We start from the raw sequence: 72,089 nt of genomic DNA, 5'->3' as shown, positions 1-72,089 counted from the left end.
CTTATTTTTGTAGAGATTCTTATTATTTTAAGATAGTGTTTTAACTTGTATTAAAATATGTTTTGATTTTTCACAAAAGTAATTGTATACTTAGTAAAAAGTTATTACTTGGAATTATTGCATAATTGTATATTATATTCGGAGTCTAGGCAAATTCACATTTTTTGCAATAATTATTATCCTCAACTTTTAAATCTATATGAGACTTGGATTATGGGAACTTATCATTTAAGACATTAATTGCCTTCATTCTGAGTTATCAGATGCCAGTTGGCCAGGATGCCATCCAATCACAAAAGGAATACATACAAGAGTAGACATTGAACTGTCACTTGAGAGGAGATACGCATAAAGTCCAGGTACTGCACTGCTTTGGGAAAGGCCAAAAAAAATGGCTATTGGAAAGCATTGAGGTTGGATTTTCTTGGTTTAATTTTCCTCCACATGGCACCAGGTGGCCAGGTTATGCCATCTCATTCGACATGTGACTTCAATTCCCCCTCCTATATGCCTGATGCCATGAATATATCAATCCTATGCATCTGATTAATCTTGACTCAGTTATTCCTCTGTTATTTTATGGTAAACCCCATAATTATCTCAGGTGTCATGATAAATACAATGTCGGATTTCACCTTAACATCTGCTACCAATTATATTAGATTCTTTAATTTCTCATAATGGCAGGAGGATAGTTAGGCAGATGATGCAAAAAGTGATGAAACAAAGATAAAAATTATTTCCTAAATTAATATTACAATTGTCTTCTCAATTTATCCTCCACAAGGGGGAGTGTAGTAATATTAAGTTTTAGAGAATGTTTCAATTTTTTATTATATGTTTCATGTGTAACAACTAAGATTCTGAATTTCCTTAGAAAAATTTTTTGAGAACTCTCATTATTTGATTTGATCATTGACAAAGCTATTTAAAGTTGTGTTAAGCTCAATTTTGTAGAAAATTTTCCAGTTGATTACCAGCATCTGAAACACCTGAAAGACTTCCATTCCACAACTACACCCAAAGGACATCCCAAGAATCATCTGAGAAAAGACTTCCAAAGACTTAAATGGACATTTCCTTGTTTTCCTTTTCCACATTGTATACACTGTTTACAATGTCCACTTACTAAAGGGGAGTGCCCCATTTAGTTTTTCTGTTTGTAATGTCCACCTGCCAATAGGGGAGTGCCCCCTTTAGCCTTTGTTAATGCATCACTCAATTTCTTTTTCTCTCTTTTCATTCCCTTTACTTTGTTAGTCATAGGTGTCTGTAACATTATTGTTTCATTTCCTCACATGAAGCACAGGGGGGACTGTGAGAATCAGAGGTCTACCAGTCTGCTGAGAAAGATATTACAGGGAAGCTCCACCATGAAAAGAAAGCATGTGACAGTGTCAGGAAGTGACCTTTCTGGGGTTTCAAAGGTCAGATCAGTGTCAAGAAGTCCTGTTATCACCTGTTAGTCATGTCAATTAGTGCTATCAGCCAATTAGCTTGGAGTTGTGTGTATGTAGATGGCCCTGCTTCTGGTTTGACAAGGGGTTTCTGGGAGAAGCTGCAGAGAAGTGAGGGTCTTTTCATTTCTGGACTTTAGCTTGGTAGCAGAGACAGGGAGAATAGGGAGAGTAGACAGATCTCATACTTCATCCATGTGTTTCTCTTTACTAACCCCTAATATACTTTAATAAATACTTAATGCCCAAAGATTGGTGCTATATGTTTCTAATTTAAGGAAACCATTCATTAGATTTTAGACATCACAGCTAGAATTTTAGAACTTACACTAGCTGCGATCCTATGGAAGTTGCCTAAACCTGTTTTCTCTGACAAAGGGATTATTCTGGTTATTTGATGAATGAATATTGACTCCAAATGAAATGCTGGTGATCACATCCCTCCTGTAGGCCCCATCAATCCTGAGAAGAGAAGCATAAAGGAAAAAAATCCCCAGAACATGCACTATATCTTTCATCTCCAAGCAAAGACATGAAGTGAGTACCTAAACCAGTGGTGTCAAACTCAATAGAAACTGGAGTTACTAAAACATTCCAAAGGATGCCTCAGGGTATATTAAAATTAGAAAAACACATGTTACTATTACTTTTGTTCTATTATATTTTTATTTTATTATATATTTCCCAATTATATTTTAATGTGATCTGGCAAGGTTTCCAATTATGTTCTATGTTCAAGCTAACAGGGTATATGAGTCAGAGTTGAAAGTGGTCAGTAGCATCTACTAGGTAAGATATTTTCAGAAAAGTGATGATTCTCCCTCATCGATTACATAGAAGTTCAAAAAGTATTATATAAATGAATGAGTGAATGAAATGAATAATGTCATGGACATTCATGGAACAAAATGCATTGAAGTACTGATTGTTATCATTACTTCCTTTTCCTCAGCTCTTAGAAAAGGTTGTTTCCTTCATTTAACCAGGGGTACATTTTCTACCCCACAGTGGAAATGTGCTCTACCTCCCATACATACATGTCCTAATTTTTCCACATCTACATCCAACATATGTTACTTTCCCCTTAATCATTTTAGCCAATTAGATAGGTATAAAATGATAAATCTCTTTTTTTTACTTTGCATTTCTCTAATAAATAAAGATTTAGAAACTTAATAAGCTCTTACAGTGCAAAAAGCAAGGCTTATCATCCAGAATGAAGGAAATGATGGTCCTGGTATACCAGGCCTTGGTCAGCCCATACCTATGGTAATGTGTCCAAAGTTCCAGAAATCACATTTGGAAAAGGACACTGATAAACTGGAGGTAAATGGTGTACAATGACTAGTATGGTGAAGTGATTTAAAACCAAAGGTCTACTGAAATAAATGAGGACACTGACAGTTTAAATAAAAGACAATTTAAAGAAGATACTAAGAAATAATGATTTATAGCATTTTTCATTTAACTATAATTTTTTTTATTTCTTAATCAGAAAATGATCTTCTCATATCTTCTGACCAGCTATTAATTGGGAATGACTAATGTTCTTATATATTTGAAAAAGTTCTTTTTATGTGTGTGTGTGTGTGTGTGTGTGTGTGTGTGTATGAGATAGGAGACCTCTGCCTGAGAAAATGTCTACAAAAACTTTTTTTTCCTAATTTTCTGCTTTCCTTCCAATCTTGGCTACATTTTTTGTTTGTAGGAAAACTTTTTAAACTTAATGTAAAAAAAATTATCCATTTTGTACCTAACATTGCTCTTTGTCTCTTATTTATTTATAAATTGTTCAACTATCCATAAGTCTGAAAAGTAATTTGTTCCAAGTTCTTGAAATTTTCTTGTAATTTTTCTCTTTATATTTAGGTCATGTATCCATTTTGACATTATCTCTGCAAATGGTGTAAAATATTGGTCTATGCCTAATTTCTGCCATGCTGTTTTCCAGTTTTCCCTACAACATTTACCAAATAATGATTTCTTATCACCAAATCTTGAGTCTTTAGAGTTGTCAAATACAAGGTGAATATATTTATTTGCTGCTATAAATTGTATGTCTACTCTATTCCATTGATCTGCCTTATGATTTCTTAGCCAGTAAGAAAGTTTTAATAATCACTACCTTATAATATAGTTTAATATAATATAGTTTAATATTATAAACCTTCTAAACCTCCTTCCTTTCCATTTTTTTAGTTCCTTTGATATTCTTGGCTTATTCTTCCAAATTAATTTTGTTATTTTTCCTACTTCGGTAAAATATTTTAACAATTTAATTGGGATAGCATTGAATATGTAAATTAGTTTGGGTAAAATTATTGCTTTTATAATATGGGCCCCTTCTATCCTTGAACAATTAATATTTCTCTAATTAAATCTGATTTTATTTTTATAAAATGGTTGGTTTTTTTATAATTTTGTTCATATAGTTCCTGGGTTAGTTTTGGCAGGTGTATTCCCAGGTATTTTATACTATCTAGCATTATTTTAAATAGGATGTCATTTTCATATTTTTTTCTTTTAAAATTAAATAGATTTGTATACAGTAACAGCAACGTTGTGTGATAATCAATTGTTATAGACTTGGCTCTTCTCAAAAATACAATGATCTAAGACAATTTCAAAGGACTCATGATGGAAAATGTTCTCCACATCCAGAAAAACAGAACTGTGGGATCTTAATACAGATATAATCATACTATTTTTACTTTTTTGTGTGTTTTTTTTCTTTTTTAAGGTTATTCTCTTTTGTTCTGATTCTTTTTTCACAACATTACTAATATAGAAATATGTTTAATGTGATTCTACATATATAACCTATATCAGATTGTCTTCTGTCTTGGGAGGAGGGAGGGAAGGGAGGAAGGAAGAAAAATGTGTAACTCAAATCTTATAATAACAAATTTTGAAAACTATCTTCACATGTAACTGGAAAAAATGCTATTTACATTGGAAAAAAATTAAAATTTAAAAAAGAAATTAAAAGAAGAAAATATTTTGGAGAGTTATGTTCTAATATATTAAAAGTAACAAAATTGAATATATGTTTTAATCAAGCAATTCCTCTACTAGAGTATCACAAAAATAAACATAATTTTAAAATTACTTATACATATAAAATATACTTATTGGTTCTTTATTTTTAAAGGCAAAAAATGGACACTGATATGATGTTCAAAATTGGCTAAACTAATTATAGTACATTATTATAATCAAACATAATATAACCTCTCACAATAATTATTGTTAATGTACACAAGGAAATAAAGAAGAACCTTTATAACATAAGGTATAACAAAATCAACAAAACCAGAATGGTTATAGCCTTACACAATAATTTCACCTACACAAAAGAGGAAAACAAAAGAAACAAAGAACATAACATCAAATATGGTAAAACTTTCTAGTAAGCCTGGATGGAAATTATGACATTTTCTTTCCTTGTTTTTTATGCTACTTCATCTGATTCTACTTCAGTATAGGCTGCAGTGTGGGGTAGGATTATGACTATTGTTTCAAAGGCTCAACTGATTAAGTTTTGACTTCATAATAAAGTTTCTAAAACTTTTTTCAAAAAACTTTGTTGATATACCATACATCATCCACATATTTAATATGGATATCACTTTCTCATCTAGGGTATAGTTTTCCTTCTTTTTTGTTTATCATATTCATTAGCTAATTATAACCTCAAAATAGTGGGTTCCATAAATATACTATATCATGTAATGTTACTTTATATTATGTTTATGTTGTGTTATATTGTATTGTATTGTATTGTATTGTTTGGCAGGCTACTTCTGGCTTAACCTCAAGTTACTCATATATCCTTATGTACATTATGCAAAGAGTAGAAGCAACTAGAAACCAGTCATTGTGAAATTTCCTGTGACAGTCACAAAGGAGCTAGCCCTAATCCCCTGATAAAGTGTAAAGGGGTTTGGGGGTGATGGGAAGGGAGCTTCTCACTTACAGAAACAGGAGAGTCAAGAAGAGAACAAGGAGTGTCCAGGTTCCAGCACTGAAACTTGGGATGATGTCCATTTTCATACACCCTAGTCAGCTTTTTACTTCTTTCTGTTTTTCTCCTCTCTGTTTGTCCCTCACTTCTTAATACTTCAACTTTGAGTGCTGTTGTAATTCCCTAAAGAATTCTGAAAGGAATATGTAGGCTGTAAAAGAAGGGGTTGTGTTAAAGTGACAGCCAATGAAATTATGATCCAGCTGTGAAGTTTTATGGATCCTATACAAATCTTCATCTCTAAAGTCTGATTTTATCTTTATTGACCTTTTGTAAGAAAATATTCATGGTATCCTGTGATAGTCAGTCAAGTTAAAAAAAAACACAATAATTAACGTTAGCCATTATAAATACATATTGGTTATAATACAAACTTTTTCATCCTTATCAGAAATAGTGGTAACAAAACCAAAGAGGAATTAAAGTTTTGTGGAGTCCTAAAGTATGAATGAAATCATCAACAAGCATTTACCAAGTGCCTATATGTGCCAAGTGCTACACTTAGTCCTTGGGAAGCAAAGATGAAAATTCTGCCTGTGACAATTAATAGCTGTATGAATATAGAAAAGTCATGAGTCATGGAACCAAGAAAAAAAGAGGTGAACTCAGATTAGACATAAATCTGAATTCAAGATCTGCCACCTATGGGTTCTATGATCATGGAAAATTTCTTTTACAACACAGGAACCAACATTTCTCATCAATAATGAGAGACTCAGCACCAAAATCCCTTCAAGTTCTATATGTATCATTTGTGCCCTAACTTTATCATCTGAGAAATGATTAAAATAACATTTATAATAAATTTCTAACAGAATTTTTGTAAAACTCAAAAAAAGTAATGTCTACAAAGTGCTTTGCAAACTTTAAATGCTATATAAATTCTTACCATGACTAAGATTGCCTTCTGCTAATAAGACAGTTTGTTACACGGCTATAGCATGCAAACCCTGGAAGTATTGGGAGGAGGAAGTGTTGAGACATGTCCACCATGTGTTTTCTACTCATTCACAGAGAAATATACCTGGAGGAAGTTTCTAAGAAAGCTTCCAAATGTAAACAAACCCAGGATCCTGACATCAACCCAAAGCAAATAAGAAGCCTCAGGTACTAATTAACTGCTAGCTTCCAACTACTGATAACGAGGAAAAAAATTGTTCGTCCTCTTCCATCATTTGCATAGTCATGATTTTCGAGTTGAAAGGGAACTTAAAGGCCATCTTACTATAGCAAATGCATGAACAAACATCTTGTCTGCAGGAGGCCAAGCAAGTGCTCATCCAGCCCTTCTCTTGTTAATTCTGAGAATGCAAACCCTCTACTTTAGGAAACTCAATTCTTATTCTGGAGAATCCTAATCCTCAAGAAATTTCCACTCCCATCAAGCCAACATCTGTCTCCTTGTAACTTCCATAGTTGGTTCTAGTCCTGTTGTCCACTGCCATGTAAATCAAGTCTAATCCCTCTTCAGTGTGACAACCTTTAAAGCATTTGAAGATAGCTAACCCACCTTCCTAAACTGTCTCCACCCCAAGCAAAACATCTTCACTTCCTACAGCTGATCTTCAGATGGTAAAGAATGAAGATCCCTGCCAATCTTGGTTGTTCTTCTTTAGATATTTTCTTGGGAAAGGAACATGGTAGCCATGACTATCATGGTATTTCATTTTGGATATGGTTGTGGCAAAGATCTCTGTAATTGGCATCTTCCTCATACAAAACATAATGCCCCTTTTTGTTTTTCAATTCAATTTTAATTTCTTTTCAGTTCAAAAATTCTCTCCCTCTAACCTCTCCCCCACCACTACCAACTGAGAAGGCAAGAAAAATAAAACCAATTGCAATTATGCATTTTGATATAAAACAAATTTCCACATTAGGTACATCCTCCAAAAATGGAAAAGATAATAAAAAGTATGCTTTGTCAGAAAAATGTCTAAATCCAACAAAGGAATGGAAACAGCAAAGTCTCCAAGCCATAGAAAATAGGTTATTGAGAGAGGGCCAGTCCCACAATAAAGCTGGTCAGTCAGGGGTTGGATCTGAAAGATCTGGAGTTACAAAATCAATGGGTCTTTATGCCCCTACAGAGCTTAAATGCTTATATATCATACCAATTAAAAGGATCTAATTTTAAAGCATCTTCTTAGGAAATATTGAAACTGCCTACGTGACAAATGTCAGGATTTTCCAATACTCTTATCAGTCTTCGTGTGGCAACAGGGTCATAATTCTGTTGCATGACCCCCTTGCAATCAAGCATATATATCACTCGTGAGCTGCATGACCCCCTTGAGTCAAGCATATCACTCATGGTTTCTAAAATATGTTATTGCTGACTATAGTATCCTCTGATATTACTTAATGCTTGACATTAGAAAGTATCATCTAACATTATTAATTAGAAGGAAAAGAAGCTTAATCTACGAATACAATTAAAATAAGACAACTAAATATAATCACAATTTTTCAGTTAATATGCTGATTATAATAATAAACAAATAACTTATAACTAAATTAAATCCCTTATAAATAAGGGGTGGGGAAAATCTCACTCTCATGCTTCAATCTGCACTCTGAGACCATCATATTTCATTATGAATCCTTTGGATGTGATTGGCCATAATGCTTATCAGAGTTCAATAGACTTTCAAGTTGAATATTTTTACAATATTTTGATTGTATTCATTGTTCTCTTGATTCTGCTGACTTCACTCTTTAGCAATTCACAAAAGGATTTCCAGGTATTTCTGAAAACATCCCCTTCATCTTTTCTTACAGCACAATATTTGTTCCACCATATTGCTGTACCAGAACTTGCTCAGCCATTCCCCAATTGATGCATATCCCCTCACTTTCCAATTATTTGTTAGCATAAATAGAGCTATTATAAATATTTCTCTAATATGGGTCATTTTCCTCATTCTTTAATTTCTTTCGATTATATATCAAGTACCAATATTGATGAATTATAATGATATGATGAGATTAATAGCTTTTTGTTTATACTTTCAAATCATTTTGGGAATGGGTAGACCAGTTCACTGTTCCACCAATAGTGCATAAAAGTACATCTTTCCCCCAGACCCTCCAGTATTTGTCATTTCCCCTTTTGTCAACATAGCCTATCTGATGGGTACAAGATGATACCCCAGAGTTGTTTTAATTTGCATTTCCCTAATTATTAATGACAGAGCATTTTTCATGTGACTGGTTATAACATGTATTTTCCCTCTGAAAACTGCTTATATATCCTAAGACAATTTATCAATTTATGAATGGCTCTATTCTTCTAAATTTAACTAAGTTTCCTATATGTCTTATAAATGAGATCTTTGTTGGAGAAACTTCCTGCAAACATGTTTTCCCAGTTTCTTTCTTCAAATTTTAGCTGCATTAGTTTTCTTTATGCAAAATCTTTTTAAATTTATGTAACAAATATTGTTCATTTTACCTTCTGTGATCACCTCACTTATATTGTCATTAACTCTTCCCCTATCCATAGATTTGACAAGCAATTTGTCCATACTCCTCTAATTTGCTGATGATGTCACCCTTTGTATCTTAATCATATATTCATTTTTAGCTTATCACATGGCCTAGTATATGTGATATTGGTATACACCTGGTTTCTATTAGACTGCTTTTCCAACAGTTTTTATTGAACACTGAGTTCTTGTCCCAAAATCTAGGATCTTCATTTTATCAAAAACTGGTTACTATGCTCATTTATTTAGCATATATTATGTTCCTAATTTTTTCCACTAATAACCTATCCTTTTTAACTGAATACCAAGGGTGGTTTTTTTTAGTCAAATATGGTTTAGTAGTAGTATATGTTGAAATCAGGATGAGCTCCTTTCCTTCCCATTTTTTTTCACTGATTCCCTGGATATTCTTTACTTCTTGTTCCTTATCCCACCAATTGCAATCCCTATGTTTGACTCCTCCATTCCCATGCTTCTATTCTGGGTACTTTTTATCCTACTTCCAACCACCCAGTTTTCATCTTTTTTTGTGTATTGTCTTGCCCAATTAGATTGTAAACTCTTTGAGGAAGAGACTCTCTTTCTTTTTATATCTACAAAACTTAGCTTAATTCTTTTTTTTTTTGGCAGGGCAAAGAGGGTTAATTAATTCTTAACACATAGTACATATTTAATTAATGTTTATTAAATTCTATTAAATTTAACTTCAAATGAATTATTCTGTTACTCTTTTAGTTCCATAAAGTAATTCCTTGGTAGTTTGTGTTGGCACTGAATAAGTAAACTATTTTACATAACTTTGTCATTTTATTATGTTGACTTTGTTTACCCATGAAGTTTTAACATTGTTCCAATTTATTATTCAGATTTTTTTTATTTATATAAAGAGTAGTTTGTAACTATATTCATATGGTTCCTCTGTGTATTGGCAGGTAGACTCCCAAGTATTTTGTCCTGTCTGTAATTTTTAATTTACTTTTTAGGCATCTATTGTATCTTTCTGTTTTTATTCTACTTATTTTTGGTTTTTAATTTTTCCCTACCCCAACACATTCACTTAACCATTCAGAAGGCAAGAAATCTAAAACCTATTACAAAAGTGCTCTTGCAACAGAAATTACTGCATTAGCCATGTCCCCACACACCCCCCCAAAAATGCTTTGATCTGCATTTTGAGTCCATCAATTCTCTCTCAGAAGATTAAAAACAATTTTCTGTCTTGAATCCTTTGGAAGTGTTATAGGTTATTGGGCTGATTCAAGTTGCTAAGTCTTCCAAAGTTGACTATCTTTACTCTAATTATTGTGCAACTGTTTTTCTGATTCTGCTCACTTTTTTTTTTGCATTGCTCACATAAGTTTTCGCATGTTTTTTTTTCTGAAACTATTCCCTTTATTATTTCTTACAGCACAATACTGTTTCATCATTTTAATGCATTATAACTAATTTAGCCATTCCAAACTCAGGAGCACTAACTTCATTTCCAATTCTTTCCAACCACAAAAAGTACTAAAAATATTTTTGCACAAAAGGGTCCTTTCACTAATTCTTTGATGACTTTGGGGTATACACCCACTAACAATATTGTTGGGTCAAAGGTAATGTACAGTTCAATGCCTTTGGGGATGTATTCCAAGTTGTTTTCCTGAATAGTTGTACTAGTTCACACCTCTACCACCAATGTATTATTTTACCACATCCTCTTCCAACATTTTTCATTTTATTCTTTCATCTCAGCCAATCCATGATTGTGAGTTGGTACTTTAGAATAAATTTATTTAAAAATATGTTTTTTTTATTCTGTAAACATTTCCTAATTATGTTTTGGGGGGGTGTTTTTTTGTTTTTTGTTTGGTTTTTTTTTTTTAGTGAGGCAATTGGGGGGTTAAGTGACTTGCCCGGGGTCACACAGCTAGTAAGTATTAAATGTCTGAGGTCAGATTTGAACTCAGGTACTCCTGACTCCAGGGCAGGTGCTCAATCCACTGCACCACCTAGCTGCCCTCTAGTTATGTTTTAATACAATTTTGACATGTCTTAAAAATTTTTACTTCTAATTTCTCTTCCCCTTCCCCATCCCAGCCCTTACAAAGGCAAGCAATATATCAGTTATTGATGTGAAGTCATCCTAAACAGTTTTCCATATTAGTTGTGAGACAAAAAGAAAGCAATAAAAAGCAAAAAACATAATGAAACTTTTGCAAATATGCTTCAATCTACAGTCAGAATTCATTGATTCTACTTTAGAAGTGGAGAGAACTTTTCATAATAGATCCTTTAGAAATGTCTTGGAACATTGTCTTGGTTAGTAGTAGCTAAGTATTTCATAGTTGATTGTCATTACAACTTTGCTGTTATTGTATACAGTGTCTCAGATTGATTTGAATTTGAATTTCTTAAATTATTAGTGGTTTTGAGTATTTTCATATGACTACTGATAAATTTGATTTTTTCCTCAGAAAACTGCCTGTTTGTATCACTTGTCCATTTATCAGTTGGAGATTCATTCTTATTCTGATAAATTTGACTTAGTTCTTTATGTATTTTAGAAATGAGATCTCTTTCAGGGAAACTTACTACAAAGATATTTTCACAGTTGCCTGCCTCTCTTCTGATTTTAGCAGCATTAGTTTTGTTTATGCAAAAAATGTTTTAATTTTATATATTCAAAATTATTCATTTTGCCTTCCATGAAACTATCTCTTGTTTGGTCATGGACTCTTCCCCTACCCATAGATCTGACAATTCATTTTATCTTTTCTCCAATAATTTCCTTAGGATATTACCATTGATATCTAAATCATGTAACAATTTTGAGCTTATCTTGGTACATATTAGGAGGTTTGGGTCTATGCCTAGTGTCTGCCAAACTACTTTCCAGATTTCCTCATAGATTTTTTTTTCCATCAATTAATTAATAAGCATTGTGTCAGGGGCAACTAGATGGCACAGTGGATAGAGCACCGGCCCTGGATTCAGGAGTATCTGAGTTCAAATCCAGCCTCAGACACTTGACACTTACTAGCTGTGTGACCCTGGGCAAGTCACTTAACCCCAATTGCCTCACCAAAAAAAAAAATTAAGCATTGTGTCAGATGCTGCACTAGGTACTGGGGAAACAAAGGCTAAAAATAATGAAATAATTTGTACTGTCAAGGAACTGACATTCTGTCTGGGGAAATCTATACCAGTCCATTTTTTTTATATTTCTAGAATAAGCCACAAACTCCTTAGGTGTGCACAACACCTTTTTTTACAATCTTGCCCCAGCCAACATTTAAAGATGTAGTTCACATTGCTCCCTTTCAAACACTCTAAATGTGTGTATATACACACGCATGCATATATATGTATGTGTATGTATGTATGTATGTATGTGGAAAATATGTAAGTATAAAGCAATTAAGAAGGAAAGATGCTAGCAATTGGAGGAGTCAGAAAAGCTTTTATGTAAAAAAAAAAAGTGTCCTTGAGTTGAGTGTTGAAGTAAGGAAAGAATTTTATGAGGCAGAGTTAAAGATAGAATCTTCCCTTCATTCTCTCTCACCTCTTCTTCTTCAGTCTCCAAATCTTGTCAATTTCTTCTCCATAGCATATTTTTGTATAAATTAATTTATTTAGAATTTTCCCCAAGTTACATATAAAAACAAATTTTGCATTGATTTTCTTAAACTTTGTGTTCCAAATTCCCTTCCTCCCTCCTTCCCCAACCCCCCCTAAGAAATCAAGCAATTCAATATAAGTTATACATGTGCTGTCTTGCAAAATGACTCCACCTTAGTCAGGTTGTTCAAGAAAATAGAAAAATTAACTTTAGAAAGAGGAAGTAACAAATAAAATTATACTTCAATCTGTACTCAGATACCATCAGTTCTTTTTCTGTTGATGGATTGCATTTTTCATAAGACCTTCTGATAGCATCCTGCTCATCATTCCTTTCACAGTTACTATTGCTAACTGTATTACCCTCTATCCTATTCCTTTCCCTTGATAGTTACTCTATTTTCTATCTTCTTTCACCCTATCCCTCCTCAAAAGTGTTTTGCTTTTTATTGCCCTTCCCCAATTTGCCCTCCCTTCCTTCACCTCTTCCCCCTTATCCCCTTCCCCTCCCACTTTCCGTCAGGGCAAAATATATTACTATACCCCACCTTGAGTGTGTATCTTATTCCCTCTTTGACCCAATTCTAATGAGAGTAAGTCTCATTCACTCCCCTGCTCCTTCCCCATCTTCCTCTCCACTCCAGAAGCTTTTTCTTATTTCTTTTCTGTGAGCTACTTTACTCCATAACACCTTTCCCTCTCCCTTTCTTCCAATGCATTCCTCTCACCCCTTAATTTTATTTTAAATATGTCATCTTGGGTCAGCTAAGTAACACAGTGAACAAAGCACCATCCCTGGATCCAGGAGGCTCTGAGCTTAAATTTAGCCCCAGCCATAAGCCGGCCCACCCTGCCTGCCCCACACACACAAAAAAGGATCAACAAAAAAATGCTTTACAGATATCATCCCTTCATATTCAATTCACACCTGTGCCCTCTGTCTGTGCCCTTTCAGCTGCCCTAATACTGAGAAAGTTCTTATGAGTCAGAAGTATCATCTTCCCATATAGGAATGCAAACAGTTTAACATTTCAGCATCCCTCATGATTTCTTTTTCCTGTTTACCTTTTTTAAGCTTTTCTAAAGTCTTGAATTTGTGAGTCAAATGTTCTATTCCGTTCAGGTCTTTTTATAACTAATGCCTGAAATTCCTCTTTTTCAATGAAGTCCCATCTTTTCCACTGAAAGATTATACTCAGTCTTGCTGGGTAGGTGATTCTTGGTTGTAATCCCAATTCCTTTGACCTCCTGAATATCATGTTCCATGCCTTCTGATCCTTTAACGTAGAAGCTGCTATATCTTGTGTTATCCTGACTGGGACTCCACAGTACTTGAATTCTTTCTTTCTAGCAGCTTGTAATATTTTTTTCTTGACCTGAGAGTTCTGGAATTTGTCTATAATATTCCTGGAAGTTTGCATTTTGGGATCTCTTTCAGGAGGTGATTGGTGAATTCTTTCAATTAATTTCTATTTTATCTTCTGCTTCTAGAATATCAGGGCAATTTTCCCTAACAATCTCTTGGAAGATGATATCTAAGCTCTTATTTTGATCATGATTTTCAGGTAGTCCAATAATTTTGAAATTATCTCTCCTGGATCTATTTTCTAAGTCATCTGTTTTTCCAAGGAGATATTTCACATTGTCTTCTAATTTTTCATTCATTTGGATTTGCTTTATTGTGTCTTAATTTTTCATAAGGTAATTTGCTTCTATTTGCTCAATCCTAATTTTTTTAAGCAATGATTTTCTTCAGAGATCTTTTGTACCTCCTTTTCTATTTGGCCAATTTAGCTTTTCAAGCTGTTGACTTTTTTTTTCATCACCCTCCTGCATCACTTTTATTTCTCTTTCCATTTTTTCCTCTACCTCTCTTACTTTATCTTCAAAGTCCTTTTTGAGTGCTTCTATGCCCTGAGACCAATTCATACTTTTCTTGGAAGCTTTGGATGTAGGAGCTTTGACTTTGTTATCTTCTTCTGAGGGTATATTTTTATCTACCTTGTCACCAAAGAAACTTTCAATGGTTCACAGTTTTTTCTGCCTGCTTATTTTCCTAGCCTATTTCTTGGCTTTTAACTCCTTCTTAAAGTGGGGCACTGCTTCCAATATGCATTTTATCAAGTTTCAGGGAGGTCCCAGGTGGCATGACTTAAGGAGAGGCTCATTCTCAGCTTGCCTGGCTTGTAAGTTACCATGGGCCTGCTTACTCTTTATCATGGAAGCAGAAATCTGATTCTCTGTGGTCACAAGCTTGGCATGCCTGTGCCCCTCCCACACTGGGCTGCTGCCCCTCAAGTCGGCTTCCTGGGCAACACAACAACGCTCCACCCCAGTTCCAACAGAGATCCCTGCTATATCCCCCTGGCCAACTGCTGGTCCCCCTCACTGGTCTGTGAGCTGAGTTCCAGAAGTAGCAGCTGACGCTAATGATTCCAAGGCTCTGTAGGTGCAGCCTGCCTGGTGCTGGGGCTTTGCAGTGTGGCTGCACTCCCCTCTCAGTCCAGTACAGCTTACCTTTCCTGCCACCCTTTTAAGCCATATTTGGCTGGAAAATGATCTCACTCTGTTCTTTTGTGGGTTCTGCTGTTCCATTTATTGTCTTATGCTATTATTTGGACGTATGTGAATGGATTGTGGGGAACTCTGAAAGTTACAGCCTTTCCTCTGCCATCTTGGCTCAGCCCCTCTTCCCCATAGTTTTGCAAATATTGAGGTCTTGTCCCAATATATTGCTGGAATCTTTGAGTTTATAAGACATGAGGTTAATGTGGTTATTTGTTGTTGTATATTGTGTATCTAATCTTTACCTAAATTACTAAGGGTTTCAGTTATTTTTAGTTGATTCTCTAGGATTCAGTAAGTAAACTATCATATCACCTGGAAAAATGATAACTTATTTCCTCTTTGGCTATGCTTATTCCTTTAATTTCTGTCTCATCTTACTTCTATAGCTAACAGTTCTAATATAATATAGAAGAGCAATAGTGGTAAAAGCCATTGTTGCTTATCTCCTAACCTTATTAAAAAGGTTTCAAGGTATCCATGACAAATGATTCTTGCTCTTTGTTTTAGGTACATATTACTCATCTTTTAAAGAAAAATATCTATTTATGTTCATGATTTCTAATGTTTTAACAGGAATGGTTGTATTTTGGAAACAGCTTCTATATTTATTTAAACATTCTGATAACAATATATAGCTATCCAAAAGCTTAATAATGGAATTGGAATTTCTCTTTGCTCTCTAAAATAGTGTTTTGAAATATCTTAAAGTGTTTATAAAACTTCCTTTTATATACTTAAAAGAAATGAGTTGCCTTCTATTCTATCAGTTTTTACATGTATAAACTTTCAAGTATTTTTTTAACTTTTTTTTCTGGGGCAATAAGGGTTAAGTGACTTGCCCACGGTCACATAGCTAGCAAGTGTCAAGTGTGTGAGGCCAGATTTGAACTCAGGTCCTCCTGAATCCATGGCCAGTGCTTTATCCACTGTACCACCTAACTGTCCCCATAAACTTTCAAGTCTTAAGGGAGGAAAGTGTTAACACCAAATATCATAGTAATAATAATAAATTTTAGGGTTGGTTTCATTATTACTATTGTCAACTATGCTTATAGTTTTCCTAATATGTTGCCTATCCTGCATTCTTAATATGTCCAATTGGACTATAATGTAGACTCTTTGGGATATATTATCTCTGTGATAGTATTTTCTTTTAAAATGTTGCATCAATATTCATTAAGAAAATTGGTCTACAGTTTTCTTTCCCTGTTTTAACTCTCTCTAGTGAAGGTACCAAGACTATATTTGTGTCATAGGTGGAACTTGGTAATATCTCTTCTTTATTATTTTTCAAACAGTGTATGCATTATATGGAATTATTGCTCTGAACTTGACTTGCACAGAACTGTATAAGGAAGAACAAACTTTGTTAGGAGCTGGCATTCTAGTGGCTCCAAATCTTTTCCTGTTTTTAATATGACTGTTTACAAGCTTAGGCATAAAAGCTTTTCTTTTACACCTTTGGTTACCTGAAAGAAAGCCTATTCTGTATTTGATAAATTATTAACATTTCAGGTGAAATCTGAAGATCCTTTACTATTTACATAGAGATAATAAAGGAGACAAATTCTGATGTTCTTATATGAAACCCTGCATAGGGGCACAACCAAAAAAGGAATGCTGAGCACTGAACTTGAGCCAAGTAAAGCCAAGATTTTTGTGAATGTTTACACTCAAATGTTTGTAGAAGGTATGGAAAAGTAAAGAACTAACTGACCTGTTTGTCCACTTACCAAGCCAGGAATTGGTTAAATTGGACTTCAGTATGAACATTCTGATCAGTTAATTGCCAAAAAAAATTAAGGTAATTAAAACCAATATATTGCCTCTCCAACTAAATGATATTGATATGACTTGAAGGGATACTAAACATCAAACAAGAGATTTCCAGAAATATCTTTAGTGGTTTGTAACCCTATGCAGAATTTAAAGAAATGATATTTTCTTTTTCCTCAGTTACAAGTAAAGGCAATTTTTAACACTTATTTTTTCAAAATTTCATTTTCCAAATTTTCTTTCCCCCTCCCTCATCTCCCCCCACCCAAAGAGAGGAAGCAATTTGATATAGGTTATATTTGTTCAGTCATGCAAAATATATTACCACAGTAATTATATTGTGAAAGAAGACACAGACCAAAAGGGGAAAAATTTTTTAATGTTAAAAATAGTATGCTTTATTGAATGCAAAATATTAAAAAAGAAATGTGTACTGCAACATTACTGTATTCATTATAATTTAATCATTAATGACTACTGTTGATAAAAATAATGAACAGATACTCAAATCATAGCTTTCTCTATGTTCATCCATTGAATTACTATAGCCTAGTAATATCAGGTGGTACTAATCTATCGGAGTTATTTCTTTTATGACATGATCAGCTGGATCAGTATATGTTACACTTTACAACTCTAAACATTAAAAAAAAAAGTGCTCACATATGGAGATCTCCAAAAGAGCATCTGCAATACTAACTACTCATTCTCTGCAGCTTTAAAAAAATTCATTTGTATTTCTTTGTTTTGTTCATAAGGTGAATCAAGTTACTTTTCATCTCCTTGGATTCAGTGGTTTTAGAGTATAGTAGATTGTAGATGGGTGTGAGTAAAAGGAGATGGAAGATTGCTAGTATTAGTTTGCATTCTTGGTCCTTCTTACAGCCTGCAAGACAATGGGTACAGTTGGTGAAAGGAGTCGCTTATTGCTCAGCTTCAGAGGAACCTGAAACAAGAAAGAAGAACAATTTGAGTGCAATAAATGACAATTTCCTAACAATGGAGATAAAGAGAAATGGTTACAAATGTTTATGATATTTTGTGGAAAAGAAGATTATACAAATGAAGAAAAACTAGTTAGAATTGTCATGCAAAGAAGGGTTAAATTGATATGATTGTAATAGAGAACCTATGTAGGTTTGACCTCAGAGATTATCGAAAAATATAAGAAATATGTATTAACTATATACTCTGATTTTATTAATACTAGTCTATTGTGATATAGAATCAAAAATCTTGCTGAAGAGATTTTATTCACTTCTATGACTTTTAACCGTAATTTTTTCTGTAATAAAACAAAGGAATTAAAAGGGTCTACTACTGTTTGATTTTCAAAAACCATATCGTTTGCAACCAAGAATTTTGTATTATTTTTATTGTTATTATACCTAAATCAAATTATTTAGGTAAACAATGACACTTTCACTGTTACTCTCTTGGCTTTCTATATATTTCCATATTAATAGTGATAAAGTTAATTCTAATAGTCTTCTCACAATAAATAGGCAAACTGTTTAATTAAATTTGTCTATATGGCAGAGGTCATTCCTCTACTTTGAAAATAAAATCATCTTGATTCAATAATCCCAGGTATTTAGAGAAAATATGTGACTCTTCACCTGTGTCTCTTTACAAGTTCTGAAGGAAAATTCTTGCATGAGTCGGCTAGTAGCAACTTTCATACTCATAAGTGCAAATCTCATCCCAATACAGTTTCGGGGACCAGCACCAAAGGGCAGGTATACATAGGGGTTGATGCTTTCCTTGTTTTCCTTGCTGAACCTGGTTTTTCAAAATTTCAGGAGAAAAGAGGTAAATGGAAAAAAAAAGAAAACCAAAGACTTGTCAAAAAAACAAGGAATCTGACTCTGGAAGAGATGCATCAATCAATAAACATATATTTAGTACATGCTTTGTACCAGGAACTGTGCTAAGTGCTGGGGATACATAAGAGAACAGGTTCAGTAGAATGATAACATCAGAAATAGAATTGCAAGAGGTTAAAAGAGACAGCATGGCAGAGCAAAAGGACCATTCCAAATGAACTCTCCCAAGATTCTCCTCTAAATAACTTTAAAATAATGTGTCAAATCAAATTTAAAAAAAAAAAAGGATGGGCTGAGACTATTTTCCAGCACAGGAAAACTTAAGAGGTCAGAAGGAGAGGCCTGTGTCACACAAGTAGAGGTTGGACAAAAGAATAACATAACAGTGACATCAGTGATGGGCCTTAGAGGTAGCCATCACAGCAGGAATACAAGGAGCTCTCACTGCCCATAGGAAAGAGATTCCAGGGAAGTCCTATTCTAGGACTAGGCATGGGATCAGGCACTATTTAACAACTCCATTGTCCATTATCTAGTTCCAGGTCCAAATTCCAGGGAGAGGAGTTCTGGTAATGAGAGAATAAAAGCCCCACTACAGTGAGCACCAGACTGCCAGCCAGGAGATAAGGGATCTCTTCTCCCTGAATCACACTAATTTGGAAGCACTGAAAACTTACAGGACCCAAAAATTAACTGTCAAAAGAGAAGAACAGAAAAGCCTAAAGTTTTGGAAAGTGGATCCTCACCCCAGACCTGAAGTGAACAGGATTCAACTTTAACATAACATGTAAAGTCAAGAAAAAAACCTGGAAAAAAATGAGCGAACAAACAAACAAAACCTGACCATAAAAATACATATGAGGATAACAAGGAAGTTCAATATCCAAACTCAGATGAAAAAAAATATGTGAAAAAAATGTACAAGCCAAACCTCAAAGAAAACTCCATATTAGTCAAAAGCCCCAAAATAATTCCCAGAAGAGGGAGAGACTTTTTGTCCTTTATTTAGAATTTTATTTTCCCCCTATCACATGTAAAAATAATTTTAACTTCCATTTTTAAAACTATGTGTTCCAAATTATCTTCCTCTCTTCCTCCCCAGTCCCACTTAAAAATGCAAGCAATTCTATATAACTTTTACATGTGTAGTCACGCAAAACATTTCCACATGAATCAGGTTGTGAAAGAAAAAAGACAAAAAAAAAACTTAAGAAAAAAACTAAAAATATATGCTTTAATCTGTATTCAGACACCATCAGTTCTTTCTCTGGAGATGGATCACATTTTTCATAAGTCCCTCAGAATTGTCCAGGATCATTGTATTGCTGAGAATAGCTGTCATTCACAGATGATCATCTTACAATATTGCTGTTACTTTGTATACAGTACATTTCATTTTGCATCTTCTCATGTCAGTCTTTCCAGGTTTTTCTGAGAGCATCCTGCTCATCATTTCTTTTAGCACAATAGTGTTCCATCATAATCTCATCCCATAAGTTGTTCAGCCATTCCCCAAAGGATGGTTATCTCCTTAATTTCAAATTCTTTGCACCAGAAAAGAGCTGCCATAAATATTTTTGTACATGTAGGTCCTTTAACTTTTTGTTTTTTATCTCTTTTTGGATACTGACCTACTAGTGATATTACTAGGTCAAAGAGTATGCATGGTTTTATAGCCCTTTGGCCATAGTTCCAAATTGGTCTACAGAATATTTGAATCAGTTTACAACTCCACCAACAGTGTCTTAATGTCTCATTTTCCCCATATCCCCTACATTTGTCATTTTCCTCTGCTGTCCTATTATCCAATCCAATAGGTATGAGATAGTACCCTAGAATTGTTTTGATTTGGGAGACTTTAAAAGGAAAAAATATTTTGCAAATTAAATAAGAGCAGTAGAGGAAAAATTAGAGGGGAAAATGAGAGTAATGCAAGAGAATTCTAGAAAGAGGACTAAGAGCTTGGTAAAAAGAAGCACAAAGAATGACTGAGGGAAAAAATTCCTTAAAAGTAAAAATGTCCAAGTAAGAAAAAGAAGAGTAAAACTCCACTGAAGGAAATAATGCCTTCAAAATTAGAATTGGACAAATGGAAGGGAATGAGGCCATGAAACATCAAGAAAAATATATAATGAAGTAAAAAAAAATGAAAAACTGGAAGAAAATGTCATATAACTCAACAGGATATCAACTGACCTAGAAAATAGATCAAGGAGGGGGCAGCTAGGTGGCACAGTGGATGAAGCACCAGCCCTGGATTGAGAAGGACCTGAGTTCAAATCTTGCCTCAGGCACTTTATACTTACTAGCTATGTGACTTTGGGCAAGTCACTTAACCCTCACTGCCCCACCAAAAAAAAGTAAAAAAAAAAAATAGATGAAGGAAAAAAAATTTTTAAACCCATATTCAAATGAAAAGGCTTAGACATATTTCTTTTTTCTTTCTTTTTTTTTTTTGTGAGGCAATTGGGGTTAAGTGACTTGCCCAGGGCCACACAGCTGGTAAGTGTCAAGTGTCTGAGGCCAGATTTGAACTCAAGTTCTCCTGAATCCAGGTCCAGTGATTTATCCACTGTGCCATCTACCTTGCCCAAGACATAATATTTCAAAAATTAGAAAGGAAAACACCCCAGAAAGAAACAACTCAAATATTGTGCATCCACACTCAAGATCACATAAGGTTTCGCAGATACCAAGATAAAGGAATGGAGAGCTGGGAATATGATATTGCAAAAGGCAAATAGCTAGGATTGCAACCAAGAATTACCTACACAGAAAAACTGAATATAATCTTAAAGAGAAAAAGTGAAATAGAAGAATTCCAGGTATTCCTGATGAAAAGCCCAGAGATGAATAGAAAATATGACATTCAAATACCAGATTCAAGACAACTTAAAAAGGTTAATCCATTTACATTCACAAATGGGAAGATGGTATTCTAACCTACAAGAACTTTATTATCATTTTAGGGTGGTTAGAAATGTGCCACTTGGAGATGATCTCAAAAGAAAAATAGAAGGCTGAGAAAGAGAGACATACTAAGAGAATAATGAAGGGAGAAAAACAATGGGGAACATCAGCTCACTTAAAAGAGATACACAAGGAAGAGTTTTTTCCAACATAAAGGAAAATGAGATAAGGGAAAAGAGAATATTTATCTCACTCATTTGTACTAGTTCAAAAAATGAAGAATGTGCATGCAAACTCAGTTGGATATAAAAATCCTTCTTTCCCAACAGGGAAGTAGGAGAATTGGATAAGAGAAAGCAGAGGGCAGGGATAAGAAGGAAGGTTGATTAAGTCAGACAGTAGACAGCAGTAAAAAAAAAAAAAAGTCTTTTGAGTATAGTCAAAGAAAAGAGACAAAAAGAGAGAGGAAAAGGGAGGAGGAGAAAAATGAGGAGGAGCAGCAGGAGGAAGGAAAGAGAAGGAAGAGGAGGAGGAGAATTAGAAGAAATAGAAGCAGAAGAAGAAATAGAACTATTAGAATTAAGAGGAGGAGAAGGAAAAGAGGAGGAAGCGGAGAAGGAAGAGGAAGAGAATGATGAAGAAGAGAAGAAGAGGAGGAGAAGGAGAAGGAGAAGAGGAAGAAGAAGAAAAAAGATTAGAAGAAAAATTAATATGATCTTGATGCCTAAACCAAGTAAAGCAAACACAGAAAAAGAAAGCAATTGGCAAAGTCCCCTATTGAATATGAATGCAAACTTTTTAAAATAAATATTTAAATAGTACCATAGAGACCACAGTAATATGTCACATAGATTATTACAGTCAGATAGGACTTATACCAGGAAAGTAAGACTATTTAAATACAAAAGACTTTTCACACAAATTAAAGTAACTCTAAACAATTGGAGAAATATTGACTGCTCATGGGCAAACCAAACCAACATAATAAAAATGACAATTATATCCAAATTAATTTATTCAGTACCAAACCAATCAATCTAAGCAAGACAAAACAAGGATTCAAACCCTGATCCTGTCTTCCACTTCAATGCACTGTCTCAATTGACCACATTAAGCAACTTTTTCTGTTTTGGGGGGAAAAAAAGTTTGTACCTTTCAGGACGGAACTCTTCTGGTTCTGGCCAGTATTCTGCATCACGATGAAGGACAAAGGGTGGAATCATCACCACTGCCCCTTTTGGAATTGTAACTCCATTGATCTCAACAGTTTTCTTAGCAACCCTTTCAATCCTGCCAGCTATGGGGAACAGCCTGAGATTTTCATGTATCACCATGTCTAGGTACTCCATCTGTACCAGGGCATCATATGTGACTGCTTCCTGCAAAAAGAACCAACAGTTCTAAGTACTAAGTTCTAAATGCTGAGATAACATACCACATCTGCCATCAAACACAGTCTTAGAAAGAGTCTATGATAACTCCATTGGTCACCAAATGTTACAGTAATACCTTTGGGAAGAAAACTACAAACAAAAGTGTGTTTATTATTAGTAGTAGTAGTAGTATTCTTACTATTGCCAGTGAAATGTTGGAAGTCATAGTCGTTGTTAATGTGCTAATGAAGACACAAATTCTGAGCTCTGTCAAAGTGAGATTTGTGTGTGTGTGTGTGTGTGTGAATGCATATGGATGGACGGAGAGAGATACATTTTCATAAAATGAGCCTTTTGAGACCAATTAAACTCCTGAACCTCCATAAAAGGAAGTTGTGCCAAAATGAATCTTGTTCTCCTATTCTTCTAGTTCTTCTTTTGGAACAAACCAAGCCAATTATGAAACTAGGGTGGAACAAAAGCAACCTCTGTTAAGTTTACTTTAGATACACTTGAAACCTGAGAAGAGCCCTTCTGTGTCTTCATTGCTCCTCAGCTTCTACTTCTTATCTCTGCTTCTCCTTCCTAAACTGATTACCTCCTATCCAGATTCTTAAAGTTAGGATGCTCTGGCAGCATTTCATAACAGTTTAATATTTGACACATTCAAGGGACTTCCAAACAGAATAGACTCAAAGAAATGCATCTGCAAGGGTGGAATTTAGAAGATATGCTTGGTGTGGAGTCAGAAACGTTTTCTCGGATTCCCTCACAGTGTATAACATACAGAGTTATTTATTTACAAGGGCAACTCTTATCATATTGTTTGGTTATAAGAGTTCTCTACAACTTAAAGAATATTATGGGGTTTGGAGGGAGTATGGGGGAATCACTGTTTACTAGTCATCACCTAATTCCAAGGAAAACATCCTGACAACCTGCAGAATAATAGAGAAAATTAGTAATATACAAAACAAGATGTGACAGAATCTGTCCCCACTTTTATGTGCCCTTGGTTGTTCTTAGCACCATAATAGGGGCTCAGATATGATTTGTTAGATGGCCAAAGATCTATAGGGCTATTTTAAAGAATTTATCTCCTCTGCATTCCTACTGTCACCTCTGTAGCTTGAAACTCATAACTGTTTAAATAGTCTATTTCAATATGTCCTCAAGACTATCTCCCAACTTCATAGGAAAATGACTATTTCAGTGTTCACATGGCAGTTATTAATCTACTTGGTCCAAGAATGATGGAAAAGGATGATCCTGGTGCATCAAAAAGAGGTTCCTGGATATGGAAAACCCCTAATTTCCACTCATAAAACCTTTTCTCTTGTGACAACAAGAAGAGTTTATAATCCCTGTTATTAGTCACGTTAGAGAATGAATGAGGAGGCAGCTAAGTGACACAGTGGATAGAGCACCAGCCCTGGATTCAGGAGGACCTGAGTTCAAATCTGGCCTCAGACACTTTATACTTACTAGCTGTGTGACCCTGGGCAAGTCACTTAACCCCAATTGCCTCACAAAAGAGAGAGAGAGAGAGAGAGAGAGAGAGAGAGAGAGAGAGAGAGAGAGAGAGAGAGACTGAGAGAGAGAGAGAGAGAGAGAGAGAGAGAGAGAGAATGAATGAGAATCTAGGAGGAGGAGAGGAAAGGAGAGTGGAGAAGGGGAAGACGAGCAAGGGACAAGAAAAGGGAATATGCAAAGGGAAAGAGACTAATTGAGGATTAGAGAGAAGACCCAAAGTCTCAAACATATTTAGTATCAGAAGAGATGAGAAATGAGTACCATTGAGAGCAAATGAGCTTTTTCAGAATTTTTTCAAGGGTTAGCACTAGTTGTTGAGGTATTTCATTCTTTACAAGAAGAGCATTGTGTAAACTTATAGTTTCTCAAGATCCCTTTGCCTTTTCAAACCCTGAAAATTTTCCAATAATGGTCAAATACCCAGTAAGCATAAGTGATTTTGACGAAGCTTCTACCGGGAGATGAGGCAATTGGGTAAATAGGAAATAAATTGGGAGAGGTGTGTGAATAGATTTGTTCTTTCCATCTGCTCACCTTGTTGGGCAAAACTGCATCTACCTCCTTCTGAAGTTTCTCCTGGATCTCAGGGTGGATGGCCAGGTTGTAAAAAAGGAAGGAGAGGACTGAGCTGGTGGTTTCATAGCCAGCAAACAGAAAGTTAAGGGATTGGGCCAAGATTTCTCCATCACTCAGTTCTGAAATAAAGGCAAGGGAGATAGTCAAACAAAGTCATCATACCTTTCTTATATCATTCAGACATATCACATGAATTTAAGAAAGGCATCTACCCGACTCTCTAAAATACCTAGAAAAGATCAGAAATACTTTCATCAATATGGAAATTTTCAACCAAAATGCATCATCACCAGGCAGGAAAAAGGTGAAGTCTAACAGGAGTTGTTCAACCTAATTTTCCTATATCTGTTCTTTCCACACAACTGCCCCATCCTCAGTTGTTGTACCCTGATATAAAAGTGAAATTTCATTTCAGAGAATTCTCTCTTCTTTCTAACATAATGTTTCATAAGAGTGATATATTGGAAGGCTCTACTAATAGTTGAGAGGAGAGGAGATAATCACCTGTGGTAGGGTGATTGTACATAGCATGAAGCAAATATAGAGGAGAGATGGGGGAAGGGAGGTCACAGATCTTGAACTGAAAGGGACCACAAGAGCCATGTAATCCAATACCTTAATTTTTCAATTCTGTGAACTGATGCTCAAAGAGGTTAAATGATTTCTACAAAGTCTAACAGGCATCAGAGATAGGATTTGAATATAGCTCCCCAGGTTTCAGAGATTATGCTCTTTCCAAGGTATCCCATAACATTCTATCTCTGATGGGCTCCATATAGGGAAGGCATCCATAAAATAACAAAAAACATTGATTACATTTACATAGTGCTTTGTCTTTATATTTTACATCCATTATTTCATTTGACCACCATAGCAAGCCTGTGAAATTGCTATTGCAAGAATGCTTCTTCTCACCATTCTTCAGATAAAGTAACTGAAGTTCAGAGCAGGAAGGTGACTGCTACAAAGTTACTGAGCTAATACATGGATGAAGCTGAGACTAGAATTAAAATATGATGCCTCACTGAGGGTGAGTTCTTGTAAGAATGCTTAGGTATGAGATGCGAGAAGCTACATCCTACTTATGGCTAAATGAAATTAAAACACAACTTGAGACATTTGCCCATGAGTTCTAAATTGCAAAAGACTCTTTTATCTCAGAATAGTCTCTTTCTTTTCTTGTTTTGATGTTCAGTTGTTTTTCAATCCTGTAGAAATATTTCTCAGCCCATTTGGCATTTTTTTGGCAAGGATACCAGAGTGGTTTGCCATTTTCTTTTCTAGCTCATTTTAAAGATGAGGAAACTGAGGCAAATAAGGTTAAGTGACTGGACCAGGTCAACAGATGGTATCTGAGGACAGATTTGAACTCAAGTCTTCCAGACTCCAGGTCTGGTTCTCTGTTCACTATGCCACCTACCTCCCCTGCTAACTGAGCACAAATAAGCATGGTCTAGGCCAGACAATATAGGAAAATGATAGGTTTTAGAGATAGAAGAGAACTGAGCTATCATCTAGCCTAATACCCTGTTTTTACCTAAGAGAAGCAATCCCAGACAAGTGAAGTGATATACCCAAGGTCACACAAATACTAAGTAGCACGGTTAGCATAAGAGCTCAGATTTTCTCTCTTTAAAAAATATGGTTTTGGGGGGCAGCTAGGTGGTGCAGTGGATAAAGCACTGGCCTTAAATTCAGGAGGGCCTGAGTTCAAATACAACCTCAGACACTTGACACTAGCTGTATGACTCTGGGCAAGTCACTTAACCCTCATTGCCCTGCAAAAACAAAATAAAACAAAACTATATATATATATATATATATATATATATATATATATATATATATATATATATATATATATATATATATATATAGTATATATATATATATACTATATACTATATATATGGTTTTCTCACCTCACCATGCCTCATTGTTTTCCTGGATCTTAGATGAAAAATGGATTTTAGTGTCACCATGTAGGCTTCAAACTAATTTGACCAATCACAAATTCAAATATAATTGCAAAAGTTGTCTCCATTTTAGCTCATCCTACAGATGTCAAACAAGCATCTCTCTAGGATATCTAGGTGATACCACAAAGTGTTGGACTTGGAGGTAAGTCAGATCTGAGTTCAAATCCTACCTCGAAGTTTTACTAGCTGTGATCCTGTGCAATTGGCTTAAACTCTCTCAGACTTAGATTCCTCATCTCTAAAATAGAGATAAGAATGACAGCAAATACACAGAATTGTTATGAAGAACAAATGAAGTGATACATGTAAATATACGTGTACATAATGAAGTGATACATGTAAATATATGTGTAAATAATGTATATATATATATACATATTATATATAAAGTATTCTGCAAATCTTAAAACCCTGTAACATCATCTTTGTACTCATTGACATTGCTATTATGATTTGGTATATCATAATAAAAGCAAATTAGAAGCTTTTCATACTTCCACAGATACTGGCTTCAAGACTATAATTTGTGACTTTCATCATTTCCAATTTACCTTTGTAAGAATGAGCTTCTGGATTTTTAGAGATCTGAGAATCCATCAAAAGCTGAAGGAAATCTACCCGGTTCTAGAAAAAAAATTGAAAATACTAATACTGAGAAAACACTTGAGAACACAGAAATTAGCTATGAACACAGAAAATTAATATCCCTACTGCAGGATAGACAAGTGAAAATCTGTTTGATTAGAGACACTGTGCCTTCATCTCAGTGGAAGAATTAGAATTCTGGCATAGGCACTTCCACACAGGAATCTGGAAGGCCAGAGAGTCTGAGTCTCAAGTGAAGAAAATGAGGGCTTAAAATCAGATTCCTAAACTTTAGAAGATTCTATCCCAATCACCAGGCCAGGAATATAGAAGGGAAATAGACACTGGATAACATTTTTTTTTAATGTTAAAGCTTTCAGGAAATGAATTTTCTTAAGTCTGACAGAAAGGACGGAAAGATAATGCTTCAAAGGTTTATAATATCATTGATACCATTGATCACAATCTTACAATAACTTCATGGCTGGTTTTCCAGGATCACTATAGGAAAAGAAATTGATCTCACTATGGTGAAGTCATGGACACAGCTCTTCAAACTCAGCTAGATTCATCCTAGGTCAGCAAACATACAATGAACCAACATGCCCAAGCTTCAAGACTTTGTAGTTTTCAAGGGTTAACAATAGCTGGTACTTTTCTGGCCTGGTCTTTCAAGTATTAAGGGTCATAACTATTCAATAAAAAGGCCTTAACAGCCAACACCAAAGTGTGACTCTAGTGGGAGGTATAGTGCTGTTGTGGGGAAAGTCAGAGGCTAACCCTTATGCTTACTACCCATGTGATCTTGGGCAAGTCCCTTTCAGGTCCTAGAGCCTCAGTTTCCCAATCTATAAAATGAGGGGGTTGTATTAGATGACTTTGGGATTCCTTCCAGGTATAGATTGAATATCTTATATATAACTTTGCCCAAGTCACTTTTTGTCCCCAGGCCTCAGTTTCTCCTTCTATAAAAATGAGGGGGTTTAATCAAGACTTGAAAAGACTTATAATGAAATATGTTTCCCCCCTCTTGGCAGAAAGGTACAGGAGGAGACATTTTTCAGATGTGGCTATTGTATGGAATTATTTTACTTCGCTATGTTAATTCATTACAAGGAAGGACTTGGAGGGGTGAAGAAAGAATAAGGTGAATGGTGGAAGAATGATAGTAATGGAAAAAAGAAAAAGAGAGAGAAAAAAGAGTGTCAATTAAGCATTAAAAATATGTGGATAAAGGGCAGCTGGGTGACACAGTGTATAGAGCACCAGCCCTGGATTCAGGAGGACATGAGTTCAAATCCGGCCTCAGACACTTGACACATACTAGCTGTGTGACCTTGGGCAATTCACTTAACCCTCATTGTCCCCCCCAAAATTATATATGTGGATAAGGCCAGAAAGAAGTCCCAAAGAGGGCATAGACAAGCATGGCCGTTTTAAATTTAATGAATACTTTAAAAAGCCAAGAGGTATAATTGAGATTCATTCTGTTATATGTAACTCTTTGTCTATTCTTTGTTATGTAGAAATGTTTGTTGGTTTATCAAATTCATAGTAATAAAGAAAAAATTTTAAAATAAAATTAAGGGGTTGAAGTAAAAATAAAAAAAGTAAAAATAAAAAAGGCCTCAGAGTAGGAGCTTTGTAGGAAAATGAAAAAATGTTCCGAATTTGGGCCAAGAGACCATATGGGCAATTTTGAATACAACATTACTGGCACAATTATTATTTTTGTGACCATTCTTATATAGCACTTGGTATTGTTATCAAGGCCTGTTTTAGGAGTCTATAAATAAAAGAGAAAGATATTGTCTCCCTCTTTGGATACTGCTAAACATCATATACTAATTTGCAGCATAATATTGGATATGTGTCTTATCCCATCTATGAGGTTGTGTGTAATTTAAGATTCTAAATGTGGATTCTAATCTGTTCCCCCAGTTTGGGGGAAAACTGACTAAAATCACTGATAAAACAAGTTTAGGTTTTTAAGGGTTTCTTGAAAAATATAAAGAAAAAGATTGAGAACAGAATTCCAACAGCCTGGCATTCCTATCTTTCCTTAAATTTCCTGTGAAGTCCTCTGCTGCCACCACCACCATCAAGTCAGGAACCCAAAAAAGCGAGAACTCTCTGTGCAGGCTCTCTTTCCTCCTTCCTGTCTCCTCCCAGAAAATAGGAGGCTCTTTGTCCAGAGGGGCGGTTTTTTGTCCTTATGAACAACGCTTTGACATTAGTCTTGCCTTCTGAGGCATTTTCCTCATGCCACAGCAAGTCTCCAGTAGGTGGCATCATTCCAATCATTACAGTTGTAAATTATTTGAGAATAAGGGCAATGTTTTTTCTCTCCCAGAAACACAGAACACAAGGTCTGGTAAACATTAAATAATAGGTATATAGAATTAGAGCCATGAGTGAGCTTAGAAGCCACCAAGTAACACTTCTTCATTTTACATAAAGTCCTCAAAAATATCTGACAACTGAAATTGAATACACACAAACACACACACACACACACACACACACACACGAGCATCAAGTGAAATAGAGCACAAGTTGTTGGGGTTTGTTGGGTTGTTTGTTTGTTTGTGTTGCTCTACTCTGAGGATTAAGAAGACAACCATTTATAATGGACAGATATTCATATTATAAACATTTGAGAGATGTACTTACCTTCTGTGAATTTTTCTTTCGTTCTTCCTTTATTTTTGTAATTGAATTTGCTAAGAAGTCCATTGCCTCTTTCGGAAATATGGTTACATCCATTTTTTTAAATAAAGGAACAAGGAATGGAAAGAGCACTGAAGAAAAAAATTAATTCATATGAAATCATAGAATTTTATAAGTGATGCTATCACCTTTATTTTGGAATGTAGATGGAAAGATGGTACCAGAAATACAAATTGTAATATGGCTTACTCATTTCTTTTTTTAGGTTGCCGATCATCTGTGAACTGGTGGGGGACAATGAAAAGCCCAAAAGGGGCAAGACATCTCTCTCTCCAAGATCAGGTGTCCTATACCCAATCTGGTCTTCTAGGTTAACTGCTAAGCTACCTATGACTGACTCAATCATCAAATAATTCCTTTTGAGGATTTAGATCAATTGCCCTATGAAAGTATTTCCTCTCTAACAGAAATTAAGAACTGAATCCCCAGAATTCTTGAGATTGTATTGTTAATCCTCTGTGCAACAGTTTCTTCTTCTGTTAAATAAAGAGTTTAGATTTGATAGCTTCTAAGTTTCCCTACATCTCTAAATCTATGGACCATTTTATTGACTTATCTTCAGGAATGTCAGAAGCACTGAATTGTTAATTATTCATTGATGTTATGAAGAACCAACTTACTGATTGTAAGTAAGAGTGGGTCCAGAACATTGAATCTAAATAATTTACTGATTTCTCTGACAAAGGGATCATTCTGGTTATTCAAGGAATCAATATTGACACCAAATGAAGTGCTGGTGATCACATCCATGCTGTAGGCCCCAAAAATCCTGAGAAAATAAAGAAAAAAAGACTCAGAACAAGCATTGTATCTTTTATCTTTAAGCAAAGACATGAAGTGATCTGAACCAGTAATGTCAAACTCAATAGAAATAGGTTTCACTAAACCATTCAAAAGGATACATGTGGGCCATATATTGAAATTAGAAAAACATATATAAATATTACCTATATTCTACTGTATTTTTATTTTATTATGTATTTCCCAATTACATTTTAATGTGGTCTGGACAGGTTAACCAAATGTGCTCTCTGCTCAAGCCCACAGGGTAGATGGGACAGACTTGAAAATGGTCAGTAGTATCTGTTAAGTAAGATTTTTTAAAAAACCATTGATTTACCCTCATCAATTACATAGAAATCCAAAAAGTATTTATAAATAAATGAGTGAATGAATGATGATAGCATGAACATTCATGGGACAAAATGCACAGCAGTGCTGTGGCAATATTTCCTCTTCCTAAGCTGTAGGAAAAGATTTGGTTTCCTCATTTAACCAGAGGTACATTTTCCTCCCCACAGTATGAATACTCTCTACTTTCAAATAGCCTATCATTTACTAAGTATTTTATGCCAGGCACTATTCTAGGAAAAGGAGAGATGAAAAAAAAAAGTTAAAACATTCTCCTGCCTCAAGAAGCTTCTATCAAATAGGGATAGTATATATACATACATACATACATACACATATATATAAACACACACATACATACATGTATGTACATACAAAGAGATATGGATATATATGTCAAGATTAACAAGAGAAATACAAAAGAATTGGAAAATGCCTTCATAGAGGAAGGTAGTAACAGCTATACCTTTAACTCCATATTCTCCTGTTGTCTTCAGATTAAATACACTATCATTTCCACTCTTATCTTCATGTCTTTCTTAATAAATTAAATCACTCAATACATTATTTTTTATTGACAAAGCCACAATTGGTGGGATTTCCATGGATGAACATCCCCCAAAGGAAGTTAAGAAAGAATGGTCAGGGGGCAGCTAGGTGGCACAGTGGATAAAGCACTGGCCCTGGAATCAGGAGTACCTGAATTCAAATCTGGCCTCAGACACTTGACACTAGCTGTGTGACCCTGGGCAAGTCACTTAACCCCCATTGCCCTGCCAAGAAAGAAAGAAAGAAAGAAAGAAAGAAAGAAAGAAAGAAAGAAAGAAAGAAAGAAAGAAAGAAAGAAAGGAAGGAAGGAAGGAAGGAAGGAAGGAAGGAAGGAAGGAAGGAAGGAAGGAAGGAAGGAAGGAAGGAAGGAAGGAAGGAAGGAAGGAAGGAAGGAAGGAAGAAAGAAAGAAAGAAAGAAAGAAAGAAAGAAAGAAAGAAAGAAAGAAAGAAAGAAAGAAAGAAAGAAAGAAAGAAAGAAAGAAAGAAAGAAAGGTCAGACAGATAGAAAATAGATGTGCTCTCAGAAAAACCTGGGAAAACTTACATGAGCTTATGCAAATTGAAATGTACTATATACAAAGTAACAGCAATTATAATAAGATGATCAGCTATTCTCAGCAACACAGTGTTCCAAGACAACTCTGAAGGACTTATGAAAAATGTATTCTATCTCCAGAGAAAGAACTGATGGTGTCTGAATACAGATTGAAGAATACTTTTTAAAGTTTCTTTTCTTAAGTTTTTTGTCTGTTTTCTTTCATAATCTGGCTAATATAGAAATATTTTGCATGACTATACATGTATAACTTATATTTAATTTCTTGAGTTCTTAAGGGGGCATGGGAGGGAGGAAGAGAATTTGGAACACAAAGTTTTAAAAATGGAAGTTAAAATTGTTTTTACATGGAATTGGGGGAAAAACAAAATTCTAAATAAATGGGGGGAAAGGAATGCAGATAGAAAACAGAACAGAATAACAAAACACAGAGATCAGAGAACATCCAGACAGAAAGGTGATCAACAATGTCAAATGCTGCAATGGCATCAACAAGGATTAAAATCAATAAGGGAACATTAATTTGACAATTAAGAGAGCAGTAATAGAAACAGAGTTAAGATGGCAGAGAAGCATGAAGCATAGAGAGCTCCCTCCACCCCAAACTAATCTAGAAAATGCACCAGACTGGCTAATAGTTGGGTAATCCAAGAAGGAGCGGAAAAAAAAGTCTAGCCAAAGTTAGCACAGGAGCAGATAATGAATAATGGTCCCTGGATACTGGGCAGAAATTAGCCCTATAGAACATTGCAACAACTCTGGATTCTGCCTAAGGCAAATAAAAATATTAAACAAATAATGGATACAATGAAGTCATGCAGGTCATAGGAACAGGTGCCAGTTGGTAAATTGTTACTTCCTACACTTTTCTGGGTCACAGATCCATTGCTGACTAAAGAAGTGACCAGGACCCAAACGTGAGGATCAGTCACAGGCCCTATCAAGCAAGGGGCAGGTAAGAAACAACCCCAAACAATGTGGCTCAGACACCAAGAAAAGAGGCTGTCTTCAGCTCTAGCTTTTAGATCAATCTGAAGCCTATTGGAAAATAATCAGGAAAGGAATCTCAGACTGAGGGAAGGCCTACACTGCTGTCACTCTTAACCAGCAGCAGAGTTTTCCAACTGGATGATAGTTCCTTAGTCTGGTAGCAGTCTATAGCTACTCAGACCCTGACCTATATGTCAGGAACCTGCAGACTTCAGACCTCACTGGGGTGAGGGGAAAAGGAAAGAAAGTGATAAGACTTTTCCCCAGATAAGACCACTTGGAACATCCAAAATTTGTAAGTTCCCAGCATCCATTGGCCTTTGGAGTCTGAAATAACAAAACAACCTATACCCCAAGAAAGCTGCCACAGAACTAAACAAGATAATCCCTCCAGAAGTATGTAGAACCTGGACCTAGAATAAAGTCTAAAGTCAGGATTTTGAAGAAAAAAAAAGAACAAAAAAATAATCCCATAATAAAAATCTATTAAGGTGACAGAGGCACTCAAAAGACAAACCCAGGAGATGAGAATGACTACAAGAAAATCTATAAGCAAAGCCTCAAAATAAAACATAATTTAGGCACAAATTCCATTGTAATTTCTGGAAGAGATAAAACAAGAGTTTAAGAAAAGAGTTTAAAATGTTTTTATAAACATGAAAAAGATAAGTAGTAATTTTAGAGAATTTTTAAAACCTTTTTAAAGGTTTATTTGAAATCAGAAGTTAGATTATAGAGGGTTCAGAATAAGAAATGATAGTAAAAAGGAGAAAGAGTAGAGTCATCAGCTATAAATGGCTTTCTCAAAAGCTTTAGCCTTAGAGGGGAAGATCCAATCGTGTCCTTTGTACTTGCTTTGTTAATTTAAATGTCAAGACAATAATTCTAAAATTGTGTGCTTCAGTTTCTGGGGAAAGCTGGCAGGAGAGAGGCTTGGCTAAGCAGGGTTTTCTGATGCCTCTCAAATTCCTACAACTGTTGCCCCATACTTACTCTTTCATAGTTACAGGCTTGCTCTTATCTGCTTCCTTGTGCATGTTCTTCACTAAAACATCTCCATAGTGGTTAATGATGGGAAACATCTAAATGCCAAATGACAATAGTTACATGTGGAAAACCCAGTTCCAGAACAAACCAGATTTCCCAAGCCAGAAAAAGCACTATGGTATTTCATAAATTCATTTCTGTCTTTTAGAATGTAAAGAATCATAGATCTATAGAAAGAACAGATATCCTAGGTCATGTAGACCAACTACTTCATTTTAAAGATGAGGAAACTGCAGCTCATGATAGTTCAGTAACTTCCCAATGTATACTCAAGGGAACATACATCAGAAGTGAGATTGGAGGTAAGGTTCTCTAACTCCAGACACAGTGCTCTCTCCATTTTATCACCAAAAAAGAATAAACAAAATGTCAGAGGGACGAAATGTTAGGAGACCCCCTAAGGACAGGAAAGCTGTGTCCTGAGCTTGACAAGACAATCCTTTGTGATCACACCTCTGGATGATCTCACCCTCTGGCCAAATCACATAATTCATCAGGTAAAAGTACTGCAGTGAATCAAAATTTTCACATTCTTGCTGTTACCTCTCATTGTGAGGGCTACAGCTCACTGTGCAGCCAGTAGTATAAGTATTGAATGCCCACAGTGCCTTCCCACAGTGACTCCCCACAGTGCCTCAGGCCTCCCAATTAGGGGCAGGGCTCCCACACTTATGTCTATAGCTCCTCCTTGCTTGCCAGCCATTTTCCTCACTTTGAAAATAAAACTTCTATTTGATCTCTGACTCTCCTGTCGCTAGCCTTCACAGTTGGGCTCTGGCCATTCACAGATTAGAGGCCTGTTCTGCCCAGTTGACAAGAGAAGGCTCAAACTTGTTGGTCTATTAATTAGACTTTAACTGAAAAAAAAAATCATTGGAAGTTATATTTTTAAATCTCCATTAGACTCAGGTTGTAGAATCTGACCAATGTTCATTTCTTTACCTCCTTGAGTTTTCCACTCGTAAATGTTGGAGACAACACTGTTCGAATCCTCTTCCATTGGTCATCTTGAGCAATTACAATAGCATTCTCCAAAAGCCCTGTTAGACCAAGTCTCTAAAAGAAAAAAGAACAAGGGAAGACCACTCATGTATTAAGTGGTAGAACCAGAACTAGAAGTCATTATACTTTTCAGTATAATGAACTGCCTTTTTATAAAAATATCATTTTATTAAATGATTCTTTATAGCCCATGCATTTTGATGGTAAGAATGTTCTTTTCTGGATCCTTAAAAGTTGTGATCGTTGTACCTGCAGATGCAATTTCCAGGCTGCATCACTATAGAAGTTGCTTCCCAGTGTAAGGGCTGGGAACACAGAGAGAGAAGCATTCATATTCCCAGGGGTCTTTGATGCCATCCCCTAGGCTGTCTCCCACAGTGTCTGAGGTGAAGTGATGTTGAAGGAGGGGAGGATGTAGGGGTGTTGCTTATGGTGGTGGTAACTTGGCCTGCCTGCTACATATCACCTCCTATCTCTTCCTCATGGCATCAGTTGCTTCCTACAGGAGTTATTCTAGCTGGCCTGTCACACATGAGATAATAGTTTGACAATTGGTGGGGATTGCCAGTACCTCCTCCATAGGATTTCCCCCCAAGGATCATGACTACAAATGGCTGGCCAAAATCAGAAAATGAGGCTTGAAGGCTACTTCCAGATCTATGTCACCTGGGATGTTAGAGGCAGCTGAACAAAAGTTATTGCCCATGGAGACAAGGAATGCAGGCATGTTCTCCACAGTGACTGCTTCCTTTAATAATGGCCCAAGGGGCTACATTATAAGCAAGTCTAGTTGTTGGGGAGTCATTGCCCCTCCCAAGCTTTGGGAGCCTGAGAGATGTTGATGGGGCTTCACATCACCCAGCAAAAGCTGTCTTCTGGGGGACAACTAGGTGGCGCAGTGGATAAAGCACCAGTCCTGGATTTGGGAGGACCTAAGTTCAAATCCAGCCTCAGACACTTGACACTTACTAGCTGTGTGACCCTGGGCAAGTCACTTAAACCTCATTGCCCTGCCAAAAAAAAAAACAAAAAACAACAAAAAAATGGTCTTCTGTCTCCCCCTCAAGGTGCATTGCAAGGTGCAAAGCAAGGCTGCCTTGTCTATCTTGTCTTCTGCAAAAATATGAACAGTCAAGCTAGTGTTTAAAACTGATCTAAAAACTCTGTGGCCTTTAACATGTTTGGCATACTTTCTCCATTGCTGCCAGCATTATTCTTCCACTGTTACTTACCCGGCGATTGGTGAACACAGAATAGCACTCTTTTACCAGCACAGATTTGATGATCTCTGGATCCATGATGGCTAATACAGGTTGTCTGCCATCAAAAATCCTATGACCCCAAATGGAATAAATTGCATCAGTCACTGAGTTACATTACTGGAAACAGAGGTTGTAAGTGGAAACTATAAATTGATGGCCATGAACTCATTGCTGCCTTATCTTCTCTAATGTGATATGTGGAGGTGAACCAAGAAAGTAAAACAAAACTCACAGGAGTATATTTACGAAATACTTAGGACATGCTTAATTTAGAATTCTGCCTCAGACTCTTCCAAGTTCTAAGACCCCATGCAAGTCACAAACCTCTGTCAGACTTAGTTTCCTCATCTGCAAAATGAGGATAAGAATAGCACCTATTTTAGAGGGTTATTGTGAGGATCAAACAAGATAACATGTATAAAGTACTTTGAAAACTTTAAAGAGTAGGTTGTATTTTTGTTATTGTTAGAGAAGTATAAAACAAGATGATACATGAGAAATGAGTATGCCATATTACAATTTGTATTTTTGGTACCATCTTTCCGTCTACATTCCAAAATAAAGGTGATAGCATCACTTTGTAACGATTGGAATAACGCCACCTGCTGGATACTTACTGTAGAAGAGTTCTGCCCATGAAGGGAAGGTCTTTGAGGGCAAGACCAGGAGTCAGGAAGTGACGCGGGCTAGTGGGAGGAGGAAGGAAGAGACTGGTGCTCAGTCTCGCTCTCTTTCCTCTGGACTCTGGTGGAGAAGGGAGCTAGAAATGTGCTCTCCCTTTAATAGATAGGAATCTAGGCCTTTCTCTCTCTCTTTACCAAATTCTTATTCTCCTTAATAAATGCTTAAAAGTCTAACTCTTGCTAAAGCTTATAATTTATTGGCGACCACTCATTAGATATTTTAGACAGTTTAGCTAGAATTTTAGCCCTTAACAGATGGCTGACCACGAAGAGGAAAGCTGAACCTCACTTCTGATCTTTCGGTTGGGTAAGAAATTTCCCCTATCCTAACCCTTTAAATCTGAAGTACTACTGAATTGCCAGGTGTTTTCCCTTTAATTTTTTTTCGAATGGACCTTTTAAACTCCCTAATTACCCTATTTTTGATTTTAGTCTGTTTAACCAGACAAATGGGAGATAAGATCATGTTAATGCTTTGTTTTTCTGGATTTTCTATTTTTCTTTTTATTTTTGTTAAAAGAGCCAGCAACTTACTCACACAAGGAAATATCTCTCCCTCTCCCAACCATGCTTTTTCAGAGAAACCTGAAGAGATTCCCGCAGCTTTTCCCAGTTCTAACCGTAATTGTTGCTTTAATTTTGCATGCCTGGAGGCAATGACCCACCCTCTAGAAGCTTTTAATCCCCTAGCACCTGGAGGCAAAGTGGGGGAAGAGGAATCCAGGCCTGAGTTCAAAATCAAGTCTGATTCAAATTGTGCTGGTCCCTCCCCTCCTCTCCAGACCCCACCCTCTACTCCTCCCATGGCCAAGCCCATTGCTTCCCCTGCCTGGGAAGTCCAGAGATCTAATGCTCATGCGCAACTTTCTCTAACTACATTTGCAGTTTCAGGCTCAGCCCTTCCCCAGCCTGGCTGTGCTTCTGAGACAACTTTAGAAAACCCTTTAAATTCCACATATGCCTGTTTTGTTCATAATTTTGCTAACCTGCTTTTGTCTTTAATTAGTAATCTTATAAAGCATTTGTATGGTGAAAAGACTGACAGACAATATAGAGGGGTTAAAGAAGAAAAACTTAAGCTGAATAAGAATGACAACCATCAACATAGTTCAAGACTCTGCTTCTTTTGCCATGGAAGGGTATATATATTAGAGAAATGTAGAAGTAAGCAGCAAGGTATTGATATGAGTGTTGGGGATTTTAGATATCGGAATCAAAAGTGTTCTGAATTTACTCAGAGTAGTAATAGTATCAGTTCAGAGGTTACATAGGATTTCTATGCTATCACATATACATTTTGAAATTAATGGTATGGGTTTATTTTCATAGAGATTTTCATGCTTTTGAGATTGTGTTTTATATTTAGTTTTTAAAACAAGGAGAATATTTGTAAAAGCTTTTTATAGTCATGCGATCAAGTTTATATTTTGTAATACTCATTAATATTAAGTTCATGCTCATTTAGATTTCCTTAGTTTGAATTTCATTGTCTTTTATTGTTCCATGTGTATTTTTTTCTATTTATTCATCTCTAATTTTGAAACATTGCAAGATGGTTTTGATTTCATAATACAATGTTAATTCTAGGAGTATTGTGCTCCCATATTCTGAGTTGTTTGTTTTTGCTATTTTTTTTTCTCTCAACTGATTATTTGATCAAACTCTTTAAAGCATTTCCCTGGCAAGTGTAAATTGATTCTAGAAGTATTATTTTTGATAAGCATATTCAAAAAAAAAAAGAGGGGAACATTTGTAAAAGTTTTCTTTTTTCAGAAAAAAGTTTTCTTTGATATTCTGTTGTGCTTTAACTTGTATTTAAATATGTTCTGATTTTTCACAAAAGTAATTGTATACTAAGTGCAAAAAAGGGGTATTATTTGAAATTGTTGCATAATTATATATTGTGTTCTGAGTCAAGATGTATTCACATTTTTTGCAATCATTTATTATCCTCAATTTTTAAATCCATATGAGACTTGGATTATGGGAACTTATCATTTAAGACATTAATTGCCTTTATTCTGAGTTATCAGATGCCAGTTGGCCAAGATGCCATCCAATCACAAGAGGAATACATACAAGAGAACTGTCACATGAGGGGAGACATGCATGAAGTCAAGGTATGGCCGAGGGAACGGCTTTTGACAAATGTTGAGGTTGGATTCTCTTGGTTTAATATTTTATTTTATTTTTCCCCACAATATTGTACAGATGGCTGGAAGTATTCATCCCACCCATCTCACTTCTACACCTGACTTCTATGCTCCCTCCTATATGCCTGATGCCATGGACATCTCAATCCCATGCATCTGATTAAGTCTGACTCAGTTTCTTCCAATATGTTCGGTGGCATGGACATATATTCCATCCACCTATTTTAAGCCTGGCATACTGTATGGGCAGTACATATTGCTCAAGTGTGGGAATGCTCATATCCCATCATTTCTCTGTTCTTTTATGGTAACCCCCATAATTATCTCAGGTGTCATGATAAATACAGTGTTGAATTTGGCCTTGACACCTGTTACCAATTATATTAGATTTTTTAATTTCTCATAATGGCATGAGGATAATTAGGCAGATGATGCAAACAGTGATGAAACAAAGATAAAAATTATTTTTAAAAATTAATATCGCAGCAATTGTCTTCTCAATTACTCTCCATAAGGGGGGACTATAATAATAATATAATTTTAAAGAATGGTTCAATTTTTGTTTTATTGTATGTTTCACATGTTAACAACTAAGATTCTGTATTCCCTTAGACATGTTTTTGAGAACTTTCATTGTTTGATTTGATTATTGACAAAGCTATTTTAAAGTTGTGTTAAGCTCAATTTTGTAGGAAATTTCCTGGCTGATTACCAGTATCCACACATCAACCCCTGAAAAGACTTCCATTCCACGACTACACCTAGAGGACATCTGAGAAAAGACTTTCAGAGACTTTAAATGAACAGTTTTGATTTGTTTTTGTTGTTTTTTTTCTCTTTCTGTTATAATATACACCATCTGTAACATGTATTCTCTGCAGAGGCCCTCCCTTTGCAAGACCAATGTCAAAGCGTCGGTTCATGAGGACAAAAAAAAAAATCACCCCTCTGGACAAAACTTTCCTCTCTTCCTTTTCTATATTGTTGTTCACATATTATTAGTTAGCAATAGTTATTATATTCTTTTTACTGTTCCGTCAAGGAAACATTTTGTTTCTTGAGGAACAACAGGGGGGACTGTAACGATTGGAATAACGCCACCTGCTGGATACTTACTGTAGAAGAGTTCTGCCCATGAAGGGAAGGTCTTTGAGGGCAAGACGAGGAGTCAGGAAGTGACGCGGGCTAGTGGGAGGAGGAAGGAAGAGACTGGTGCTCAGTCTCGCTCTCTTTCCTCTGGACTCTGGTGGAGAAGGGAGCTAGAAATGTGCTCTCCCTTTAATAGATAGGAATCTAGGCCTTTCTCTCTCTCTTTACCAAATTCTTATTCTCCTTAATAAATGCTTAAAAGTCTAACTCTTGCTAAAGCTTATAATTTATTGACGACCACTCATTAGATATTTTAGACAGTTTAGCTAGAATTTTAGCCCTTAACAACTTATAAAATTCTATAGTTTCAGGGGCAGCTAGGTGGCACAGTGGATAAAGCACCAGCCCTGGAGTCAGGAGGACCTAAGTTCAAAGATGGCCTCAGACACTTGACACTTACTAGCTGTGTGACCCTGGGCAAGTCACTTAACCCCAATTGCCTCAATAAAAACAAAACAAAAATAAAACAAAAACAAAAACTATTGGTTGCCAAATTAAAATGAAATTATAAAATGTTTAACAAAATAAATAAAAATACAATATTGTTGTTCAGTCATTTTAGTCCTGTTCAGTTCTTTGTGACCCCATTTGGGGTTTTCTAGGCCAAGATACTAGAGCAGTTTGCTATTTCCTTCACCATCTCATTTTATAGATGAAGAAACTGAGACAAGCAAGAACAAGTGACTTGATAAGGATCATATACCTATTCAATGTCTGAGACTAAATTTGAACTCAGATCTTCCTGATTCCAGGCCTGACACTCTATCCACTGTACCATTACTAGGTCTTCCTAGATAAAGTCATGTACCATGAATATAGGACATGCTTAAGTTAGAATTCTGCCTCAGACACTTCTAAGCTCTAAGACCCCATGCAAGCCACGAACCTCTGTCAGTGGGTGAAACTGACCCAATTTCTCTATGAATGGCCCTTTGACTTGTAATAGAAGTAGAGGAATCTTCTATTGGGATGCAGCATAAAATGAGGGTTTGCAGACTGGTATTGGTGGAAGAAAAGATTTTGAGGGATACTAGAAGCAGGGAGGTAGTAAAGAATTAAATTAGAAACAATAGGGTCCAAAGCAAGCACTGAAGCAAATAAAATCCAAGGGGAGGCAGAACAGGAAAATAGGAATGGGCCAAGGATCATGTACAATAAGTGTGAGGACTACTGGGTTTAGTGGGAGTGGTTAGGATACATAAAAGTTGTGAGTTGGTGGTGAAATTGTGAAATTTCCATTTTATTTGTGAGACTACTAGTTCCAAAGTGTGAACATACTTCCTGGAAGTGGAAGAAGGAAATTTTTTGAACTGCAGAGGTTAAGGAATTGCATGAGGGCAGCTAGGTGGCGCTGTGGATAGAGCACCGGCCCTGGAGTCAGGAGTACCTGGGTTCAGGTCCGGTCTCAGACACTTAACACACACTTGCTGGCTGTATGACCCTGGGCAAGTCACTTCACCCCAATTGCCTCACTAAAAAAAAAAAAAAAAAAAAGGAATTGCATGGTCGGGCTATTAACTCAAATATTCTTTTGTTCCCAAGAGCAGAGGGTGAGTAGAGGAGAAGTTGGTGAACCTGGCACCAAGGTCACAGAAAAAGTTGGGAAAATTACTTGGACATGAGTAGATAACATAGGTGAAAGTATATGGGGGATAGTGGAAGAAGAATGATCTGGAAACAACAGTGATGACTAAGAAAAAGATCTCTTCTTTCTTCTAACCCTATAAGTAGTGGGTAGAGAGTATAGGGAAAAGAGCAGAAAGCATTTTAAGGATATGGTATTTTCAGGTTAGGTTGAGGTTTCTATTAAATCAAGGAAATAGAAATCAAGCTGATCAAAAAGTATACAGGTGTGTAGGGAAGTTGGTTAAGGATAGGATGAGGGTCCTTTGAAGCACAGAAACAATAGGTGATGGAAAATTGAGTTGGAGTGGGCCTGGGAAGTAAGGAAGTGATTAGAAGAGGGGAAAGAATTCAGGATGAAGCATTGTGGGTGCTTACATCCAAAGTGATGAGTATGAATGACCACGATTATGAAGACAATGTAAGAGAGGTTAAGATAGAATTTAGAATCTTGGTGTTCCAACACAAGTAAGATGTAACACAAGGAGAGAAGACATGGTAGAAGATGATTAGCAGAGAATATGTCTAATAGAGTAGCACAATGACATCAGCAAAGCATATTGGCAGCTATGCAGCTCTGCTGGCATGAGTTGCCCCTCTACCTATATGTCTCCTTCACTTGTGCTCCCTATCCCTTCACACATGTGCTCTACCCACGTGGGTACCAATGTGTAGTTCCCCAGGCATAATTCTAATGAAGATCTCTTCTTCTTACTGGATTTGAGTTTGGTTGTGGGAGAATGAGCTCCAAGTTTATAGAGGCCATGTTCTGTTGTTCTTTATTTTTTATTGCTATTTAGTTATATTCCCTTTTATGGTCAGTGTGTCTTATACCTGACTAGTAAATATAAAACCTTTTTGTTAGTGCTCAAGAGCTAAGATTTGGAGAAGATTCTGGGCCACTTTTCAAATCTCTAGAATCTGGAGTAGCTAATAGGAGGGTCCAGACTGACAGGGTATCAAATGCCATACTAAGGTTATCATTGGTTACTCATGGAAATTAAAGTGATATTATTTAATTTGCAGTTGCATATATAGTCATGTATCACACAAGATTTCTAACATTTCTAAAAATACCACTATTGTTTACCTCTTCATACTCACTAAGAATGATATTTACTAAGTATGAATTATAATAAATTTATTAGGTCTAAATTAATGGATCAGAAATAATAAAATTATAGACAGTAAGTTAAACCAAGTGGAAGAATAGTCTTTTTTTTTGGTGAGGCAATTGGGGTTAAGTGACTTGCCCAGGGTCACACAGCTAGTAAGTGTTAAGTGTCTGAGGCCGGATTTGAACTCGGGTACTCCTGAATCCAGGGCCGGTGCTTTATCCACTGCGCCACCTAGCTGACCCTAGGAATAGTCTTTTGAAGTAAAATTAATTATCAAAGAAATATTTGTTACCCTCATTGCCCCATACTTCTCTAATCATCTTTTTTTCATAACTATTCTTTTTACATGTTGAATTGTACAATAGCTTCTTCAGGGCAAGAACTCTTTTTTGCTTTTGTCTTTGTATCTGCATTGTTCAACAGGCTTTTTACATGGTAGGCACTTAATACAATATTTCCTTATTTGTTCAACATTTATATTATCATAGTGCTGAAGGAAAACAAAGGGATATGCAGAAAATCAATGAGCCAGGATCATATCATCCTAGCTGCATCTGTTATGATGCTATGAGCCTGAACTGGAATTCTATGGTACTGAACAGATCTCCCAATACCTATACCTTCACAAATCGATTTGGGTTGAATGGGGAGTTCCTGCATAACTAACCATAGAAATGTGTATGTATAATGGAAAGATTTCTTAGAATACTCACCCCCAGGTTTTCCCATATTTTTTAAAACAAGTCATGTCAAAATTTGCAATACCCTGCAAAAAACATTTTAAAATCAGATGTCATGAATTCTTCATAATGAACAATATTAAATACACCTTATGTTATGAAATATGAAATATGAAATAATTGTATTATTGTTATCTTCTTCACTTTGCCTAGAGGGCATGTTTCCCAAGCCCATCTCTACTTGTTGACAGCTGACCTAGCTCAAATGTGATCACTTCCATGAAGTCTTTCCTGATCTCTACAGCAGAAAGAAATTGCTCCAGGATGCTTGTCCTCTCGATTTTAACTCTAATGCTTTTTCCCTATGCTATGATAGCCTGTTTAAAGTAGGTGTTGTTCTATTCACTGTATTTGTAACCTAGTTCCAAGAACATAGTAGGCACTTCATAAAAACCTTATGACTGAAGGATTGATATACTATATATGCTTATGCTATCACTATATTCTCACTTATAATTTAATTATCTAATATATATTATATATGTGGATGTGGATATATATCGAGATAGATAGATAGATAGATAGATAGATAGATAGATAGATAGATAGATAGATAGATAGATAGATAGAGATATCATTCTCTCTACAGGATAATAAGCTCCTTGAGGTTGTCTACTATGGATTTTTTAATCTTTGTGTTTCAAAGCTTCTTAACATTTTAGTGGTCTAGAAAATCCTATGGACCCCTTCTGAAAATGATGTATTTAAATGCATAAAATGCATAGCATTACAAAAGAAACCGATTTTCTAAAACTAGTTATACAAAAACTTTAAATTTCCCATGTGAAGAATCCTTGATTTAATGCCTAGCATAGTGTATTGCTCAAAGTAAATGATTAATAAATATTAATTACAAGATTATTGCTAATATAATTATGAAGATGAAATGCTTTGATAAATCCCTTTTACTTTCAGTAGTACTTTACACTTTCTGAAGCTGTTTCACATCCATTTCATGAATCAGAGTCTCATTTAATTCTCACAAAAAAACTGATGAGGTAATTAGTATACTGAAGCACAGAAAAGGTAGTGGTTGCCCTAGTGGTTGTCACTGACCCACCAATCCAGGTCTTTGTAATCTATTCCATATTTCTTGCCAGTACATGACACATCTTCTGATCTAAACCTTTATATACAGTCTCTTTTACCTGTGTGTCAACATCTGGAGATAAATCCTTTTATGTTGGAAAGCATAGATATCTTTCAAAACTGGTCTCGAAACTAAGAAATTCTGAGTTATAGTTCTACCTCTCATACATAACAGTTGTGTGACCCTGGGGAGGTAAACAATACTTGAGATAACTCTCTAAGACTAGAAGTTGTGGAAAAATCAAGTGGTAATAGTAATTGCCTCACCTGGGAATTTTTTTTTTTTACATATAAGGTATTTTATTTTTTCCGTTACATGTAAAGATAGTTCTCAACTTTTGTTTATACAAGCTTTACAATTTCAGATTTTTCTCTCTCCCTCCCCTCCCTCCCCCCTACCCTAGACAGCAGGTAATCTGATATAGGTTATATCTATATATCTATATACATATACATATATATGTATATCTATACACACACACATATATATACACATAATAACATTAATCCTATTTCTGCAGTAGTCCTGTTATAAGAGAAAAAATCAGAGCAATGATGAAAAACCTCAAAACAGAAAGAAAAAAAAACACCAGCACCAAAAACAAAAGAAATAGTATGGTTCATTCAGCATCTACTCCACAGTTTTTTTTTTTTCTTGGATTTGGAGATCCTCTTCTATCATGAGTTCCCTGGAACTCTTCTGTACCATTGCATTGGTGAGAAGAATATAGTCCATCACAGTAGGTCAACACTCAATGTTGATGATACTGTGTACAATGTTCTTCTGGTTCTGCTCATCTCACTCATCATCAGCTCACGTAAGACCCTCCAGGTTTCTCTGAACTCCTCCTGCTCATCATTTCTTACAGCACAATAGTATTCCATTGTATTCATATACCACAACTTGTCCAGCCATTCCCCAATTGATGGGCACCCCCTCAACTTCCAATTCCTTGCTACTACGTAAAGAGCAGCTATAAATATTTTTGTACATGTGGGTCCCTTCCCCCTTTCCATGATCTCTTTGGGAAAAAGACCCAAAAGTGGTATTGCTGGGTCAAAGGGTATGCACAGCTTTATCACCCTTTGGGCATAATTCCAAATTGCTCTCCAGAATGGTTGGATCAGTTCACAGCTCCACCAACAATGAATTAGTGTTCCAATTTTCCCACAGCTTCTCCAACATTTATTATTTTCCTTTTTTGTCATTTTAGCCAATCTGATAGGTGTCATCACCTGAGAATTTTTATGTGTGTGAAATCACAGGTCTAGTCACTATCTCCTAGAGCACTATCTCTAAGAACTCAAAAGGAAATTCCCTTTGAATAAATGGCTAAATCTTCCAGAAAGCATTAAAGCACTTAGGCAGAATTTAGTGTAAAACTATCAGTCCCTAAAACTTGTTAATGAAGCTCTTTGTCCAATGAAAAGAGGCTCTGAATACTACTACACACTCCATTCTCTTACATTGAAGGAGAAGTCCATTATAACTTTCTTTGGTAAATCTGAGGTCTTAAAAAGGATCAGCTAGGTGAGGCAGTGGATAAAGCACCATCCCTGGATTCAGGAGGACCTGAGTTCAAATCCCGTTCCAGACACTTGACACTAGGTGTGTGACCCTGGGCAAGTCAATTAACCCTCATTGCTCCACAAAAACAAGAAAAAAAGGGATCAGAAGACCCTAGACCTTCAGCTGAGAGTTCAAGCCCCTCATTTTACAGATGAGGAAACTGAGGCCAAGGGAGAATAATTATTTGGCCAAAGTCACATAGGTAATAAGCATCAGAATTGCTATTTGTACCCAAGTCCTCTGAGCCATGAGCAAATGCTCTTTCCACTGTCCAAAGCCAGTAAAGGAGAACTTAGAAACTCACTTTGCGATAAGAAAGAACAGTGCCAAAGAAAGGAAGAGGTGTTGGTCCTGGAATTCCCAGATTCTTAAAGACCTTGTGTGTCCAGGTTCCATATCTGTAAAGTAAAGGAAAAATACAAAGACATTAGAGTCAAGGCAAAGACCAAAGACAAAACTAGTACAGTCCATTTATCAGTCATGGGGTGGGGGGCTGGGGTTGGAGCTATAAAGTTAACTCTGAATTAAGCCTTAGTTTACTATCTTCCAGATGACAATGAAATACTTCCAGAAATACTTCATGGCTCTCACAAACATGTTGAGACATTGCAAGGCCAAGCTGAGAATTCTTGAAGCCCCACCACCACCCCGAGACTCAGACACTCACATTTGGCAAGGCTCACATCAAGCATCATCAGAATTGATGCTAGAATATATTCCCCTGCTCTGTCTGGACTCATTCCATCACTACTACAGTTTAACTCTATTGTGTTGTGAGTAGGCTCACAAGTCTCTTTTTCTACATTGGAACCAATCAAGGGTCAATGCATCTTACATATAACCAAAATAGCTCAGGATATGAGTCAGAGACAATAAGCTCTTCTTTCCAGTACCCAAGCTATCACGGGTGTCTCAGACACCAGACCACTCATCTTTGGAAGCAGAGCACCAGACACCACAATCAATTTCCAATATCTTTCACTCGATTTAATGATCCACCCCAAGACCAAAGACTCAGATACCACATGTCTTATTGTTAGAACCATATATGCAAGAAGAGCTATTTATACCATTCCTAACATCCTTCCCATTTTGATCCTAAAAAGAGAAATGACTATTTCCATATTCTTATTCATTCCATTTGATAGGGAATTCCCACATGACCAAGCAAAAATCACCCACCTACCTTGGCACAAATTCCAATTCTCTTATCCCAATGCATCATAGTTCTCCCCTCTCAGGTATCAATCAAGCTCTGCCCATCTTTTCCATTTTGTCCTCTCAATCTGCATTCTGTTATCAACACATTTCCCTTCATCTCCTGGGTTCTCATGCTCTTCACTACTCTAGGTGGAGGAATCAGGATACTCCTTCCTTGCTCCTTATTGTCACTCCCAAACCCTTCCTCTGTCATCACCTAGCAACTTGTTCTCTTTTGAATTTCATTCTATTCACATATATCTTACCCAATCCAATTCTGGAAGCAGTTATACACTGGTTTGCAGTCCTCTTTTCTCAAGCAGTTCAGATGCTGGCTCATTCTTCCTCTGCAATCTAACATTGGCCTTACAGTAGGTAAAATCAATATTCAACTAGTTTGGCAAAGTATCCTGGCCTTCCTATTCCTTAATATCAACTCCCATGTCCTATTCCTTCATTTAACATAAGTCACATACAGGGATAATAAAACCTTGATCTCATCACCCCAAATATTGTACTTCTATGGTCAAGGATTCTAAAATTGCTTCATCTAAAAATATTTTATAATTTCTTTTCTCTCCACATCTTATTTTTCATATTCTTATACTTCATCTTTACCTTGATCTATATAGTGCCCCCATCCATCACTGTTCAGTATCACCCTAGGCTCTGCCTTCACATTTGGGGAGTAAAAATAATATTTTTATGTTAACAAGCATTGGCTCACTCTCCCTTCAAAATCACCATCACACACACACATATACACTGTGAAAAGAAAAAGGGAAACAAAATCTCAATAACAAATAAAGTCATGCAAAACACATCACCACAATGTCCATATCTAAAAATGCATGTCTTGTGGCAGCTAGGTGGCACAGTGGATAGAGCACTGGCCCTGGAGTCAGAAGTACCTGAATTCAAATCCAGCCTCAGACATTTGACACTTTCTAGCTGTGTGACCCTGGGCAAATCACTTAACCCCAATTGCCTCACCAAAAAAAAAAAAAAATGCATGTCTCCCTCTGCATAGCTAGCATCATCTCTGTCAGAAGATGATCAGAATTCAAAATTATTCATCCTTTGGAATCATATTTAATCTTTTTCAAGATTTTCTTAAGTTTTTCAAAAATCATCATTTTAAAAAAAATTTTTTATATTATTCTCCTGTTTCTGCTCACTTTGCTCTTCATTCAGTTTAAAGTGAAGTTCAAGTCATACCCTTCCTGCATCCTTCCCCATTTGTTTGGATTTCTATTTTCACACCCAATTATAGGCTATATCCCTTCCATTCCTCTTCTTTGCTTCCCCAATACATTTTTCCCTCCTCCCTTTCCTTTCTCATTGAAGATCATCAAAACATTACAAAAATAACTTCCAAATTCTTATTGCTATTTGGCCTTTCCATGACCTCATCTGGCACTATAGGCCTTATGAGATACTGTATCCTATCCCTCACTCATTTGAAATGCAAACACTTCATCCCTAAAAGACTTTAATCTTTTCCAATTGCTTTTTCCTCTCACATTTATAAAGTTTCTACTTTAATCTTGTCTGTTCTTCAAGAAAGCTTAGAAGTTCTCTATTTCATCATCAGTCCTTTTCCCCCCAGTATAATCAAACTCAGTTTTATTGGGTAAGTTATTCTTAGTTCTAAGTGTATGTCATTTGCTTTGGTGAACAACAAATACCACACTCTTTGTTCCTCTTTAATATTAGCAGCTAAATCTTACAAGGTCCTGTCTACGACTACTCACTACTGAAATTATTTCTTTCTTAGAATTCGCAATAGCTTGCTTTACTTTGGAACCCTCGAATATTGGTACTGACATTTCTAGGGATTTTCATTTAGACATCTTTTCCCAGAACTGTCTGATGAATTCTTGCATTTTTTACTTTGTGCTCTAGTCGAATGAAATTTTCTCTCCTAATTTCCTAAAATATAAGTCCTGGGCTATTTTTTCTGGCCATGGCTTTCAAATAGTCCATTGATTCTTAAATTATCTCTCCTTGATTTCTTATCCAAGTCAATTTTTTATATGAGACTATATTATCTTCTATTTTTTCAACCTTTTGGCTTTATTTTAATATTTCATCTTATCTCAAAGAATCTTTATCTTCTGTTTGGTCCATCCTAACTTTCAATAAAGCAGTTACTTTGGTAAGAATTTGGAGCCTTTATGACCAACAAACTGTTAATTCTCTTTCCAAGTGTGTCCTCCACACCTCTTATTACTTTTCCAATTCCTTTCTCTGTCAATTTCAATTCACTTATAATGCCATTTTAATTTAGATTCTTTGATCTCTTGCATTGTTTCTTCTAGGGATTCTAATTGATCTTATGGGCCATTTGTGGTTTTCTTCAAAGCTTTGTTTATATACATAAATACATACATATGTGTGTGTGTGTGTATATATATGTATGTTTAAAAAGAGTGAGAGAGGAGAGAGAGACAGAAAGTTATTCTCTTCTTGTTCTCTTAATAATTTTTATCTTTTTTGTTTATTTTTTAATCATTCCTTCACTCATTTGTTCTAAGCAACCTAACATTGTAGACCTAGCTTGGAGACATTTAGGAGTTGAGTCTATGATGATAGCCCCTCTGGAGTCTCCTACACTGCATTCCTGTGTGTGGTTTTAACAAGCATTGGCTCACTCTCCCTTCTCAATTTAAAAACTTCTTTACTTCTCTATAGCATTTTTCACTATTGACCACCCCTTCCTCTTGGATGCTGTTTCTTTAATATCTCTAACATATTCAAAGAGCATTTATGCATCCACACATAAAAAAATCAGTACTTGTCATAGGGAGAGGGAAAGATGTGAGACACCTCTTTCATTATATCCTTGCCATTGAAGGAAGCAATTTCAGTTCAATAATGAGATCATAAGCTAAAATGCAAGTTAGTCTAGCCTAGAGTAGATCACAGATTTAGCCCCCAGCCCAGGGCAGAGCTTGGAGAGGGAGACTGAAATCAACACCCCAAAATCTGCACCATATGGACACCTAGAGATCATCTTGAACTCAGCTCAATCCCAGACTATCAATTTAGAGTTTGTGAAAATGTGCTTACCAGGCATTCAGTGCCTCACACTCCCTGGTAAATATACTGTATACTTAATTGTTGTTTGTCTTTTATTCTCAAAGAGAATATCCTTGTACCACTACTTCTTCTGAGCTAAGTGGCCTGGTGGATAGAACACTGGATGTAGAGTGAAGAAACCCTTAATTCAATTGTAGCTTTCAACATTTAAGTAGATTGTGATCCTGGGCAATTTACTTAACTTCTGTTTGCCCCAGTTTCTTCAGCTGTGAAATGGGGATTGTTGTGAGGACCAAATTAGTATATTGTTAAGTAGTGTGTGCCACACACAGTACCTGGAATATAGTACATGCTTGAAAAATTCTCTCTCTTAATTCCATACTTCCTTCACTTCCTTCACTTGCTGCAGCCTACTCAAGCTCATTATTCACCTAACAAATATGTTTTGGGAAGCCCACAGGCTTAATTCCTCAAAGACTTTTGTATTGAATAATTGCTGATTGGGAGGATGTTCAGCAACAGAGTCCCAATCAAGATGATAGATGGTGAGGTATCTAATGTGGTTTCATTTGCAGATGCCTTTGAATTCATTGTCTTAAAAGAGACTACATTGTAGAACCTTCTATTAGATCCACAATGGTCCTATCTACTTTTGGTAGGATTATGAAGAATCAGGTACCTTAATGCATTGTTGGGGGGCCTTCAGAATCAAGAGATTTGGGGAGAACAATGTACCAATACATTATGATTCACAAAATTGAATATAACTTTGAATTAATCAATTCCTCTACCAGGACAGTATCACAGAAATAAACTTAAAATTTTAAATTACTTATACCCATAAAATATTTATTGGTTCTTTATTTTTAAAAAATTGGACTGAAATATTATATTCAAAGTTGGCTAAACTAATTATGGCACATTATCATAATCAAACATAATAGAACCTCCCACAAAAATTATGGTCATTTCTATATCCACGTGGACAACTAGAATGAAGTTCCCTCTATTCACTTACAAGGGATTTTGTAAATCCTGGTACACAAGGGACATATCAACTTCTACTCCCTCGCTAAATTAGTATGATTCAGAGTCTGCAGGAAAAGATAAAAAGGAAAATTTATGAAGTTCCCCAGTGACTTTTCCTCAAATATTTATCAGTGACCCCTGCCACATTTTGTGGTAAACTAACCAATATACGAGGGAATAAACAAAGACCTAAGCACAAACTGTTTTATATTCTATAGAGCATAAACAAATGATAGTCCTTGAAGCCATCACAAGTCTTAAAAAATAAAGGCAACAAATTATGGGGTTTGTGGAGATGCAATGTCTGCAACTGGGTCACTACCTGTTCTCTTGTCTCATCAGCTTGTGAAGATTGCAACGCCAGACATGATTTATCAACTCGTGGTTTTTGGTACACGAAAGCTTCCATCATTGATATATATATATATATCAATGATGTTGACCAATTTTCTAGCACCTTACCTTTCCAGGACAGTGATTAGTTAAAAGATATGGATGGGGGCAGCTAGGTGGCGCAGTGGATAGAGCACTGGCCCTGGATTCAGGAGTACCTGAGTTCAAATCCTTCCTCAGACACTTAACACTTATTAGCTGTGTGACCCTGGGCAAGTCACTTAACCCCAATTGCCTCACTAAAAAAAAAAAATGGATGAAGAACAGGAATACTCACCTTGTGTAGATGCCCCCACCCCAAAGCCTTTGAAAAAGAGAATGCAAAAATACATCATACAGAATCCCTAGAAAGCAGCTGAAAGAAAATACTGTAGTATTTTGGTCAAGATGAGTATCAGCAAAGCTATAATTTTTGGCACATAAGGAAATGCCTTTTACACTCTGGAAAAGTAAAATAATAGGGAGAAAAAATGGCAAAGGTAACAAGAAAAACAGTTGACAAGAACTCAGGTTTATTTATGGAGTTTTCTTTGCTTTTCAATCACTAGGCCACTACCAAAGAAATACCCTCAAAGTCTGTTCTTTTGGGAAAAGACAATAGAGACTTTGATTAAGAATTTTCTAGTTTTCCCTTGATACTTTTTCTGGCAAACAATGTCAATTTTTTTTTCATTAAACAAAGAAAGGTCAGCATTTTCAGTTACAAAAATCCTAAATAACAAATAGATCCTTATATACATTATGCAAAAAAAGTAGAAGGAACAAAAAAACAGTCATTGTGAAAGGCCTTTCGACATTTGGGAAGAGGTCGGCCCTAATCCCCTGATAAATTTCAGGGAGAGGAGTTGAAGGGGGAGGAGGTTTTCACTTACAGAAACAGGAGAGTCAGGAAGAGAACAAGGAGTGACCAGGTTCCAGCACTTAAGCTTGGGATGATGTCCATTGTCATGCTCTCTACTCAGCTTTTTACTTCTCTCTCTTTTCTTCTCTCTGCTTGCCCCTTAGTTCTTAAGACCGCAACTTTAAGTGCTGTTGTAATTTCCTGACAAATTCTGAAAATAATATAAAGGCTTTAAAACAAGGGGTGGAGTTAAAGGGAAAAGCCAGTGAAACTGTGATCCAGGTGGGAAGTTTTATGAATCCTATACAAATCTTCATCTCTGAAGTGTCAGAGTGTATTGACCTATTGTAGGGGAGGGGGGAAAAGAATTCATGGTATCCTGGGATGGTCAGTTAAGTTCAGAAAATAATAATTAAACTGAGTCATTATAAATATATGATGGCAATGATACAAACATCTTTAATCCTTATCAGAAATAGTGGTGACAAAATCAGAATGGAGTTAAAGTTTCATAGAGGTCTAAAGTACAAAAGAAAGAGTCAACAAGCATTTGTTAAGTACCTATAGTAGTCAGATGCTGCAGTTATTATGCCTTGGTGTACAAAGGTTTTCTAGGGTTCTGTAAATAAATTATGACATCATCTGCAAAAAGTGATAGTTTGCTTCCTCTTTCCCTATACTTATTTTTTTTAATTTCTGTCTCTTGCCTTATTGCTATAGCTAGTCATTCTAGTACTAATATTTAATAGCAATGGTGGTGATGGACCTTCTTGTTTCCCTCCAAATCTTATTGGAAAGGTTTCTAGCTTATCCCCATGATAGATGGTGGGGGGACTTGCGACCTGGATGGGGAGCAAGGGGTAGCTCACCCAAAGAATGTGAGGCTCATCAGGAATCTTGTAAAATAAAAAAAAAAAGATTTAGTAGGAGAGACGGATATATAGCCAGGGGACAGACTCTCATATGGAAAACTGTCCCACTGGAGTACGAAAAGGCTTCAGCTTTTGTATCTTTACAAAACAAAGAAAGGAGATGTCTGCTCTTGTATGTATTCCTCTTATGATTGGATGGCATCCTGGCCAACTGGCATCTGATAACTCAGAATGAAGGCAATTAATGTCTTAAATGATAATTTCCCATAATTCAAGTATCATATGGATTTAAAAGTTAAGGATAATAATGATTGCAAAAAATATGAATGTGCATAGACTCAGAATAAGATTATGCAATAATTCCAAGTAATAACTTTTTTACTAAGTATACAATTACTTCTGTGAAAATATCAGAACATATTTTCATACAAATTAAAACACAACCTTAAAATAATAAGAATCTCTACAAAAATAAGCCCATACTATTGAGTTCAAAATGTAGTTGCAATAGCATAAAAAAGAAACCCTTATGTAACATTTGAACTGACTTTTTTAAATTAATTTTTTAAAGTCTAGAACATTTTTTATTTCAATATCTAAAATCCCCAAATCACATATTATCATATTATACAATATGTCCATATTTATAGCAATAATAAATTTGATTACATGAACATGAAAAAACTTTTTCAAATGTTCCCCTCTTTTTAAAAAAATATGCTTATAAAAAATAATACTTCTAGAATTAACTTACACTTGCCATGGCAACCAACTTGCCAGGGAAATGCTTTATAGAATTTGATCAAATAATCAGTTGGAAAAAAACAAACAATTTAGAATATGGGAGCACTATACTCCCAGAATTAATATTGTATTATGAAATCAAAACCATCTTGCATTGTTTCAAAATTGGAGAAATAGATGAATTAAACAAAATACACATGGAAGAATAAGAGACAATGAAATTCAAACTGGGGAAATCTAAATGAATATGAACTTAATATTAATAAGAGAATTACAAAATATAAATTTGATTACATGAATATAAAAAGCTTTTGCAAGTGTTCCCCTTTTTAAAGCAAAGTATAAAACACAATCTTAAAAGCATGAAAATCTCTATGAAAATAAGCCCATACTATTAATTTCAAAATGTAGATGTAATAGCATGGAAATCTTTATGTAACCTTTGAACTGACACTATTTCTCTGAGTGAATTTAGAACATTTTTTATTCTGATATCTAAAATCCCCAACTCTCACATTAATACCTTGCTGTTTACTTCTACATTTCTGCAAAATATGTCCCCGTTTTTTGCAGTAGAAGTGGATTCTTGAAATATGATGATTGTCTTGTACATTTTTATTCAGCTTAAGTTTCTCTTATTTGTCTTTAACCCCTTTATTTTCTCTGCTGGTCCTTTCATAATACAAATACTTTATAAGGTTACTAATTAAAGACAAAAGCAAATTAATAAAATGATTATGAACAAAATGAACATATCTGGAATTTAAAGGGTTTTCTAAGGTTGGTTAGGGGGAATTACAGCAAGTTGAGTCAGAATTACAGCTTGGCTGGGGCAGGGCTGAGGCTGGTTGCTCTGGTAAGGGAGTAGAAGCTGGGAGTGCTGGTAGAGGAGGCTGCACATATGCAAGCTCAGGACCTGAGGAGGTGGATTAGATCTCTTGACCTCCCTGGCAGGAAGATAAAGGGGCATGGTCACAGGAGGAGTAGGAGGTGGCACCAGGGGAGGGGGAGGAGATGGATCCCGAGAGGAGGGGGCAAGACCATCTCTCCCACGTGCTGCACAGCTGCAGGATTTACACTCAAACATGTCAGTTCAGCTGGGAAGGGACCAGTGCAATCTGAATCAGGCTTGTAGTCTAACTCAGGCCTGGACTCCCCTTTCCCCACCCACAGGGGGACAAAGGCTTTTAGAGGCTATGTCGTTGCCTCCAGGCATGCAAAATTAGAGAAACACTTAGTGTTAGAATCTGAAAAAACTGATGTCTTCTCCTGTACAAACTCCTTGCTGGCTTTATCCCATAGTTCCCAATAAATTAAATCTTTGGGGGACTCGAAGTGCAGGATTATTTGCAAAGTTTTCAGTGTTAAGTGGTCAAAAGATCCATTCACTAACCAGTTGTTTTCCAGTAAGCTAGAATATTTTTAATGGCACATAAAACACAGTTTGATAAACCTTGCTTTTGTCATGCCTGGCTGAATCGGTAGCTTATAAGAGTCCCATGCTGCGATTATTTTCTCAAGGGGGGAGTCCAGAATTATGATATGGAATGCATTATCATCAATTCCCTTCTTGTAATTGAAAAATTTCCTCACTATAACACAAAGAAAAGTAAGAATGAAAATAAAAATAGGAATAGAACATTTGAATTCATAAGGAAACAAGCATACACACGCAGTCAATCCTGGCCTGGGTGAATAGCCAGGAAAGGAAACTTGCAAGGCTAAAATTTAGAAGGGCTTTTTTGAGCCATTGAAAATAGGAGACTAAAATTAGAAAAAAGGTACTTAAGAGGTAAAGTATATATTTAGCAGCTAATTTAAAACTTAAAGAAACAGCACATGGTAAATAGGGGGAAATCCTTACCCAACTGGGAAGATCAGAAGATTGCAGGATTCAGGATTCTCCTTGTGGTCCCCAATCTGTAAGGGCCTAAAATTCTAGCTGTAATGTCTAAAATCTAATGAGTTATTGTCTTAAATTAGAAAATGTATAACACCAGTCTTTGGACATTAAGTATTTATTAAAGTATATTAGGGGTTAGTAAAGAGAAACATGTGGATAAAGTATGAAGTCACTTTCAATTCTGTAGTCATATGATTATGTGATTTAGGGAAGAAGATGAACAGATTTTTTTCCCATTAGTAGTTGGAAGTTAGCAGCCAATTGGTCACTGAGGCTACTCAATTGCCTTGAGAAGATGACTCTGACGCTGGTCAGCAGCTGGGGTTTGGTTGCACTGTGGGGCTTCTGTAGAGACTTCCCACTAAGTATGTTTCCATCAAGGGTACCTAGTGAATACATGGTGAACACTTTCCCCTTATTCTAACTCTTTGGTATCTTGAATGATGTAGCTATGTCTATTTTCGCTTCATTTGTGGAGGGTAGTCTTAATAAGAGTGAATATTATTGTATAATTTAAAGTTTGCACTTTGAATGCTTTAGTTCTTTTGAACTTCACAGCAATACTTTCAGGCAGGTAATAAAAAAGTTATTCTTCGCATTTCACAGATGAGAATGCTCAGGTTGAAATATAATGCACCTAAAGCTAGAAAGGACTTCAGAGCTCTCTGAGTCCAATCCTCCACCTCTCTCTTTTTTTTTGTTGTTCTTTTCTTGTTTGTTTGTTTTTTAACAGGGCAATGAGGGTTAAGTGAGTTGCCCAGGGTCACACAGCTAGTAAATGTCAAGTGTCTGAGGCCGAATTTGAACTCAGGTCCTCCTGAATCCAGGGCAGGTGCTTTATTCACTGTACTACCTAGCTGCCTCCCCTCTCTCTCTCTTTTTTTTTTTTTTGCGGGGCAATGGGGGTTAAAGTGACTTGCCCAGGGTCAGACATCTAGTAAGTGTCAAGTGTCTGAGGCCAGATTTGAACTCAGGTACTCCTGAATCCAGGGCCGGTGTTTTATCCACTGCACCACCTAGCTGCCCCCCGCCTCTCTTTTTTAATATGGAAAAGTGAGGCCCAGAGATGTTAAGTAATTTTTCCAAAGTTATACAGGTTGTAAATTTCATAACCTGGATTCAAACTTGGGTTTTATGGATCCACTTTTATCACTTTTTCCATGGTACCATAATTCATGACTTGCCCATATTCATATAGACAGGTATATTATCAGGATTTTTATATTTCAAGTACAATGTCTTGTCAGAGTCAGGATTTTTGTATTTCAAGTGCCTAGTAAAGGACCTAGAACACAGTAGGGATTTAATAAATTCTGATGGATTATTTGGCTTCTATTTTAGTTTTTAATTAAACTTTAACTTTTCTCTGGTTTTGCCATCATTTCTGATAAGGATTCAATATCTTTGGATTTTTTCCTATTTAAAACTGACTGTTGGGGGCAGCTAGGTGGCACAGTGGATAGAGCACCAGCCCTGGATTCAGGAGGACCTGAGTTCAAATCCAGACTCAGACCCTTGACATTTACTTAGCTATGTGACCCTGGGCAAGTCACTTAACCCCAATTGTCTCACCCAAAAAAAAAAAAACCCACCAACTGTTTAATTATTGTCTTTTGAACTTAACTGACCACAAGTTTATAGGTCTGACTAGATAAACTAGCTAAGGTTAATTATTGTTTTCTGAACTTATTTGACCATGAAAGGTCAACACATCCATAAAGAACTTGAAATCTTCAGAGATCAAGATTTGAATAAGATTCATTAAGCTTCTCAGTTGAATCCTCATTTAAATTACCTCTCCTGAGCCCCCAGGTGGTACAGTGGATAAAGCACCAGCCCTGGATTCAGGAGGACCTGAGTTCAAATTTGGCCTCAGGCACTTGACATTTACTAGTGATGAATTCATTTGTAAATCCATCTAGTCCTGGAGAGTTCACTTAGGGCTTGTTTAATTTCTTTTTCTAAAATAGAATTCCTTAAGTAATCTATTTCCTGATCTGTTAAGTAGGCAATTTATATGTTTCTAAATATTCTTCTATTTCATTTACATTATCAGTTTTGTTGGCACAAACTTGGGTGAAATAGCTTCTAATAAGTGTTTTTATTTTTTTCTTCATTGGTTGTGAAGTTATCCTTTTCATTTTTGATAAAGATAATTCGGTTTTCTTCTTCTTAAATGTCAATCAACTTAAACCCAAAGATTCCAGCTTCTGGGAAAAGAACTCACCATTTGACAAAAAGTGCTAGGAAAACTGGAAAATAGTATGTCAGAAACTAGTTATAGACAAACATTTCACATCATATACCAAAATAAGGTCAAAATGGGTGCCTGATTTAGACATAAAAGATGGTATCATAAGCAAATTAGGAATAGTTTACCTGTCAGATCTATGGAGAAGGGAAGTATTTATGACCAAGCAAAACACAGAGAACATTATGAAATACAAATTGGATAATTTTGATATATTGAATTAAAAAGGTTTTACACAAACAAAATCAAAGGAACCAAGATTAGACAGAAAGCAAAAATCCTGGGAAACAATCTTTATAGCAAGTGTCTCTGATAAAAGTCTTGTTTCTCAAATATATAGAGAACTGAGCCAAATTTATATGACTACAAGTCATTGCCCAATTAAGAAATGGTCAAAGGATATGAACAGGCAGTTTTCAGATGAAAAAAAGTCAAAGCTATCTATAGCTTATGAAAAATGTTATAAATCACTTTTGATTAAAGAAATGCACATTAAAACAACTCTGAGGTACCACCTCACACCTATCAGATTAGCTAATATGACAGAAATAGAAAATGATAAATATTGGGGAAATCATGGGAAAATTGGTACACTAATGCATTGTTGGTAAGGTTGGGGAGTGATCCAACCATTCTGGAGAGCAATTTGAAGGGCAAACTGTATGGGTATGCCCTTTGATTCATCAATATCAATACTAGGTCTGTATCCCAAATAGATAACGAAAAGGGGTAATTGACCTACATGTACAAAAATATTTATGACAGTTCTTTTTGTGGTGGCAAAGGATTGGAAATTGAGGGAATACCCATCAATTGGGGAATGACTGAACAAGTTGTGGTATATGAATGTAATGCTATAAGAAATGATGAGCAGGCAAATTTCAGAAAATCCTGGATTTACATGAACTGATGTTGAATGAAATGAGGAAAACAGCAATATTGTGTGATCAACTATGATTAACTTAACTCTTCTCAGAACTATAGTGATCCAAGACAATCGCAAAAGACTCATGGTAGAAAATATTATCCACCTCCAGAGAAAGAATTGATAGACTCTGAATAGAGATTCACTCTCTTTTTTTCATATTTTTTTTCTTTTTTGTTCTGTTTCTTCTTTCACAAAATGACTAACATGGAAATGTTTTACATGATTGCACATGTAAAACATATCAGAATGCTTGCCATTTGAGGAAGAAGGGAAAGGAGGTAGGGAGGGAGATAAATTTGGAAATCAAAATCTTATAAAAAATGAATGTTGAAAATTGTCTTTACCTATAATTGAAAAAAATACTACTTTAAAGATCAAATCAAATTCAATCATCTATTGGATTATTGATTTTTTAAAAAACAGTTCTTACTTTTGTTATTTCAACTTTTTAACTTTCAAATTTGTTAACCTTGCCTTTGGTTTTCTGGATTTTTATTTTAAAATTTAATTTTTAATACATTTTATTGATATTTCCCATTTCTTGCATCACCATAGGATCCCAGCTATATAAAAAATAGTGTTTTTAGAGTGTAAAAACAGCCCTAGAACTGATCAACACATTGAAAAAGTTGAAAAATAAGTGCAAATGAATATACACTAGCTAGGATGTCACATAAAGGATTGTAATATTGATATGATTATAATAGAGGCTCTGTAGATTTGACCTCAGAGATTCTTACAAACTGGATAATCAATCATTAACTATTAAATATGTATTAAAGTTATTTTAATACTATTCTGTTGTAAGATAGAATCACAATGGTTGCTGAAATTAAGAGACTGTATTAACTCCCATCACCTTTAACAATGCATATTTTTCTTTCATTAAAAAAGGTAATTAAGAGGGGCTACTATACTTTGATCTTCAAAACCCAAATTGTTTGCTACCAAGATTTTGATATTATTATTATTATAGTTAAATCAAATTAATTATGTAGCCAAATACTCTTATTGTTCATCTCTTGGCCTTCTAGATATTTCCATATTAATAACAGTAAGTTGACTCTTAATAGCTTGCTAACAATAAATAGGTACATAGTAAAAAAACAAATTTTGTTGAATTAAATTTGTCTATGTGGCATAAGATATTCTCTAATTTGAAAATAGATAGATGAATTAATTAATTAATACCAACTTTCATGCTCATAAATGCAAATCAGTTTTGGGAATCAGTACCAAAGGGCAGAAACACATAGGGGTTGATACTGTCTTTGTTTTCCTTAATGAACATGGTTTTTCAAAATGGAAGAAGAAACGAGGTGAATTTTTAAAAATCTAAGACTTGTCAGAAGAACAATGAATCTGATTCTGGAAGATATGCATCAATGAAGAAACATTTATTTTGTGCCTACTATGTGCCAGGCACTGTGCTAAGTGCTGGGGATACAAAAGGAGACAAAAGACATTTTTTGCACTCGAGGGACTTACAAGTGAATAGGAGAGTCAATTAGAAAAGAAATATATACAATGCAAGCTATATATAAGATAAATAGGAAATAATTAAGAGGCAAAGCCCTGAAATTAAGAGCAGTAGAGGAAGACTTACTGTAGAAGATGGGATTTGAGTTAAGACTTAAAGAAAGTCAAGGAAGTCAGTAGTCTGAATAAAGTAGGTTGAGTATTCTAGGCGTGGGTAATAGCCAGAGAAGATGCTTGGGGCTTAGATGGAGAGTCTTGTTTGTGGAATAGGCAAGTGGCCAGTGAAACTGGATCAAAGCATAGATGACAAGGAGTAAGGTACAAGAAAACAAGAAAAATAGAGACTTGTATTTCTTCCTGGAGACAGTAGGGAGCCACTGGAGTTTATTGAACATGAGGGTTACATGAATTAAAGCAAGGTGAACAGGAAAAACAATTTAGACAGTAACAAGAATAGGCTAATGATGGTCAACAGTGAAAGACTTAGCTTGATATGATGATCCAAGACAATTCAAAAGAAACCATAATGAAAAATGTTTCCCACCTCCAGAGAGAGAAATGATGAACTCTAAGTACAGAATGAGGCATATGATTTTTCATTTTATTTTTCCTGCTTTTGTTTCTCACAAGGCTAATATGGAAATATGTTCTGCATGACCACATATATAATTCATATCCCATTTCTTGACTTCTTAATGGGTGCGGGAGGGGACAGATGGAAAGAGAGAATTTGGAACTTGAAATTCTAAATATTAATGTATAAAAGTAAAAACCAAAAAGCAGACATCAAGAGTTATGCCCTAAGAAGATAGTGATATCACCTAAAGCACCCCTTGTCTGTCTTCATATCAATTCTTTCCTATCATGATGCCCTTTTGGTTATTTGTAATTTTTAAAAATCCCAAACTAGGCTTGAAAGACAGAAAATTTGAACCCTGATCCTATCTCCCAATTCAGTGTTCTCTCCAAACTGTCCCAACTGACTACATTGAGCAACCTTTTCCTTTGTTTAGAAAGATAAAAAGAGTGTACCTTTCAGGGTGGAACTCCTCTGGTTCTGGCCAGTGTTCTGGGACATGATGAAAGACAAAGGGCAGGGTCATTACTGTCCACTGACCTCAATAGTTTTCTTAGCAACCTTTTCAATCCTGCCAGCTATGGGGAACAGCCTGATATTTTCATGTATCACCATGTCTAGGTACTCCATCTGTACCAGGGCATCATACGTGACTGCTTTCTGCAAAGAGAACCAACAGTTCTAAGTAGTAAATTCTAAATACTAAGGTGGCATACCACATCTACCTTAGGATGAATCTATACTAACTCCAGTGGACAACTGGTCACCAGATGTTACAGTAATAAGTTCTGAAGGAAAGCTACAAAAGTATTTTTACTGTTGAACCTATGAAATGTTGGGAATCACTAAAGTTGTCAATGTGCTAATGAAGGTTCAAAACTTCTGAGATCTAAAATTTGCATCTATATAAAGAGCACTAAAGGAAAAAAAATCCTTATAAAACTGTGGAATTTTATGAGAGATGCTATCACCTTTATTGGGGGTGTAGATGGGGAGATGGTACCAGATGTACAAATTGTAATTGGGTTAGTTATTTCCTTTTTGACAAGGCCAATTGTCTGTGAACTATCAGGGTTCAATAAAAAAAAACCAACAATGGAAGGAAATCTCTCTCTGAAGTCAAGTGTCCTGTGCCCATTTCTGGTCTTCTAGGCTAACTGCTAAGTTATCTATAATTGATCTAATCAGCAAGTAATTCCCTTGAGGATTTATGCTAGTTGCTTTCTGAAAACCCTCCCTTTCTCACTGATGGTAATTAAAGAACTGAGCTACCAGAATTCCTAAAACTGTGTTATATTCTCTCTAAGCATCAGTTTCCTCTTCTGTTAAATAAAGGGGTTAGAAATGATGGTTTCTAAGTTTCCTTCCATCTATAAATCCAAATTCCAATTTACTAAGTTATATTCAAGAATGTCAGAACCACTGATTGTTTAATTATTAGTTTCTAGAAAGAAGAACCATATTGCTTAAGTATGGGTGGGTCTGTGAAATGGAATTTAATTAATTTCTTGATTTCTCTAGGAAAGGGATTATTCTTGTTATTCAGTGAATCAATGTTGACTCTAAATGAAGTGCTAATGATCATATCCATGTTGTAGGTTCAAAAGATGCTGAGCAGAGAAAGCAAAAGGGCACATCTTCTTTCATCTCCAAGCAAAGACATGAAGTGAGAATCTAAATCATTGGTATCAAAATCAATAGAAACTGGGGTCACTAAACTATACAAAAAGATACATGTGGGCCATATACTGAATTAGAAAACCATGTATTAATATTAACTATGTTCTATTTTTTTTTTAATTTTATTATAAATTATTATTTTTTTTTTTACCGAGTGAGCCACAGTTAGTGGGTGTTGCATGGAGGAACATCCAACAAAGGAGATTGAGAAAGAATGGTCAGAGAGATGGGGAAGGATCAAGACAAATCAGAATCACAAAACACAAGAGAGGAGAGAGCATACAGAAAGAAAAGGCGACTAACTGTGTCAAATGCTGCAATGGAGTGAGGAAAGATTAAAATCAATACACGGTCACTAAATCTGACAACTAAGCGAGCAGTAAAAGAGATGAAGCTAAGATGGCAGAGAAGCAAGAAGTACAAAGAGCTCCCTCCATTCCCAAACTTGTCTAGAAAATGTAGCAGACTGGCTCCAAAAGAGAGGAAAAAAGTTATAGGTTTATATGAGTCATTTGTTCAGGTTAGGTTGGCAGAGGGAGACAGATATAGGCCAAAAATTAGTCCTATGGGACATTCCAACAGAGACTTTGCCCAAGAGAGATAAAAGGTCCTAAACTCACACTGGAACACTGTGGTCTCATGCAGCATACAAGAACAGGAGCCAACTGGCTGATTTTTGCTTCCTGTGCCTTTCCGTTTACCAGATCCAGTGCAGACTGTGAAGGGACCAGTACCCAGATGTGAGGATCAGTCACAGGCAGTATAAAGCAAGTGAGAAATTCAGAAGCAAACAGCAACAATGTGCCTCAGACCCCAGGAAAAGAGTTTGTTCATTTCTAGCTTTTAGACAAATCTGAAGTACCTCAGTTCAGAAAAAAACTATTGCTGCTTAGACCCAAATACAAGTCAGGAACCTGCAGAGCTCAACCTCATTGGGGCAGGGGAAAGGGAAAGAAATTACCACACTTTGCTCTGGATAAGACCACTTAGAGCATCCAAAGTGTGTACGTTTCCGGTATGATATGGCCTTTGGAGCCTGGGATAATAAAACAACCAATATCCCCAAGAAAGCTGCAACAGAACCAACTCAGGCATTCTCTCCAGAAGTGTGTAGAACCTGGATCTAACATAAAGGTGTTTTTTTTTTTAATTTTAAGAGTTAAGTTGAATGATAAAGTGGAAGCCAGATTACAAAGGGTTCGGAATAGAACAGAAAAAAAGAAAGAAGGAGCAAAAGTAGTAAATGGCTTTCTCGAGGGGTTTAGCCTCAGAGGAGAAAACCCAATCGTGTTGTCCTTTACACTTGGTTTATTAATTAAAAAGTCAAGAGAACAACTCTACAAGTAGGTATTTCAGTTTTGGGGAAAGGATGTCAGGAGACAGGCTTAAGTAAGGAGGCTCTTCTGATACTTCTCAGCTTCCTATAGCTGTTGCCTCCTTACTTATTCTTTCACAGTTACAGGCTTGCTTTTCTCTGCTTCCTTTTACATGATCTTCACTAAAACATCCCCATGTTAGTTTATGATGGGAAATATCTAAATGCCAAATGACAATATTTACAAATGGAAAATTCAGTTCCAGAATAAACCAGATTTCCCAAGTGAGAAGAATCATGATGATATTTCATTAATTCATTTCTGTCTTATATTCTAAGAATATAAAGAATTTTTTATCTGTAAAAGGAACAGATGTTCTAGGACATGTAGTCTAACTACTTCATTTTTAAAATGTGGAAAATGGGGGAAGCTAGGTGGCACAGTGGATAGAGCACTGGCCCTGGATTCAGGAGGACCTGAGTTCAAATCCAGCCTCAGACACTTAACACTTACTAGCTGTGTGACCCTGGGCAAGTCATTTAACCCCAATTGCCTCACCAAAAATTAAATTAAATTAAAAAATAATAATAATAAAGGCTAGTTGACTGACTGCCTGACAGTTAAATGAGCCTTATCAATTTAAAAAATGTGGAAAATGAAGCTCATGGTGGTTCAGTGATTTGCCAGTGGTCACTCAGGTAATAAGCATTAGTGAGATTTGATATCAGATTCTCTAATGCCAGAGACAGTGCTTTCTGCATTATATCACACAAAAAAAATAGGAAGCAAAAGATTCCTGTAAAGGAGACTCAAATTTGTTGACATTAATTATGCTTTAACTGAAAAAATCATTGGTGGATTTTTTTTTCTCTACCCTCTACTCAGTCTTCTAAAATCTAACCAGTGTTTATTGTTTTATCTTCTTGAGTTTCCATTTGTAAGTGTTGGAGACAACACTGTTCGAATTCTCTTCCATTGGGCATCTTCAGTCATTGAGACAGCACTCTCCAAAATCCCTGCTGGACCAAACATCTAGGAGAAAGAAGTACAAGATATTAAATGGTAGAACCAGAACTAGAAGTCCATTAGACTTCCCAGCATAATGAACTAACTTTTTCCTAAAAATCCATAATATATTAACTGACTCTTTATGGCCCATGGACTTTGGTGACAAGAATTTTCTTTTCTGGGTCCTTAAAAGCTGTTACTGTTGTACTTGAAAGAGTAGTTTCCAAGCAAAATTGCTTCCAAGGATGATGTCTAGTGGCACTAGAAGCGTTCCTAGACTATATTGCTATACTATAAGTTGTGGGGAAAATTCAGGTGGGAATAGCAGTTGCCTCAGATGGGCATTTTTACGCCAGTGAAATCACAAGTCTAGTCAATATCCACCAGAGCACTGAGGGAACAGAGGTGCAAAAGAAACTCCTTTTGAATAAACAGCTTATTCTGCCAGAAAGAGTAAATAACAACTGACAACCACCCAGGCAGAATTTAGTGTAAAACATTTTCCTACAACATTGAAGGACAAGTGCACTATGATTTATCTTAGAGAAATCTGAGAACTAACAAAGAATCAGAGGATCCTAGACCTCGAGAGGAGAGTCCAATTCTCTCATTTTACAGATGAGGAAACTGAGTCTAGGGAGAATAATTGATTTGGCCAAAGACACATAGGTAATAAGCATCAGAGCTGGTATTTGTATCCAAGTCTCTTGAGACAATGAGCTTTCCATTGTCCAAAGCCAGCAAAGGAGATCTCATAGAAACTCAGTTTGTGATATGATAGAACAGTGCCAAAGAAATGAAGAGGTGCTGGCCCCAGAATTCTCAGGTGTCCTTGTGTGTCCAGGTCCCATATCTGTAAAGTGAGAGAAAAATACAAAGTCTTTAGAGTCAAGGTAAAGACCAAAAACACAAATAGCCTAGTCCACCTTTCAATAATTGAAGAAAATGAGCTATAAAGTTAACTCTGAGTTAAGGATTGGTTCGCTCAGATCCAAATGGCAAAGGAGCATTTCCAGAAATACTTCATAGCTCTTACAAACATCCTGAGATATTACCCTGCCAAGTTGATATTACTAGAAGTTCCACCTGAGACTCAGTAAGGCCTGAGACAACACATTAGGTGTAATTAAGTTTGGCAAGCCTCAAGTAAACCATCATCAGCATTGCTGCTGGAATATACTCCCCCTCAGCATGGATTCATTCTATCATTACTACAGCTTAACTCTATTGTCCTGTGACTAGGACCAAGTCTCTGTTGCTAGACTAGACCCAGTCCAGGGTCAATACATCTTACATATAACCAAGATAGCTCTGGACATGAATCTAAGACATGAATCTCAGAGCCTTCCTCTTCAGGACCCAAGCCATCTCTGGTGCCTCATACACCAGACCACTCCTCTTTTGAACCAGAACACCAGACACCACAATCACAGTTTCCAATATCTTTCACTCAACTTAATGACCTACCCCAAGACCAAAGACTTAGATACCACATACCTTACTGTTAGAACATTATATTCAAGAATTGCTATTTACACCATTCCTAATAACCTTCCTTTCTTGATACTAGAAAGAGAAATGACTCTTTGCTATGACTAGCATATTCCTACTACTTACTCTTCCCACATGACTAAGCAAAAATCACCCACTTTCCTTGCCACTATTGCCCATTCTCTTATCCATATACATCATAGTTCTACCCCCTTGGGTAGCAATCCAGCTCTGCCCCCCTTCCATTGTGTCCTCTGGATCTGCATTCTATTATCAACATATTTCCCTTCATCTCCTGGATTCTCATGCCCTCAGATCCACTAGTCCTGGTGGAGGAGTCAGTATACTCCTTCCTGGCTCCTTAGTGCCATTCCCAGATCCTTCCTCTGTCATCACTGAGCAACTTGTCCTCTTTTGAATTTCATTCTATCCAGATATATCTTACCCAATCCAATTCTGGAAGTAGTTATACACTGAATTACAGTTTGTTCTCTCTTTCCGCATGCAGTTCAGAAAATTTCTCACTCTTCCTCTGTAGCCTAACATTGTCTATGTGCCAGGCATTATTCAGTTAGTCCCCAAAGCACCCTGACCTCCCTATTCCTTAATCTCAACTCCCATGTCCTGTTCCTTCATTTCCCATCAGTTACGTATAGGGATAATAGCAACCTTGATCTCTTTATCACCCCAGTATTCCACTTCTATGGTTAAGGATTCTAAAATTGCTTTATCTGACCACATTTTATAATTTCTTTTCTCTCTACATCTTGTTTTTCATAATCCCATTCTTCATTTTTACCTTGAACTCTAGTCCCTACACCATTCAGTTTCCTCCTAACCTCCCTTTGTTTTGTAAAAATATAATAATTTTATATTAATAAGCATTTTCTCACTCTCCCTCCATCCTCAAGCACACACACACACACAGAAAAGAAAAGGGAAAACAAAATCTCTGTAATAAATAAAAGCTATGCAAAACACATCCCCACTTTGTCCATGTCCAAAAATACATGCATTCCTTTGTATAGCTAGTCCTCACCTTTGTCAACATTGTAAATGGACAACATTCTAAATCATTAATCATTTAGAATCATACTTAATCATTATTAGGATCAAAATTCTTAACTTTTTCAAAACTAAACATTTTTAAAATATTATAATATTAATTATTTTCCTGGTTCTTCTTACTTTGCATTCAGTCCAAAGTGAGGTTCAAGTCATACCCTTCCCCCATCCTTCTTCATTTGTTTGGATTTCTACCTTCACTTCCAATTATGGGATATATCCCCTCCATTCTTTTTCTTTTCTTCCCCAATGTTTTCATTCTCTCCTCCCTTTCCTTTCTCCCTGAAGATCATCAAAGCATTAGAATAATCACTCATGAGTTTTCCATCTTATTTGACTGCTTCTATGACCCCAACTGGCTCTATACCTCTCAAGATATTGCATCCTACCCCTCACCCAAATGAAATGCAAATACTTCATCCCTAAAAGACTTTAGACTTAACCAATTGCCCACCTTTTATATATCTCTTTACTCCCAAGTTTATAGTTTAAAGTTTTTACTTAAATCTGATCTTTTCATCAAGAATGTTTTGAAGTTCTCTATTTAATTGTCAATCCCCTTTTCCCCGGTATAATTATACCCAGTTTTATTGGGCATATTATTGTTAGTTCTAAGTGTTTATCATATACTTTATGGAATACCATATACCACACTCTCTGTTCCTTTTCAATATTAATGTTAAATCTTACAAGTTCCTGTCTGTAGCTATTTATTACCTAAATTATTTTTTCTTAGTATTTGCAATAGTTTGCTTTCCTTTAGAAGCTTTGCATGTTATGTTGGTGCTGACGTTCCTAAGGGGTTTTCATTTAGAAATTTCTTTCCAGAACTATCTGGTGAATTCTTGCAATTTTTACTTTACACTCTAGTTGAATGAGATTTAGGAACTTTCCCCTCCTGATTTCCTGAAATATGATTTCTGGGCACTTTTTTCTGGTCATGACTTTCAGATAGCACATTGATTCTTAAATGATCTCTCCTTGATCTGTTATCCAAGGCATTTTTTTTTAATTTGATACCCTACATTATCTTCTATTTTTCAATGTTTTGGCCTTGTTTTAATATTTCTTCTTGTCTTATAAAATCATTATCCTCTGTTTGCTCTATTCTAAATTTCAAGGAGGTAGTTACTTGGGTAAGACTTTGTATCTTTTATGATCAACAGCTAATTATTTTTCTAAGTGTTTTTTTAACAACTCATTTCTTTTCCAGTTCCTTCCTGTGTCATTCTCAATTCATTTATAATATCATTATAAATTCATTTTTAGCTCTTGAATTTATTTCTTCCAGGGATTCTAACTGATTTCGTGGGTAAGTTGTGGTTATCTTTGAGGCTTTCTTCATAGTTTTTGAGTTATTTTCATCTTCTTGGTTTATGCCCGGGGTATCTTTGGTCTCCTAATAACTCTTATCATTTTTGTTTTGTTTTGGTTTTTTATTTAGTCATGCCTTTATTCATTTGTCCTAGGCAGCCTGGTATCACAGACATAGATAGGAGACCTTTTGGAGTTGAATCTGCAATGATAGCTCCTCTGGAATCTCCCATACCATTTTACTGTGTGGAGTATCAAGTCCACAGTATTATTCACCTAGGGGCTTTGGGCACTGAGTCCCTAGTGAAGAAGTTTTCCAAAGCCCCAAGTTGCTAGTCTGGGGTTGAGGTGAGTTTAAAATCATATCTTGGTGTCCATGTGCTGCAAATCTACTCCAGAGTCTTAGGTGCTGATTTCGGGCTCCCTCTACAAGCTGTCTACCCTGGGCTGAGGCCTGAATTTGTGATCTCTTTGTGCTCTATGAATATTGTGATCCAAATCACATGATGATATGATAGATGAGATGAGATTATGTTAGTGTATTCTTGGGCAGGCTACTACTCCTATCTGAACCTCAAGTTTCTTATCCATCAAATGAGGGAGGAATTGATGGAGTTGTAGGAAATAATCTCCAAGCTCCTTCCTAGGTTTCATATCCTATGTTCCTATAAACACTGTAATACATTATTACCCTCAGTCAGTAGTGCCTCAAAGAGACATACATTAACAGTCCTGACTTCCAGCGTGGGATTTAGGATGATCAAATCATAAATCTAAAGTTGTAGGGAGATTCAGAGTCCAACTTTAGAGTCTGCCCATTCCATGAATGGGAAAATTGAGGTTCAGCAATTTAAGTTCCTTGGCCAAAGACCCATGGGTAAGTGAGCATCAAGAAGGCATCTCTCTTGGGGCAGCTAGGTGGTGTAGTGGATAGAGCACCGGCCCTGAAGTCAGGAGTACCTGAGTTCAAATCCGGCCTCAGACACTTAACACTTACTAGCTGTGTGACCCTCGGCAAGTCACTTAATCCCAATTGCCTCACAAAAAAAAAAAAAAAAAAAAAAAAAAGAAGGCATCTCTCACCACAGAGCTCATTATCATTTTCATTTACTAGGTGCCTCTTAAGATATCAGTGTTGTTGTAATATTGGTGTAATTGCAGAAGAATCCCATAGCATGTAATGCCGACTTGTCCTAAAAGCTTGATGATCTTCTGGTGTTAACTGATAGTTCCTAGAAAGAAACCTAGATATTGATATTATGATGTTAAACTATCTCTCTATTAAATAATAGCTTCTTTTCCTCCAACCTAGTCAATTTTTATATCCACATGGAAAATTAGCTTTAAGTGCCCATTATTCCCTTACAAGGGGTTTTGAAAAACCTGGTGAACAAGTTGCAAATTAAAATGAATTTCTACTTCCTGGCTAAATTAGTGTTATTCAGCACCTACAAGAAGAAACAAAAAAGAAATTTTAAGAAGTTCTTTTGTGAATTTTCCTCCACTATTGAGCAATGACAATTGTCTCATTTTGTGGACCTAGGACACGCTAAAAGAAAACTACAGTATTTTGGTCAAGATGAGCATTAGCAAATAAGCTGTAATTTTTGGGACATAAAGAAATACCTTTCAAATTCTTTAGGAATGAATAATAAAATAGAGAGCAAATCATAGGGAGGCAGAGCCAAGATGGCAGAGGAAAGGCAGTAACTTCTCAGAGCTTCCTACACAATCATGAAAAATCCTCCAAATAAGGCCATAAGACAGTTCCTGGAGAAGCAGAACCCACTAAAGGACAGCGTGAGATCATTTTCCAGCCAAAGATGGCTTAGAAGGTCGGTGGGAAAAGTCTGTTGTACCAGGGAG

At 35.9% G+C, this 72,089-nt stretch overlaps 1 protein-coding gene across 1 annotated transcript; it reads right to left on the bottom strand.

Moving 5' to 3' along the window:
• Positions 1–17,661: 17,661 nt before the first annotated feature.
• Positions 17,662–53,976, bottom strand: LOC122736797 (cytochrome P450 3A24-like). The gene is made up of 13 exons (XM_043979189.1): positions 53,627–53,976; positions 47,395–47,488; positions 44,405–44,457; positions 36,936–37,035; positions 35,644–35,757; positions 34,648–34,736; positions 31,049–31,197; positions 30,372–30,499; positions 27,665–27,737; positions 25,093–25,253; positions 22,805–23,031; positions 18,536–18,698; positions 17,662–17,862 (listed from the first exon to the last, which is right to left on the bottom strand). The coding sequence occupies exons 1-13, from the start codon at positions 53,701–53,703 to the stop codon at positions 17,773–17,775; spliced, it is 1,518 nt and encodes a 505-aa protein (XP_043835124.1). The 5' UTR covers positions 53,704–53,976; the 3' UTR covers positions 17,662–17,772.
• Between the last annotated feature and the right edge of the window lie 18,113 nt (positions 53,977–72,089).

This window comes from Dromiciops gliroides, chromosome 1 (assembly GCF_019393635.1).
Source record: "Dromiciops gliroides isolate mDroGli1 chromosome 1, mDroGli1.pri, whole genome shotgun sequence".
NCBI classification, from domain to species: Eukaryota; Metazoa; Chordata; class Mammalia; order Microbiotheria; family Microbiotheriidae; genus Dromiciops; species Dromiciops gliroides.
This window is presented reverse-complemented; position numbering and strand designations above follow the sequence as displayed.

What these genes read in the sequence shown, in the direction of transcription:
- LOC122736797 (XM_043979189.1), bottom strand. Translation starts at nt 53,703, where the DNA reads ATGACAATGGACATCATCCCAAGCTTAAGTGCTGGAACCTGGTCACTC. An exon ending in AAGCCTGTAACTATGAAAGA is followed by an intron (nt 31,198 to 34,647) that starts GTAAGTATGGGG and finishes TTATTTTCTCAG; the next exon opens with GATTTTTGGGGCCTACAGCA. An exon ending in AGAAGCTCATTCTTACAAAG is followed by an intron (nt 25,254 to 27,664) that starts GTAAATTGGAAA and finishes CCTTTATTTCAG; the next exon opens with AACTGAGTGATGGAGAAATC.